The 71,840-nt window shown below is 46.6% G+C and overlaps 2 protein-coding genes across 2 annotated transcripts; both read right to left on the minus strand.

Annotated features, from left to right (window-relative positions):
• Window positions 1–1,694: 1,694 nt before the first annotated feature.
• LOC139582450 (L-threonine 3-dehydrogenase, mitochondrial-like) lies at window positions 1,695–28,419 on the minus strand. Its single transcript, XM_071412460.1, has 9 exons — window positions 28,265–28,419; window positions 22,029–22,224; window positions 19,437–19,479; window positions 15,659–15,729; window positions 9,363–9,512; window positions 9,075–9,247; window positions 8,664–8,754; window positions 6,323–6,592; window positions 1,695–5,917 (listed from the first exon to the last, which is right to left on the minus strand). The coding sequence occupies exons 2-9, from the start codon at window positions 22,210–22,212 to the stop codon at window positions 5,778–5,780; spliced, it is 1,122 nt and encodes a 373-aa protein (XP_071268561.1). The 5' UTR covers window positions 22,213–22,224; window positions 28,265–28,419; the 3' UTR covers window positions 1,695–5,777.
• An 11,738-nt stretch (window positions 28,420–40,157) lies between these two features.
• LOC139583852 (uncharacterized) lies at window positions 40,158–41,897 on the minus strand. Its single transcript, XM_071415398.1, has one exon. The coding sequence runs from the start codon at window positions 41,895–41,897 to the stop codon at window positions 40,158–40,160; it is 1,740 nt and encodes a 579-aa protein (XP_071271499.1).
• Between the last annotated feature and the right edge of the window lie 29,943 nt (window positions 41,898–71,840).

A 71,840-nucleotide genomic window follows, 5' to 3' on the forward strand; every position in this document is an offset into this window, starting at 1 on the left:
GTAGATGGTAGTAGAGGTAGATGGTAGTAGAGGTAGATGGTAGTAGAGTAGAGGTAGTAGAGGTAGATGGTAGTAGAGGTAGATGGTAGTAGAGGTAGACGGTAGTAGAGGTAGACGGTAGTAGAGTAGAGGTAGTAGAGGTAGATGGTAGTAGAGGTAGATGGTAGTAGAGTAGAGGTAGATGGTAGTAGAGGTAGATGGTAGTAGAGTAGAGGTAGATGGTAGTAGAGTAGATGGTAGTAGAGTAGATGGTAGTAGAGTAGAGGTAGATGGTAGTAGAGGTAGATGGTAGTAGATGGTAGTAGAGTAGAGGTAGATGGTAGTAGAGGTAGATGGTAGTAGATGGTAGTAGAGTAGAGGTAGATGGTAGTAGAGTAGATGGTAGTAGAGTAGATGGTAGTAGAGTAGAGGTAGATGGTAGTAGAGTAGAGGTAGATGGTAGTAGATGGTAGTAGAGGTAGATGGTAGTAGAGGGTAGTAGAGGTAGATGGTATTAGAGGTAGATGGTAGATGGTAGTAGAGGTAGATGGTAGTAGAGGTAGATGGTAGTAGAGGTAGATGGTAGTAGAGGTAGATGGTAGTAGAGGTAGATGGTAGAGGTAGATGGTAGTAGAGGTAGATGGTAGATGGTAGTAGAGGTAGATGGTAGTAGAGGTAGATGGTAGTAGAGGTAGATGGTAGTAGAGGTAGATGGTAGTAGAGTAGAGGTATATTGTAGTAGAGGTAGATGGTAGTAGAGTAGAGGTAGATGGTAGTAGAGTAGAGGTAGATGGTAGTAGAGTAGAGGTAGATGGTAGTAGAGTAGAGGTAGATGGTAGTAGAGTAGAGGTAGATGGTAGTAGAGTAGAGGTAGATGGTAGTAGAGTAGAGGTAGATGGTAGTAGAGGTAGATGGTAGTAGAGGTAGATGGTAGTAGAGGTAGATGGTAGTAGAGTAGAGGTAGTAGAGGTAGATGGTAGTAGAGTAGAGGTAGAATATTATTCTCTCATGTAAATTAGGTAGAATTTAATGCGTTTTTTAAAAGGCCAATTATAATGTTGAGCATGTGTGGAAATCCTAAAAACACCTCTGCTCAACTTTAGCCTAACGCCTCATCGTGTTATTATGGCTTTATTACAAAGGGTATTTCTCTTCCACAGTACATTTACAACGCATCAAATTGCGTCATGGTGCACGGATTTATTTACAGAAAACGGTGTCCGGGAACAGTGTGTTTGCTGGAGGGGGGAGGGGGGGGGGGGGCTATAATAAAACAGCCCCGGATTTCTTCATCTTGGTCCTGACCTTCAGCGGTATCATGTTTAGCTGAGCTGACATCGTTCAGGTCAATAAAGGCGACGTCATTAAAGAGCATTTTGCAGAGTTGTCATACAACATCAGCACAATGAACAAAAAGATTAGCTAACCCAGTCATGGTGGCTTGTTTTTCCTTCTTCTCAAATTGTCACTCAAATTCTGATCAAAATATCCCCGTTTTGATTTCAGGACATCATGCATAAATGGAGAACAGGTGTCGATGATTTGGCTCCGAGGATGTTGACTGTCTGCCGGAGATAATAAAACCCTGTGTTTCACAAGGGAACCCACTTTCACGTGCACCCTTAGTGGGTTCAACCCAATACAAATCGCAGTGGTTACCTCTTGGTGGCCAAACAAAATTGCAATCAAATAAATGCCTAGTGATTCCAGTGAAGTAATGAATTCATATATATTTTAATATGCATCAAACCTTAAGGCATGAGGAGTTGGATTACATTTTGTACTGAACACATTCTAAACAAAGCATTATAAATACCTCCGGTAGTAATGTGAGACCTTTTTAAAATTATTTTTCATCTTGCTTTACTAGTACTGTCTTATACCACTTCATGTCATGTCATAGCTAGAAACGTACAGGAAACTTAGCAAGAGCCTTTTTTCTTTTTTACATTGTATCAGTGAGGAGGAAGAATAACAGTATATAGAAACAGACGGAATGAGGCACTAAAGAAGAAAAACAAAGACAGAGATAGTTGAAAAAAAAGAGAGAGGCTTTAATGACAAAAAAGGAGATTTGGTGATTGAAAGAACACACATTTGTTCCAACTTTCACACAGAAAATATGCATTCACACTGCACCTTAGCTCAGGGCTAAGAGAATATTCACACTGCCCCTTAGCTCAGGGCTAAGAGAATATTCACACTGCACCTTAGCTCAGGGCTAAGAGAATATTCACACTGCCCCTTAGCTCAGGGCTAAGAGAATATTCACACTGCACCTTAGCTCAGGGCTAAGAGAATATTCACACGGCACCTTAGCTCAGGGCTAAGAGAATATTCACACTGCACCTTAGTTCAGGGCTAAGAGCCTCCTCAGGCCTGGGCGAAGGGAGATTTTAGCTCAGGGCTAAGAGTCTCCTCAGGCCTGGGCGAAGGGAGATTTTAGCTCAGGGCTAAGAGCCTCCTCAGGCCTGGGCGAAGGGAGATTTTAGCTCAGGGCTAAGAGCCTCCTCAGGCCTGGGCGAAGGGAGGTTTTAGCTCAGGGCTAAGAGCCTCCTCAGGCCTGGGCGAAGGGAGATTTTAGCTCAGGGCTAAGAGCCTCCTCAGGCCTGGGCGAAGGGAGATTTTATCTCAGGGCTAAGAGCCTCCTCAGGCCTGGGCGAAGGGAGATTTTAGCTCAGGGCTAAGAGCCTCCTCAGGCCTGGGCGAAGGGAGGTTTTATCTCAGGGCTAAGAGCCTCCTCAGGCCTGGGCGAAGGGAGATTTTAGCTCAGGGCTAAGAGCCTCCTCAGGCCTGGGCGAAGGGAGATTTTAGCTCAGGGCTAAGAGCCTCCTCAGGTCTGGGCGAAGGGAGATTTTAGCTCAGGGCTAAGAGCCTCCTCAGGCATGGGCGAAGGGAGATTTTAGCTCAGGGCTAAGAGCCTCCTCAGGCCTGGGCGAAGGGAGATTTTAGCTCAGGGCTAAGAGCCTCCTCAGGCATGGGCGAAGGGAGATTTTAGCTCAGGGCTAAGAGCCTCCTCAGGCCTGGGCGAAGGGAGATTTTAGCTCAGGGCTAAGCGAATATTCACACTTGAACATTCTACAAGTGGGCTTGCACCAACCTTAGCCCAGGGCTAGCTGGGCCCTGTTCCGGAGCAGGCTTAGTGTCGACTTTTCAGGGCTAGCCCCAGAAATACGGTGCCAAAATAGCCCGTGTAAAACAGGGTCAAGAACAACGCATAGAATCTTTACTGTCCAATCACAAAAAAGCTGCACATTCACTTAACTTATATGCTTGTGATGCCTGTGATGGTGTTGTGCCATTTTAATAAATACATTTATACTATTTCATCCTTCTATCAGAGGACAAAAAAAAACAAAAAATAAATAAAAACAATTCTTTCATCTATGCAAAAACATTTGGTTTCTACGGCTAATATAAATGGTTGCTCTGCCGGCCGGCTAACTTCTTCTCACTTAGCTAGCCGACTGAAGCCACAAACTCTACAGCTGAAAGGGTATCAAGCTCTCCACTCTGTTTTCATATTGACATTTCATTGGATTATGGCTATCCATGACAATAAAATATTGTTGTACGATTTCGCCTGGATCAGAAAAGTCGATGTCTCGTCTGTGCACAGCATACAGGGGCGAGATCGCATTTCAAAAGTGAAACAGTTTTTTCTCCCCACCCTCCCCCCCGAGGTCGGACAGGCAGACAGCAAGGTTTAGACAAGTCATCACTAAAAGCTTGTGTGAACCGTGAACACAGGATAAGCTAGGCCAGGGTCAGGCTAAGAACACTGCAGTGTGAAAAAGCTTATAGCATTGAATTCATTAACAACAATAGCATCTGAAAATAATAAAAAAAATAACATACAACCAGCTGAAATGGCTTTTATATATATATATATAAATATATATATAACATCCACAACACTCACCCCTTTGAAGAACAGATTTAGAGGGTGAAAACGGGCATCCCTGACGCCTAAATTACCAACTAAAGGAAACAGTCCATATTTAACCAGTCAAAATGTGCGTCCCAAATGGGACCCTATTGGCATTATAGGGGAATAGAGAATAAGGGAAAATAAGGAACAGGGTGCCATCTATAATAGGGAATAGGGTGCCACCATATGGGGAATAGGGTGCCACCATATGGGGAATAGGGTACCACTATATAGGGAATAGGGTGCCACTATATAGGGAATAGGGTGCCACCACATAGGGAATAGGGTACCATCTATATAGGGAATAGGGTGCCACCAAATAGGGAGTAGGGTACCATTTGAGACGCAGCCAAAGGATTCCAGAGGAGTGAAGGACTTTTCATTCACACTTTACACACAACAAGCACAAGAAGCACATGGAGTCACTATGATTCCCAGTCAGTTATCAGCAGCAGACAGAATACATAGAAGAATGCAGAATCGGTGGCAGAAAAACAGTTTGTACTCGATGTGTTCCTTCACATCTCAATGTATATCTGTTGGAGTCAATCACATGGAGTCGATCACATGGAGTCGATCACATGGAGTCGATCACATGGAGTCGATCACATGGAGTCGATCACATGGAGTCAATCACATGGAGTCAATCACATGGAGTCGATCACATGGAGTCAATCACATGGAGTCAATCACATGGAGTCAATCACATGGAGTCAATCACATGGAGTCGATCACATGGAGTCAATCACATGGAGTCAATCACATGGAGTCAATCACATGGAGTCAATCACATGGAGTCAATCACATGGAGTCAATCACATGGAGTCAATCACATGGAGTCAATCACATGGAGTCGATCACATGGAGTCAATCACATGGAGTCAATCACATGGAGTCGATCACATGGAGTCAATCACATGGAGTCAATCACATGGAGTCAATCACATGGAGTCAATCACATGGAGTCAATCACATGGAGTCGATCACATGGAGTCGACCACATGGAGTCAATCACATGGAGTCGATCACATGGAGTCGACCACATGGAGTCAATCACATGGAGTCAATCACATGGAGTCAATCACATGGAGTCAATCACATGGAGTCAATCACATGGAGTCAATCACATGGAGTCAATCACATGGAGTCAATCACATGGAGTCGATCACATGGAGTCAATCACATGGAGTCAATCACATGGAGTCAATCACATGGAGTCGACCACATGGAGTCAATCACATGGAGTCGATCACATGGAGTCAATCACATGGAGTCGACCCCTCTGATGTTTTATCTCAACATGTTCTCAGACCCTGTGTTCCAACCCCTCCTCCTTCCTGAGAGGGGGATGAGGGAGGGAGGGGAATCGGCCCACTACTTCTCACACGACCACATTCTAGTAACTTGTTCAGACAGACAGATACCGAGACAGACAGATACCGAGACAGACAGACATCGAGACAGACACCGAGACAGACAGACACCGAGACAGACACCGAGACAGACAGACACCCTGAGACAGACAGACACCGAGACAGACAGACACCCTGAGACAGACAGACACCGAGACAGACACAAACACCGAGACAGACACCGAGACAGACAGACACCCTGAGACAGACAGACACCGAGACAGACAGACACCCTGAGACAGACAGACACCGAGACAGACACAAACACCGAGACAGACAAAGACAGATTGAGAGCCCTTCCAAATGACAGAGAAAACGACTATTTACAGACCACGTGTCTCCCTCCTATAAAACAACAGTCTTTACAGTATGTACAAAGAAACAAAACTGCCCCAGCACCCCACCCAGCAGCACGTCACCCAGCAGCACCCCACCCAGCAGCACCGCTGGCCCCCTCAGTTGGCCTTTGCGATGCGTGAGTCTGAGCCGATGTAGTTGAGCATGGTCTGGACGAGCTCCGGGAGGTCGTAGTCGTGTTTCCACCCCCAGTCGTTCCGCGCGTTAGAATCGTCAAAGTTCATTGGCCAGCTGTCGGCTGTAAAGGAAGAGAAGAGGGGGACGTTGTCAATGGGAATGTCTTCCTACTCCTACTTCCTACTGACACTTTTGTCGTCGGTCAAATTGTCACAATACTTTTTGTTGTTGTTTGTTTCTACATTAAACGTCTTCAAAATCTTAACATGCATGCAAGTTCGAGAATCTCAATGTCGAGGCCTCCTGTGGCGTATTTAGACAGGTCTTCCTGGTTCGTTGATCTCAATGGTGTCATCCACCGATATTAATGGTTGCTAATTCCCGGCTTTTCAAGAAATGATTCCCAGAATCAGAAGGGAGTAAGCAAGTAGGGAATCCTCCCACTGGATTTTCTTTCTCAGGAAAACATTAGGAATTTTGCAACTCCAAACCAGGATAAATAAAAGAATCAATAAAAGTCTCTTACCGATGGCCTGTCTGACTTGGTCGATGTCGTAGGTGACCTCCAGGTCCGGCAGCTGTTTCTGGACCTCCTGAGCCAGCTCTTCAGGGGAAAAGCTCATGGCGTTGATGTTATAGGTCCTCATGGACAGGGTGTCTGCGGGCGCTTCCATCATCTCCACGGTGGCACGGAGACAGTCGTCGATGTACATCATGGGCAGCCTCGTGTCTGGCTTCAAGTTGCACTCAAACTTCCCCGTCTTTACGGCATCGTGAAAGATGGCTACCGCGTAGTCTGGAGAAAGGGAGGCAGGAGATAGATGTGTTTACGTCACACCGTCTCACTACAGAAACAGGAGATAGACTAGTGTCCTGTCCAGGGGGTGTCCTGGTACATCAAGCTGTCTCACTACAGAAACAGGAGATTCAGGAAATTCTGTCTTGGACAAGGCTAACTCCCTTCAGTTACAGACACCACCTCATCAGCCCCAGTGAGGTAACGCCATTGGATAACCAGGCACGGGGTGAGGGGTGTGTCGTAAAGGGGAGGGGTTGAGACATGGGGTAATACTGTAGCAGTGTTACCTAACATCCTAGCATTATCACCCTGGTATTAGTAGTATTACCTAACATCCTAGCATTATCACCCTGGTATTAGTAGTATTACCTAACATCCTAGCATTATCACCCTGGTAGTAGTAGTATTACCTAACACCCTAGCATTATCACCCTGTAGAATATTACCTAGCGTCCTAGCATTATCACCCTATATTAGCCTTACCTAACATTGTCACCCTGTAGCAGCATTACCTAACGTCTTAGCATTGTCACCCTGTAGGAACATTACCTAACATCTTAGCATTGTCACCCTGTAGCAGTATTACCTAATGTACTAGCATTATCACCCTGTAGCAGCATTACCTAACGTCTTAGCATTATCACCCTGTAGCAGCATTACCTAACGTCTTAGCATAGTCACCCTGTAGCAGCATTACCTAACGTCTTAGCATTGTCACCATGTAGCAGCATTACCTAACGTCTTAGCATTATCACCCTGTAGCAGCATTACCTAACGTCTTAGCATTATCACCCTGTAGCAGCATTACCTAACGTCTTAGCATTGTCACCCTGTAGCAGCATTACCTAACGTCTTAGCATAGTCACCCTGTAGCAGTATTACCTAATGTCTTAGCATTATCACCCTGTAGCAGCATTACCTAACGTCTTAGCATAGTCACCCTGTAGCAGCATTACCTAACGTCTTAGCATTGTCACCATGTAGCAGCATTACCTAACGTCTTAGCATTATCACCCTGTAGCAGCATTACCTAACGTCTTAGCATTGTCACCCTGTAGCAGTATTACCTAACGTCTTAGCATTGTCACCCTGTAGCAGTATTACCTAACGTCTTAGCATTATCACCCTGTAGCAGTATTACCTAACGTCTTAGCATTATCACCCTGTAGCAGTATTACCTAACGTCTTAGCATTATCACCCTGTAGCAGCATTACCTAACGTCTTAGCATTATCACCCTGTAGCAGTATTACCTAACGTCTTAGCATTATCACCCTGTAGCAGTATTACCTAACATCTTAGCATTATCACCCTGTAGCAGCATTACCTAACGTCTTAGCATTATCACCCTGTAGCAGCATTACCTAACGTCTTAGCATTATCACCCTGTAGCAGTATTACCTAATGTCTTAGCATAGTCACCCTGTAGCAGCATTACCTAACGTCTTAGCATTATCACCCTGTAGCAGCATTACCTAACGTCTTAGCATTATCACCCTGGCAAAACACACTGAAGGCCATAAGCATAAGGACCATGTTCTGTTGTTACATAACCCCAATGACATGTTGAAGTCAGGAGGCGGACACAAATAGAGTTACGATAGTGAAGGGACTGGTGTTACGCTATGCTGTGTGTGAGGACAGTGTGTGTGTGTGTGTGTGTGTGTGTGAGTGTGAGGGAGGACAGGTGTGTGTGTGAGTGTGTGTGTGTGTGTGTGTGTGTGTGTGTGTGTGTGTGTGTGTGTGTGTGTGTGTGTGGACAGGTGTGTGTGAGCGAAGGACATGTGTGTGTGTGTGTGTGTGTGTGTGAGCGAGGACAGGTGTGTGTGTGTGTGTGTGTGTGTGTGTGTGTGTGTGTGTGGACAGGTGTGTGTGAGCGAAGGACATGTGTGTGTGTGTGTGTGTGTGTGTGAGCGAGGACAGGTGTGTGTGTGTGTGTGTGTGTGTGTGTGTGTGTGTGTGTGTGTGTGTGTGTGTGTGTGTGTGTGTGAGGGAGGACAGGTGTATCTGTGCGTGTGAGGGAGGACAGGTGTGTGAGTGGGGGGAGGGGGTGTGTGTCTCTAACTCACCTGTCGTTCCTCCTCCAGGCTGTGAGTCAGCAGAGATGATTCCTGGGTAGCGCAGACAGCGGAAGTCAAGGCCGTAGCGGTGGTGGTAGTACTGTTGGAGGGAAGGCGGGCAATAAGGGTTAGATGTTTCACTTATAGCGACGTTACAGACCAATGATTTCAGATGATTGAAGGGGTCAAATTTATCAGGTTAGATACACCAGGTCAGATTCACCAGATCAGATTCACCAGGTCAGATTCACCAGATCAGATTCACCTGGTCAGATTCACCAGGTCAGATTCACCAGATCAGATTCACCAGGTCAGATAAGTAGCCAGGGGCAGAGTGGCTTGAGGCTGAATGCTCATTGATCCTCATGTTGTTTTATATTTTGTATTTCTTACAATATTGTATAATTTTTTCTCTCTCACCTCTCCCATGAGCTCTGCGTGGACTTTGGAGACCCCGTAGATGGTTCTGGGCCTCTGGACACAGAGGTCAGGGGTCGGGTTCCGGGGAGAGGTGGGCCCGAAAGCTCCGATGGTGCTGGGCACAAACAGACGCAGGCCGTGCTCCGCTGCAATGTCCAGGACGTTGTGGAGCCCTGACGAACAGGAAGTTCACAGTTACTCCCTGTGGACACCTTCCAGGCTTGGTTAGAAACAAAAAAAAAAACTGGATCTAAGTTGAGCCAAGATGGCGGATTCTCTATGGCTCACCAGTGATGTTGACGTCGCGTGCCAGAGCTACATTGGCCTCTCCCACGGCACTGAGCAGGGCGCTGTAATGGACCAACCAGGTGATGCGGTTGTTGACAACGATCTCACGAAGGTTTTTATAGTCCAGGATGTCAGAGTAGATGAAGGGTCCTGGAGAGGGGGAAGGGCAGTAGAAACCAGAAACATATAATATAAAACATGCAGGAAATAAAAAACTTTAAAACCTGCAACATGTTTCTCTCCACCAACGAGAGGGGTGCGAACAGTTTGTGTCATGACCAGTGCTTGTTACCATAGAAATAGACGTGGCACGTGCATGTGGGGGGGGGGGTTCTCCCCAAATATTGAAAGGGGGGGGGGTCTGAGTGAAAAAGTTTGAGAACCCCTGGTCTAGGGTGTCCAGTCACTCTTCCATTTAGCTAATCAGCAGCTGCAGTATTATCTAGGGTGTGCAAAAGGCGCTTTGGTGATGAAATTACACTTCCTTATGTTATTAAATACATTTTACTAAGACAAAATATGATTTTTCATGTTGTGAATCGTTCAGTGGGGTCATTCTCTTAACATGTCATTAACATGATATATATATATATATATATATATATATTAAAAAGTCTGATTTCATTAACATAATACAGCAGATAATAAGAGATCCGTCGACGGAGCGGAGCCGCTTCCTCGCTGCGTCTTGTTAGAACCGTTCGTGTTGTCGTCTGCAAAAGTTGTTTCAGCAGGTCCCAAAAAACTCCAAATGAACAGGACACGAGCTGAATTAAAAGGTTTTGAAAATAACAAAGCTTGCGGTACACTCAGTGTTCCGTTGACATTTCAGAGATACGGTTGGTTTTTTGAGAAAACTTCTAAAAAGAACAGAGACATGAGGTTTGGAACAGATTACGATAGAGACATGAGGTTTGGAACAGATTAATAGAGAGACATGAGGTTTGGAACAGATTACGATAGCGAGACATGATGTTTGGAACAGATTAATAGAGAGACATGAGGTTCGGAACAGATTACGAGAGAGACATGAGGTTTGGAACAGATTATGAGAGAGAGACATGAGGTTTGGAACAGATTAATAGAGAGACATGAGGTTCGGAACAGATTACGAGAGAGACATGAGGTTTGGAACAGATTATGAGAGAGAGACATGAGGTTTGGAACGGATTACGATAGAGACATGAGGTTTGGAACAGATTATGAGAGAGAGACATGAGACATGAGGTTTGGAACGGATTACGATAGCGACATGAGGTTTGGAACAGATTACGATAGAGACATGAGGTTCGGAACAGATTACGATAGAGACATGAGGTTTGGAACAGATTAATAGAGAGACATGAGGTTTGGAACAGATTACGATAGAGACATGAGGTTTGGAACAGATTATGAGAGAGAGACATGAGGTTTGGAACGGATTACGATAGAGACATGAGGTTTGGAACAGATTATGAGAGAGACATGAGGTTTGGAACAGATTATGAGAGAGACATGAGGTTCGGAACAGATTACGAGAGAGACATGAGGTTTGGAACAGATTATGAGAGAGAGACATGAGGTTTGGAACAGATTATGAGAGAGAGACATGAGACATGAGGTTTGGAACGGATTACGATAGAGACATGAGGTTTGGAACAGATTATGAGAGAGAGACATGAGGTTTGGAACAGATTACGATAGAGACATGAGGTTCGGAACAGATTACGATAGAGACATGAGGTTTGGAACAGATTACGATAGCGACATGAGGTTTGGAACAGATTACGATAGAGACATGAGGTTTGGAACAGATTACGAGAGAGACATGAGGTTTGGAACAGATTAATATAGAGACATGAGGTTTGGAACAGATTAATATAGAGACATGAGGTTTGGAACAGATTACGAGAGAGACATGAGGTTTGGAACAGATTATGAGAGAGAGACATGAGGTTTGGAACGGATTACGATAGAGACATGAGGTTTGGAACAGATTACGATAGCGACATGAGGTTTGGAACAGATTACTGCTATTCCAGTTTCAACTGTTCTGCCTGCGGTCATGGAACCCCTACCTGTCCCAGACCTGCTGTTTTCAACTCTTAATGATCGGCTATGAAAAGCCAACTGAGATTTATTCCTGATTATTATTTGACCATGCTTGTCATTTATGGAAATTTTGAAAATCTTGGCTCTCTCTAATTTTCTCCTTCTCTCTTTCTTTTTCTCGGAGGACCTGGGCCCTAGGACCATGCGTCGGGACTGCCGCCCGTGGTGACTCCTTGCTGTCCCCAGTCCGCCTGGCCTTGCTGCTATTCCAGTTTCAGCTGTTCTGCCTGCGGGCTCTAGATAGTATTCTTGTGTAACAGGGCTCTAGACAGTATTCTTGGTTAACAGGGCTCTAGATAGTATTCTTGGTTAACAGGGCTCTAGATAGTATTCTTGGTTAACAGGGCTCTAGATAGTATTCTTGGGTAACAGGGCTCTAGATAGTATTCTTGGTTAACAGGGCTCTAGATAGTATTCTTGGTTAACAGGGCTCTAGATAGTATTCTTGGTTAACAGGGCTCTAGATAGTATTCTTGGGTAACAGGGCTCTAGATAGTATTCTTGGTTAACAGGGCTCTAGATAGTATTCTTGGTTAACAGGGCTCTAGATAGTATTCTTGTGTAACAGGGCTCTAGACAGTATTCTTGGTTAACAGGGCTCTAGATAGTATTCTTGGTTAACAGGGCTCTAGATAGTATTCTTGGTTAACAGGGCTCTAGATAGTATTCTTGGGTAACAGGGCTCTAGATAGTATTCTTGGTTAACAGGGCTCTAGATAGTATTCTTGGTTAACAGGGCTCTAGATAGTATTCTTGGTTAACAGGGCTCGAGATAGTATTCTTGGTTAACAGGGCTCTAGATAGTATTCTTGGTTAACGGGGCTCTAGATAGTATTCTTGGTTAACAGGGCTCTAGATAGTATTCTTGGTTAACAGGGCTCTAGATAGTATTCTTGGGTAACAGGGCTCTAGATAGTATTCTTGGTTAACAGGGCTCTAGATAGTATTCTTGGTTAACAGGGCTCTAGATAGTATTCTTGGTTAACAGGGCTCTAGATAGTATTCTTGGTTAACAGGGCTCTAGATAGTATTCTTGGTTAACAGGGCTCTAGATAGTATTCTTGTTTAACAGGGCTCTAGATAGTATTCTTGGGTAACAGGGCTCTAGATAGTATTCTTGGTGAACAGGGCTCTAGATAGTATTCTTGGTTAACAGGGCTCTAAACAGTATTCTTGGGTAACAGGGCTCTAGATAGTATTCTTGGTTAACAGGGCTCTAGATAGTATTCTTGGTTAACAGGGCTCTAGATAGTATTCTTGGGTAACAGGGCTCTAGATAGTATTCTTGGTTAACAGGGCTCTAGATAGTATTCTTGGTTAACAGGGCTCTAGATAGTATTCTTGGGTAACAGGGCTCTAGATAGTATTCTTGGGTAAAAGGGCTCGAGATAGTATTCTTGGTTAACAGGGCTCTAGATAGTATTCTTGGGTAACAGGGCTCTAGATAGTATTCTTGGGTAACAGGGCTCTAGATAGTATTCTTGGGTAACAGGGCTCTAGATAGTATTCTTGGTTAACAGGGCTCTAGATAGTATTCTTGGTTAACAGGGCTCGAGATAGTATTCTTGGTTAACAGGGCTCTAGATAGTATTCTTGGGTAACAGGGCTCGAGATAGTATTCTTGGTTAACAGGGTTCTAGATAGTATTCTTGGGTAACAGGGCTCTAGATAGTATTCTTGGGTAACAGGGCTCGAGATAGTATTCTTGGGTAACAGGGCTCTAGATAGTATTCTTGGTTAACAGGGCTCGAGATAGTATTCTTGGTTAACAGGGCTCTAGATAGTATTCTTGGGTAACAGGGCTCGAGATAGTATTCTTGGTTAACAGGGCTCTAGATAGTATTCTTGGTTAACAGGGCTCGAGATAGTATTCTTGGTTAACAGGGCTCTAGACAGTATATACAGTATGTAAATAGGTCACTTAGACTTGGTTGGCATCCGTCACTGCAGTACTGGCCAGCCAATCACCATTCAGCAGGTATTGATCATGAGGTCTGTGACCTTAGTTATCAATTAACCTTTCAGAACACATTCACTTCCTGGTGACCTTGTACAAGAAGCTTTCAACAGAGATCAATATCACAAATCAAATTGTATTTGTCATATGCACCGAATACAACAGTGAAATGCTTACTTACAAGCCCTTTAACCAACAACTAACTGAATCATTCATTTTTATTTATTTAATTGCAGCTGCAGAGTTTTCAAACAGCCTATCGCTCGAATATAGATGCTTTAAATCAGAGCACCCACGAGCACTCTCTCTCTCCATCAACTCCATTCAAATTGCATCCAAAATAGATCATCCTGATCTAGATCGATCTATATATATAGATGTCCTAGCCTAACTCTTCCAGGTAATACATTCAATGCGGTATTAGCCTTATATTTAGCTAATTTTAATGATGATGGGTTATGCATAGTACGTTTATAACTGATATCCTCTGTCTCTTGCGCAATACCCAAGCACCTGTGCTCCGCTGGCCTCTCTCCTTAAATAAAAACAACAACCCCTCCTTAGCTCTTGGGAGTCCCATGCAGGAAATGCTAGACTAGACCATTTTTTATTGTTGTTGTTGTATTTTTTTTAAACCAATTGACTATTCGAAGTGGGATGCAAGCTCTTCTTTTTCTTCTTCTGAATGTTAAATACAGGAGGAGCCAAGAGAACTCCTGGGTAGTTTGAAAGAAGTGCGATCGATCAAATCCAGACATATTTATATGCTTTCTAATGCTTTCTAATGCATTCCAATGCACTCCAATGCACTCTGATGTACTCTAATGCACTCTAATGCTTTCCAATGCACTCTAATGCACTCTAATGCACTCTAATGCACTCTAATGCACTCTAATGAATGCACTCTAATGCACTCTAATGCCTTCTAATGCCTTCTAATGCCTTCTAATGCACTCTAATGCTTTCTAATGCTTTCTAATGCACTCTAATGCTTTCTAATGCACTCTAATGCTTTCTAATGCACTCTAATGCACTCTAATGCACTCTAATGCACTCTAATGCACTCTAATGCATTCCAATGCACTCTAATGCATTCCAATGCATTCCAATGCATTCCAATGCATTCCAATGCACTCTAATGCACTCTAACGCACTCTAACGCACTCTAACGCACTCTAACGCACTCTAATGCACTCTGCACTCTAATGCTTTCTAATGCATTCTAATGCACTCTAATGCTTTCTAATGCTTTCTCATGCACTCTAATGCTTTCTAATGCACTCTAATGCTTTCTAATGCACTCTAATGCTTTCTAATGCACTCTAATGCTTTCTAATGCACTCTAATGCTTTCTAATGCTTTCTAATGCACTCTAATGCACTCTAATGCACTTTAATGACACTTCCTGATTTGACGGGAAATACCGGGTTACCCGGGGAGACAAGCGACATTCTCGGGATGGAACATTTGTAAAAATACTGGGGAAATATTCAACCCTAGTGTCAAGTGTGTCAGAGTAGGAGTGCTGATCTAGGATCAGGTCCCCCCCCGGTCCATGTAATCTGATTCATTATAATCTAGGATCAGGTCCCCCCCGGTCCATGTAATCTGATTCATTATGATCTAAAAGACTAAACTGATCCTAAAATCACTTCTATGCAGAGATGTTTGATACAACGGCCAATGGCCTTGTGGTCAGGTCAGAGATGCTTGATACAACGGCCAATGGCCTTGTGGTCAGGACAGAGATGTTTGATACAACGGCCAATGGCCTTGTGGTCAGGTCATAGATGTTTGATACAACGGCCAATGGCTTTGTGGTCAGGTCATAGATGGTTGATGCAACGGCCAATGGCCTTGTGGTCAGGTCAGAGATGGTTGATACAACGGCCAATGGCCTTGTGGTCAGGTCAGAGATGTTTGATACAACGGCCAATGGCCTTGTGGTCAGGTCAGAGATGTTTGATACAACGGCCAATGGCCTTGTGGTCAGGTCATAGATGGTTGATACAATGGCCAATGGCCTTGTGGACAGGTCATAGATGGTTGATACAACGGCCAATGGCCTTGTGGTCAGGTCAGAGATGGTTGATACAACGGCCAATGGCCTTGTGGTCAGGACATAGATGTTTGATACAACGACCAATGGCCTTGTGGTCAGGACATAGATGTTTGATACAACGGCCAATGGCCTTGTGGTCAGGTCAGAGATCAGTTATTTTGTGTCTACATGTTTTATATCACTCACCGCTGTGAAAGACGTGACTTGGAGGCTTCCTGATATCCGACAGGATCACGTTGTTGTTTCCGAACCGCTTCCTGTAAAACAGGATGTTACGTTTTAACACAAGAAGATGAAGCTTGACTAAAACTAGGCAAGTCAGTTAAGAACAAATTCTTATTTACAAAGACCACCTAGGAATAGCGGGTTAACTGCCTTGTTCAGGGGCAGAATGACAGATTTTTACCTTTTCAGTTCGGGGATTCGATCTTGCAACCTTTCGGTTACTAGTCCAACACTCTAACCACTAGGCTACCTGCCACCCCACATTGTGTTCATATCCTTTGCTAGTTAGTGAGTTATTAGCCCAGTTAAAGATAATTTATAGTTAACAATGGGGGAGTGATTGCTTCCTACAAGAGCACATAACGTGTACATTTCTAGACATCTTTGAAAAGCGAGTCAGGTAAAAAGCTTGTTTATATCTTAAAAGGGGCAGAGTTGTATTTTAAGACAGGCTTGAATAAGCCAAGTAGCCAATAGGCAGAGGGTAGTATAATTGGTCTGATTCTCTGTAATAATGGTATGGGAATAATAATGCATTATATTTTGTAAAGAGGTTTCTTGCATCAAACAACACAATGTTTCCAGTCACCTCCTTGTCTGAAGGACAAATGGATTAACAGGTTCATGTCAAGCTCTGCATGTTATTTTCTCTCAAAAGTCTCATGGAATGTAGGCCTGCATTGAACACCACACATTGGCTGCTACTGTAGGCTAAATGATAGAACAGCTATTTCCATTGTAAAATGTTATGGGATGCATTTCTCCATTGTTTTTTGATGGTAGGCCACTCTGGTAGGCCTACATTGTGATCAAATAGCCACAGTAGCCTACTTTGCCACTGTTAAAACTATGCACCGATATGACATTTTTGCCCGTTACCGATATCTAATATTTTCCTTGCCAAAAAACCTGATACCGATAGCCGGTATTTACAATTTTAGAGGCCTTTTAAGCATTCTAGTACAGTTCAATAGTTAACACACACACACGGACACAGCAGTCTTAAGGCACTGCATCTCAGTGCAAGAGGCGTCACAACAGTCCCTGGTTCGAATCCAGGCTGTATCACATCCGGACGTGATTGGGAGTCTCATATGGGGCGGCGCACAATTGGCCCAGCGTCGTACGGGTTTGGCCGGGGGTAGGCCGTCATTGTAAAATAAGAATTTATTCTTAACTGACTTGCCTAGTTAAATAAAGGTTTAAATAAAGGACACACGTGGCTGCATACAGCTCTTGCTTTGATGTCAAAACAAGCTGGATCTACGCATGGCCACAGCTGTAAACACGGTCCAGTTCAAAGTAAAAGTGTAGAATACAGGTTGAGTCGTGTGCAATAGAATCCTACATTTTGTTTCGGTATGTTGCATTGAAACTGTGGCTAATATTTCCCGTTTGATCCGATCCCAATTGCCACAGTAAAAGGGAAACGTTGATAGTGTTTAACAGGGGAAAATCTCAAGAACAGTTGGAATGAAGTTCAATCTCCTGCTTTTTCTCCTTGGGCTGATAGTGCCTCTGTGCAGAAGTCTCGGCGACTGCACGCCCACGTCCAGCTTAGAGGAAACATGGGTACTGAAGCCTTTCCGTACGCTATATAAAGCTTGTGTAAATTGTTGTTTGTTTTAAGTGGGACCTAGATTATATAGTGTTGGGGATGCTACTCTTAAAATATAGCTTACCAAGCTACCAATTACTTCACACTGGAATAAGTTAAGCTACACCAAAGAAAAATATAGTTTACTTTACAGAAGTTACTTTGAAAAAGTAGTTCACTACACCTAGACTACTTAATGAAAACGTATTATATGTACATCTGAAATATCAGAGTACAAATTGCTAGAACAGATTCCTTTGGAGTCAGACGGTGAAAATATTTGTAATTTCAACCCCAACAAATTAGAATTAGGCAGGTCTGATGCTGAAAAAGAAAGGATATTCTAGCCTACTTATTTTAGCAAAAACAGTAGCTTGTAGTTCCAGTAGTTAGCTACACCGCTACATGGTAAAACAGTAGTGTGTAGTTCCAGTAGTTAGCTACACCGCTACATGGTAAAACAGTAGTGTGTAGTTCCAGTAGTTAGCTACACCGCTACATGGTAAAACAGTAGTGTGTAGTGCCAGTAGTTAGCTACACCGCTACATGGTAAAACAGTAGTGTGTAGTTCCAGTAGTTAGCTACAATGCTACATGGTAAACAGTAGTGTGTAGTTCCAGTAGTTAGCTACACCGCTACATGGTAAAACAGTAGTGTTTAGTTCCAGTAGTTAGCTACACCGCTACATGGTAAAACAGTAGTGTGTAGTTCCAGTAGTTAGCTACACCGCTACATGGTAAAACAGTAGTGTGTAGTTCCAGTAGTTAGCTACACCGCTACATGGTAAAACAGTAGTGTGTAGTGCCAGTAGTTAGCTACACCGCTACATGGTAAAACAGTAGTGTGTAGTTCCAGTAGTTAGATACACCGCTACATGGTAAAACAGTAGTGTTTAGTTCGAGTAGTTAGCTACACCGCTACATGGTAAAACAGTAATGTGTAGTTCCAGTAGTTAGCTACACCGCTACATGGTAAAACAGTAGTGTGTAGTTCCAGTAGTTAGCTACACCGCTACATGGTAAAACAGTAGCGTGTAGTTCCAGTAGTTAGCTACACCGCTACATGGTAAAACAGTAGTGTGTAGTTCCAGTAGTTAGCTACACCGCTACATGGTAAAACAGTAGTGTGTAATTCCAGTAGTTAGCTACACCGCTACACGGTAAAACAGTAGTGTTTAGTTCCAGTAGTTAGCTACACCGCTACATGGTAAAACAGTAGTGTGTAATTCCAGTAGTTAGCTACACGGTAAAACAGTAGCGTGTAGTTCCAGTAGTTAGCTTCACCGCTACATGGTAAAACAGTAGTGTGTAGTTCCAGTAGTTAGCTACACCGCTACATGGTAAAACAGTAGTGTGTAATTCCAGTAGTTAGCTACACCGCTACATGGTAAAACAGTAGTGTGTAATTCCAGTAGTTAGCTACACCGCTACATGGTAGAACAGTAGTGTGTAATTTCAGTAGTTAGCTACACGGTAAAACAGTAGTGTGTAGTTCCAGTAGTTAGCTACACCGCTACATGGTAAAACAGTAGCGTGTAGTTCCAGTAGTTAGCTACACCGCTACATGGTAAAACAGTAGTGTGTAGTTCCAGTAGTTAGCTACACCGCTACACGGTAAAACAGTAGTGTGTAGTTCCAGTAGTTAGCTACACCGCTACACGGTAAAACAGTAGTGTGTAGTTCCAGTACTTAGCTACACCGCTACATGGTAAAACAGTAGTGTGTAGATCCAGTAGTTAGCTACACCGCTACACGGTAAAACAGTAGTGTGTAGTTCCAGTACTTAGCTACACCGCTACATGGTAAAACAGTAGTGTGTAGATCCAGTAGTTAGCTACACGGTAAAACAGTAGTGTGTAGTTCCAGTACTTAGCTACACCGCTACATGGTAAAACAGAAAATAAATACAGAAGAAAACGACCTATATTACAATTTAGTTTATTAACTACCACCAAGCTACTGCAAAATGTAGTTAAATTACTAATTGAACTGCATGGAGTTCACTCCTCCCCAACACTGATTATGTCCTAATAATAAGCATCCAAAAATGGTCCTAAATGAATGTATTCCATTCCCATGTTAAGCAGCAACACTTGTAGAAAGACAAGCATTTCTTCTCTATAACAGAACACACTGCTCTTACCTCAACATCGTGGCCAGCCCTACCCCCAACTGTCCAAGGCCGCCTGAGAGTGAAAGAGAAAACATACAGTGCAATATTAAAATATTAATATTAAAAACATTAAACAGGGCATTCGAAATGTATTCAGACCCATTGACTTTTTCCACATTTTGTTACGTTACGGCCACATTCTAAAATGGATGAAATTGGTTTTTTCCCACCCCTCGTCAATCTACACACAACACCCCATAATGACAAAGCAATAACAGATTTTTTTAGAAATGTTCGCAAATGTATAAAACAAACTGAAATATAACATTTACATAACTATTCAGACGCTTTACTCAGTACTTTGTTGAAGCACCTTTGGCAGCGATTACATCCTTGAGTCTTCTTGGGTATGACGCTACAAGCTTGGCACTCCTGTGTTTTGGGAGTTTCTCCCATTCTTCTCTGCAGATCCTCTCAAGTTCTGTCAGGTTGGAAGGGGAGCGTCGCTGCACAGATATTTTCAGGTCTCTCCAGAGATGTTCAGCCTCTGGCTGGGCCACATAAGGACATTCAGAGACTTGTTCCGAAGCCACTTCTACATTGTCTTGGCTGTGTGCTTAGGGTTGTTGTCCTGTTGGAAGGTGAACCTTCGCCCCAGTCTGAGGTCCTGAGAACTCTGGAGCAGGTTTTCATCAAGGATGACTGGAACGAATTGCAAAAATCGCTGAAGCTGGAGACTTACATTTCCCTCACTAACTTTAAACATCAGCTATCTGAGCAGCTAACCGATCGCTGCAGCTGTACATAGTCCATCTGTAAATAGCCCACCCAATCTACCTACCTCATCCCCATATTGTTTTTATTTACTTTGCTGCTCTTTTGCACACCAGTATCACTACTTACACATCATCATCTGCTCATCATCATCTGCTCATCTATCACTCCAGTGTTAATCTGTTAAATTGTAATTACTTTGCTACTATGGCCTATTTATTGCCTTACCTCCTCACGCCATTTGCACACACTGTATATAGACTTTCTTTTTTTTCTATTGTGTTATTGACTGTTTGTTTATCCCATGTGTATTTCTGTGTTGTTGTTTCTGTCGCACTGCTTTGCTTTATCTTGGCCAGGTCGCAGTTGTAAATGAGAACTTGTTCTCAACTAGCCTACCTGGTTAAATAAAGGTGAAATTAAAAAAGGATCTCTCTGTACTTTGCTCCGTTCATCCTTCCCTCGATCCTGACTAGTCTCCCAGTAAAACATCCCCACAGCATGATGCTGCTACCACCATGCTCCAGGGATGGTGCCAGGTTTCCTCCAGACGTGACGCTTGGCATTCAGGCCAAAGAGTTCAATCTTGGTTTCATCAGATCAGAGAATCTTGTTTCTCATGGTCTGAGAGTCTTTTGGTAAACTCCACGTGGGCTGTCATTTTCCTTTTACTGAGGAGTAACTCCCGTCTGGCCACTCTACAATAAGGGCCTGATTGGTGGAGTGCTGCAGAGATGGTTGTCCTTCTGGAAGGTTCTCCCATCTCCACATAGGAACTGGGTTCATGGTCACCTCCCTGACCAAAGCCCTTCTTCCCCGATTCCTCAGTTTGGCCGGGCAGTCAGCTCTAGGAAGAGTTTCGCTGGTTCCAAACTTCTTCCACTTAAGAGTGATGGAGGACAATGTGTTCTTGGGGACCTTCAATGCTGCAGAAATATTTTGGTACCCTTCCCCAGATCTGTGCCTCGACACAATCCTGACCCGGAGCTCTATGAACAATTCCTCTGACCTCATGGCTTGGTTTTTTTTCTCTGACATGCACTGTCAACTGTGGGACCTTATATAGACAGGTGTGTGCCTTTCCAAATCATGTCCAATCAGTTGAATTCACCACAGGTGGACTCCAATCAAGTTGTAGAAACATCTCAAGGATGATCAATGGAAACAGGGGGCACCTGAGCTCAACTTTGAGTCTCATAGCAAAGGGTCTGAATACTTATGTAAATAAGGTATATATATATATATTTTTTATACATTTGCAAAAAAATGTGCGAAGCAGAGTAGCAGAGGGTGTGAAAAGGAGAGGGTCAGGGCCCAAGCTGCAGTGGTTATATCCTATTGATCCTGCTTGTAAACACTGTGATGTTCCCTTCACACAACAAACCAAGCTCTTTATAAATCCAGCTATCTGTTGCTTGGGAGCCTCGTTTAGGTTCACTTAGACAAAGCTTCTTTACCTTAGATAGAGGTCCTATTGTGTGGTATTGAGGTTGTGAGGTTAAGGTTCACTTCCCATAAATAGAGTTATTCCTACTGTGTCTGTTGCTTGAGAATCCTTGTTAATGTTCAGTTAGACCAAGTTCATCTTCTTCACAGAGAGAGATTGTGTTATTGAGGTTCGTCCCACAGAATACAGCGAGCTGGATAGCCGTTAGAGAGAGCTGCTTCTTCAGAGATTGTGTTATTGAGGTTCGTCCCACAGAATACAGCGAGCTGGAGAGCCGTTAGAGAAAGGTTTGTTTCTTCAGATCAGATGTGAATAGATCCTATTGTGGTAAGTTGTAACGGGGGATTCCTCCCCCAGGTGATGATGCCTCTCTGAGCTTTTACCTGATTGATTGGTCTTACCTGTGATGAGCACCTTGGGGTGGTCCGTCTCGGAGAAGGACACGGAGTGGAAACTGGCGTCTGAGGTGACCTGGCGGGGTGAGAAGCTGATGGTCCGTACGGCCACTGTGATTGGCCGACAGCCACATCCTGGGCTCAGGAGGGCCTGCTTAGCCACCTTGCTGAATGTTCTGATAAAAGGCATTTTCACAGTCACCTAAAGGAGGAGGAAGAGGATAGTGTAAGGACCCTTCACCTGAATACTTTACAAATAGGTAGAACGATTTTGTTGTCAAGGACTCAAACTTATGGTTCTGTATACATTACCTATAATAATGTCTTAGTTTTTTTTCACTACAAGGTTGGTCATGCCAGCTTGACTATGTCTAGGCCCGGGACAGAAAGCATTGAGACTTTCTGTCGTCATTCTTTGGCGACTTAAGTGTCAATTATGCAGCAGCTGTGTCTCGTGGCAGAGACACAGTGTACAGTAGGCATCCCCCCGGGGACTCTAGAGGTGCCAAGAAATGAGACGTGAAAATAAAAAACGGGACCACTAACGGGATTGGAATGAATGATGGAGAGCCTCGCTTGCTCAGCAGTCGTGACATTGCTTCGTTTTGTCTGCGAAACACAGGCTCTCTCTCAAATGGTCATTTATTCCCTTTGTAGTACACTTATTATTTATCTTTACTAGAGCCTGGTCAAAAGTATTGCATTATGGGAATTGGGTGCCATTTTGGGACGAAGCGACAGTCTCACTACATAAATTACAGACCTGTCCTCAAATTACAGTAGCCTAGCCTACCATTCTTGGCTCGGTTTACTCCTGCGTCTCCGACGTTGCCTAGGCTAACAGTAATTTGAGTAACTTGGAGAGGGGGGGAATGAGAAAATGGATCTCTTCCTAGATTTTATTGTTCCTTCATTCTCTCGGTGAAAATAGGCTTTTCGTTATTAAAAAGAGTTGTCATTCTACACAAATTAAAATGGGTTACATTGTAACGCGTAATCCGTTTAAAAAAAATGAATTAACACTGACGATGGAACTTTCATTTTACATTGTGTTCCAAGCCCGTTTACCTCCGTGGGCTGTCGATGTGTACACAAGTGGGACAAAGCATATTTTCAACAAAAAAATAAATAAAGACACCCCATCATCCATCCATCCATCCATGATTAGTCCTCCTACAACATCACGCCTATCATACTGTATGGGTATCCGTCATCCACACGTCTAATTACTGCTCTAAAGAAGAAACATTTTGCTGGGCTCGCTTCGGATATCCGGAACGTCGGGATAAAGCTTCCGAAAGAAATTAAAAGTGAACTTAAGTAACCTTATACTAGTCGTCCCCCGCCTTCGCTCTCTTACCCAATCAGGGGACAGAGGAGTTGATATGAGGGTGGATGATGACAGTGCCAGACAGAATGGTGACTGGTGACATTAGCTACAAGCTGTTCCAAGGTTTTAGGGCACTGGGTTTAAATGTCCCCCCCCCCCTCTCAGAACTGACTTGTATGTGAACTGTGCAATATGAACTAATTTAGGCTAGCGTAGGCCTATGTAATATGAACTAATTTAGGCTAGCGTAGGCCTATGTAATATGAACTAATTTAGGCTAGCGTAGGCCTATGTAATATGAACTAATTTAGGCTAGCGTAGGCCTATGCAATATGAACTAATTTAGGCTAGCGTAGGCCTATGCAATATGAACTAATTTAGGCTAGCGTAGGCCTATGTAATATGAACTAATTTAGGCTAGCGTAGGCCTATGTAATATGAACTAATTTAGGCTAGCGTAGGCCTATGCAATATGAACTAATTTAGGCTAGCGTAGGCCTATGCAATATGAACTAATTTAGGCTAGCGTAGGCCTATGCAATATGAACTAATTTAGGCTAGCGTAGGCCTATGCAATATGAACTCATTTAGGCTAGCGTAGGCCTATGCAATATGAACTAATTTAGGCTAGCGTAGGCCTATGTAATATGAAATAATTTAGGCTAGCGTAGACCTATGTAATATGAACTAATTTAGGCTAGCGTAGGCCTATGCAATATGAACTCATTTAGGCTAGCGTAGGCCTATGCAATATGAACTAATTTAGGCTAGCGTAGGCCTATGTAATATGAAATAATTTAGGCTAGCGTAGACCTATGTAATATGAACTAATTTAGGCTAGCGTAGGCCTATGCAATATGAACTAATTTAGGCTAGCGTAGCCCTATGCAATATGAACTAATTTAGGCTAGCGTAGGCCTATGTAATATGAACTAATTTAGGCTAGCGTAGGCCTATGTAATATGAACTAATTTAGGCTAGCGTAGGCCTATGTAATATGAACTAATTTAGACTAGCGTAGGCCTAAGTAATATGAACTAATTTAGGCTAGCGTAGGCCTATGTAATATGAACTAATTTAGGCTAGCGTAGCCCTATGCAATATGAACTAATTTAGGCTAGCGTAGGCCTATGTAATATGAACTAATTTAGGCTAGCGTAGACCTATGCAATATGAACTAATTTAGGCTAGCGTAGGCCTATGTAATATGAACTAATTTAGGCTAGCGTAGACCTATGTAATATGAACTAATTTAGGCTAGCGTAGGCCTATGCAATATTAACTAATTTAGACTAGCGTAGGCCTATGCAATATGAACTAATTTAGGCTAGCGTAGGCCTATGTAATATGAACTAATTTAGGCTAGCGTAGGCCTATGCAATATGAACTAATTTAGGCTAGCGTAGGCCTATGTAATATGAACTAATTTAGGCTAGCGTAGGCCTATGTAATATGAACTAATTTAGGCTAGCGTAGGCCTATGCAATATGAACTAATTTAGACTAGCGTAGGCCTATGCAATATGAACTAATTTAGGCTAGCGTAGGCCTATGTAATATGAACTAATTTAGACTAGCGTAGGCCTATACAATATGAACTAATTTAGGCTAGCGTAGGCCTATGTAATATGAACTAATTTAGGCTAGCGTAGGCCTATGCAATATGAACAAATTTAGGCTAGCGTAGGCCTATGCAATATGAACTAATTTAGGCTAGCGTAGGCCTATGTAATATGAACTAATTTAGGCTAGCGTAGGCCTATGTAATATGAACTCATTTAGGCTAGCGTAGGCCTATGTAATATGAACTAATTTAGGCTAGCGTAGGCCTATGCAATATGAACTCATTTAGGCTAGCGTAGGCCTATGTAATATGAACTCATTTAGGCTAGCGTAGGCCTATGTAATATGAACTCATTTAGGCTAGCGTAGACCTATGCAATATGAACTAATTTAGGCTAGCGTAGGCCTATGTAATATGAACTAATTTAGGCTAGCGTAGACCTATGTAATATGAACTAATTTAGGCTAGCGTAGGCCTATGTAATATGAACTAATTTAGGCTAGCGTAGGCCTATGTAATATGAACTAATTTAGGCTAGCGTAGCCCTATGCAATATGAACTAATTTAGGGTAGCGTAGGCCTATGTAATATGAACTAATTTAGGCTAGCGTAGGCCTATGCAATATGAACTAATTTAGGCTAGCGTAGGCCTATGCAATATGAACTAATTTAGGCTAGCGTAGGCCTATGCAATATGAACTAATTTAGGCTAGCGTAGGCCTATGTAATATGAACTCATTTAGGCTAGCGTAGGCCTATGTAATATGAACTAATTTAGGCTAGCGTAGGCCTATGCAATATGAACTAATTTAGGCTAGCGTAGGCCTATGCAATATGAACTAATTTAGGCTAGCGTAGGCCTATGCAATATGAACTAATTTAGGCTAGCGTAGGCCTATGCAATATGAACTAATTTAGGCTAGCGTAGGCCTATGCAATATGAACTAATTTAGGCTAGCGTAGGCCTATGTAATATGAACTAATTTAGGCTAGCGTAGGCCTATGCAATATGAACTAATTTAGGCTAGCGTAGGCCTATGTAATATGAACTAATTTAGGCTAGCGTAGGCCTATGCAATATGAACTAATTTAGGCTAGCGTAGGCCTATGCAATATGAACTAATTTAGGCTAGCGTAGGCCTATGTAATATGAACTAATTTAGGCTAGCGTAGGCCTATGCAATATGAACTAATTTAGGCTAGCGTAGGCCTACTCTATAGGCCTGTAGTCACATTAGTGATTGAGCTACAGTACTGTAGGTACTGTAATATCACAGCAGTAGGCTAGGCCTGTTCAGTAGACTATACTCCAAGACTACTGTACTGTTCAGTAGTAGACAGAAGGAGGTATTTGTGTTCTGGTTTCTTCGGTCCAGCCATGCGTCGTGCGTAACTGCTGCAGTGGGTTCACAAGGCCAGCGGCAGTATTTACCTCAGTGGAAACGACAGAGAGGAAGAGAGACATGGAATGGAGAGGGACAGGGAGGTTAGGGCTGGAGGACGAAGGCCCAAACCTGACTGAGAAGTGTTATAGTATGTGTCTGTGTGAGGGTCTGTTTGACTGACAGCTGTCTGGAACCCCAGAGCAGCACAGAGAGAGAGGCTTTGTATTTTTTTTTTATATATATTTATTTTTAAAATTATATATTTAGATATTTATTATATATATTTTTTATATATTTTTTTATATTGAAACAATATTTTCAAAAATAAGGAAGTTGTAAGCTTACAAAGCCGTCAACCCTTCCAATCTAAACAATGCATATAAATAAAAGGAATTATATTAAGGCTCTTGATTATTAAGTTAAAAAATCAAATATACACAGGCGTACTGTACTGTTCAGTAGCAGACTATACTCCAGGCCTACTGTCAGATAAAAATAATCACAGGCAGTTGGTCATTTATTATTAGCTTAGTAATTGTTCTAAGCTTTTCCAAGTAATTTATCAAATGTATCAAAGGCTGTTCATTTGGTATGTGTCTGCAATAAATCTTCAAACAGATAGCCACGCAGTCATTGTCCTCAGAGTGATTTTTACGACAGTTACTAACATGTGAAACGGTTACCGATTTTACACACTGACCAAATTCCTCTTTTAAATTAGCGCCCTCATCAATCACCATGTGTTGAGCCAAAACCAAGATGATGAGACAAAACCAAGATGATGAGCCAAAACCAAGAAGATGAGCCAAAACCAAGATGATGAGCCAAAACCAAGATGATGAGCCAACACTGTTTGACTCTCACATCATGTAGTCCTAAACCGGTTACATCATTTCCTTGGGCTCCGTTTAAATGTTTGTTTTAATTTGGCTAGCCCATTCAGTGGCCTATTTAATCTGGGTGTGGATGGCATGAAATATCAAATTTAAAAAAGTCAGATTCATATATATATATATATATATATATATGGATAATTCATTTTAAACAGGTTGTTGCGGCTATTTTAGTACGTCTGCTACGTTATATTACTGTTTAAGCAATCTTGTTTTGGCTATATTCCCGGAAAGATGACCGCTTTCTCGCTCATCCTCATTCCATATGCTGATCCTCACCCTATAACAAGGTTTGTAAACGCAGCATGTCTCTCTATAGGTTATTAAGGCCCAGATATAATTTTTTATTTTTTTGCAGAATCACCATGATGTTCCATTTCTGCCTCTTCATTAATCAAAGGGAGCTTCCGGTCCTTGTGCTCTAATGTTTCAATTGACCGTATTGCCTCTTTTATGATGTAATAATTGAATCTCCTATTCGACACAGTTCATGTTAATGTAGACGGTGACCTGGGACCAATTGGAGTGTACATAGTAATATTATATGCCATGGCAAAACCCATCCAACCTCTGGTATAGCAAACAAAGGCCAGGTCCATGCCACATAATGGATTTAGGCTAAAACACATGGGATTATACCGTTGTCGTTGCATCAGGATATTATGCTGGCAGTAGGATCGCGGATTCTTTTCTCTTTTTTTTTGCCACCCTGCAAAGACACGCTAAACTTTGCATTCTAGTACAGTACAACTGTTTTTTTCACAGCTTTGCAACCACCTTTGAATTAGCTGTTATATCTCCTTATTGTTTTCCTATTTGCTTAAAATACATGTTGCTCAAAGGATAGGTGTGCCAACAGTAGAATCAATCGGAGTATATAGGTCTATATAACTAGATTGGCGACAGTCTTTAAAATACATCCATCCCAATTTGCGTCTGTATAAACAACTAAATTCTCTCATTAGATAATTCTCCATTCTGCTGAAGAAATTTGAGTAAAATCCCGATTCACTTTACAGAAAATATTAGCTTTTAACTCAATTAATTCCAATGAATAATGATTTTACTCACCAGATTAATAGCCGGGGGATCTTTATAAAACTCGAAGATACGAGCGTCCCTTTTTTTCTTGTCGCCTTGGTTAGTTATAGAAAAAAGGGGATATTTGTCTTTAATAGCTGGTGTAGCTGACGACACGTTCCGTCTCCTTGAAGTATTGCATCAGCCCCAGACGTGAGGGTTATATATCAGCCGAGCCATCTGGGTTCAACACAACCCGGCTTCCTCTCTGATTGGCGGGGCCTCGGAGGTGTGGTCCCGCTGTCGCATACACGTGGTAACCTATCTTTTTATTTTTTTTAAAATTGAACCTTTATTTAAACTAGGCAAGTCCGTTTTAAGAACAAATTCTTATTTTACAATGACGGCCTACCAAAAGGCAAAAGGTCTCATGTGGGGATGGGGGCTCCGATTAAAAATTAAATAAAAATATAGGACAAAAACACATGTCATGACAAAAGAGACACCACAACACTACATAGAGACCTAAGACAACAACATAGCATGGTAGAAACACATGAAAACACAGCATGGTAGCAACACAACATGGCAGCAACACAACATGGTAGCAGCACAAAACATGGTACACAAATTATTGTGCACAGACAACAGCACAAAGGGCAAGAAGGTAGAGACAACAATACATCACACAAAGCAGCCACAACTGTCAGTAAGAGCTGTCCATGATTGAGTCTTTGAATGAAGAGATGGAGATAAAACTGTCCAGTTTGAGTGTTTGTTGCAGCTCGTTCCAGTCGCCAGCTGCAGCGAACTGAAAAGAGGAGCGACCCAGGGATGTGTGTGCTTTAGGGACCTTTAACAGAATGTGACTGGCAGAACAGGTGTTGTATGTGGAGGATGAGGGCTGCAGTATATATCTCAGACAGGGGGGAGTGAGGTCTAAGAGGGTTTTATAAATAAGCATCAACCAGTGGGTCTTGTGACAGGTATACAGAGATGACCAGTTTACAGAGGAGTATAGAGTGCAGTGATGTGTCCTATACGGCGCATTGGTGGCCAATCTGATGGCCGAATGGTAAAGAACATCTAGCCGCTCGAGAGCACCCTTACCTGCCGTCCAATTATTAATATTTTTTTATTTAACCAGGTAGGCTAGTTGAGAACAAGTTCTCATTTACAACTGCGACCTGGCCAAGATAAAGCAAAGCAGTACGACACAAACAATAACACAGAGTTACACATGGAATAAACAAATGTACAGTCAGTCAACAACACAATAGAAAAATCTGTATACAGCGTGTGCAAATGAAGTAAGGAGGTAAGACAATAAATCGGCCATAGTGGCGAAGTAATTACAATTTAGCAATTTACACTGGAGTGATATATGTGCAGATGAGGATGTGCAAGTAGAAATACTGGTGTGCAAAAGAGCAGAAAAACAAATATGGGGATGAGGTAGGTAGTTGGTTGGATGGATGGACTATTTACAGATGGGCTGTGTACAGCTGCAGCGATCGGTAAGCTGCTCTCACACCTGACGCTTAAAGTTAGTGAGGGAGATATAAGTCTCCAACTTCAGTGATTTTTGCAATTCGTTCCAGTCATTGGCAGCAGAGAACTGGAAGGAAAGTTGGCCAAATGGGTGTTGGTTTTGGGGATGACCAGTGAAATATACCTGCTGGAGCGCGTGCTGCGGGTGGGTGTTGCTATCGTGACCAGTGAGCTGAGATAAGGCGGAGCTATACCTAGCAAAGACTTATAGATGACCTGGAGCCAGTGGGTTTGGCGACGAATATGTAGCGATGACTAGCCACCGAGAGCATACAGGTCGCAGTGGTGGGTAGTATATGGGGCTTTGGTGACAAAACGGATGGCACTGTGATAGACTGCATCCAATTTGCTGAGGAGAGTGTTGGAGGCTATTTTGTAAATTACATTGTCGAAGTCAAGGATCGGTAGGATGGTAGGTTTTACGGGGGTATGTTTGGCAGCATGAGTGAAGGAGGCTTTGTTTGCGAAATAGGAAGCCGATTCTAGATGTAACTTTGGATTGGAAATGCTTAATGTGAGTCCGGAAGGAGAGTTTACAGTCTAGCCAGACACCTAGGTATTTATAGTTGTCCACATATTCTAAGTCAGAACCATCCAGAGTAGTGATACTAGTCGGGCGGGCGGGAGGGCGGGTGCGGGCAGCGATCGCCCGCCCGCATGCATTTAGTTTTAGAGCATGCATTTAGTTTTACTTGCATTTAAGAGTAGTTGGAGGCCACGGAAGGAGTGTCATATGGCGTTGACGCTCGTTTGGAGGTTTGTTAACACAGTTATAAATTACGTCTCCGTAATCTAGCATGGTTAGGATGGTCATCTGAATCAGGGTTAGATCGTCAGCTGTGGTGAAAGAGGAGCGACTACGATAGAGGAAACCAAGTCTATCTACCAGTTGCTGGAACGTCCGATTTTGGTTTCCCATTGGTTCTGGGAAATCTAGCCATACGTTTCCTGACTGGTTAAACAGAATGTTTTTGGAACTTTCTGCGAACAGAAGTGAACATTTTGCCTGTTCTGGGAACTTGATTTTTTTGGTCGATGGGAGGTTCTGAGAACGTTTTACTATGGTTCCAGAGAGGTTCTGAGAATGTTTTACTATGGTTCCAGAGAGGTTCTGAGAACGTTTTACTATGGTTCCAGGGAGGTTCTGAGAACGTTTTACTATGGTTCCAGAGAGGTTCTGAGAACGTTTTACTATGGTTCCAGGGAGGTTCTGAGAACGTTTTACTATGGTTCCAGGGAGGTTCTGAGAACGTTTTACTATGGTTCCAGGGAGGTTCTGAGAACGTTTTACTATGGTTCCAGGGAGGTTCTGAGAATGTTTTACTATGGATCCCTGAAAGTTTTACTGGGAGGTTTTATTAATTATTTTGTTAATGAAAAGTATTGGTTATTTGGAGATTTTATAATAACTTTCTTAAAACTTTTACTAAATGTTTCAATAATACTTTTAATAACACTGCTAACTTAGGGTAACTGTTTTTAACTCCAAGGACAGATAGGACACAAGGAAATGAATTTGCTTGGCATTAATCATGCAAACACATTACTTTTTTATTATGGCACGGCATCAGTGAGTTTAAAATCTTCAATCTTCTGTTCTCTATCCATGGAATTAGTCCACTGTGACACCAGGATGGAGCGAGCATGCCATGTTTGAAGATAGAGGCCAGAGAGAGTTTTGTTGACTCTGAGAAAGGAATGTATATGTTTTTAAATAACATTCTTAGAATGTTCTGTGAACGTTATTAATATTTTCTCGTGGTTTTTATGGAACGTTTTCCTAATGTTCTAAGAACATGACTTGGGGTGTGTTCGTAAATTCAATCTGGAGTGCCAGAGTGAGATGAGAGTGAACTATTTGAGAACATTCCCAATGTCAAACCAGTTGGAGAACGTTCCTAAAACATTACCAACATTTTAACTAAATGTAACCATGTTTGAACTTTTAGGAAACGTTCTGTTAAAGCAATGAAATACCAAGAAAATAAAAAAATTCTGTCAAGTTCCTTAAAATGTGCTGAGATTGTTCCAAAGCAACTATCCTGCACCATTCCCAGAAAGTTGTGGGAAGGTTGTATACAAAATAACCATAGGACAACCCCCGCTCTCACCAAGCTCTAAGAAATATATGGTTCTCAGAACGTTATGCGCTAGCTGGGAGAGGTGGCTGGTGCCAGTGGAGAGCTGAGATCACTCCCACCTGATGCTACCGACTGGAGAGAGCCTCCTCCCAGCAATGGAGTGTTCTGTCACACTAGCATATTGACTGAGGCAGCCCACTGCCTCACATGAAGCCACAAGTCTCCCCCCCTCCCCCTGTCCTAAATACTGTGTGCCAGTGGTACAGTAGTAGGGAGGTAGGCAAGAGGTCTTGGTGAGGAGGGGAGGAGGTGGGAGAAGGTTGGGGGAAAGCAATGCCTTGTGGGCTTTGAGATTCATGTTCTGAAGCAACTTGATTTGTCTTTTATTATACAGTAATGACTATTTATTAGTCAACTAATCTGTGGTCAGAATTAGGCTAACTGGGCCTGTTTCTGCTCTCTCCCTGTGGAAAACGGAGTAGTCGAAAGCACAGACAGGTCTGGGACCAGGCTGGGCTAATTGAGGTAGGAGGTGATCGTCTAACTGTGTCCTCTTGTTCAAGAAAAAGGCATTGTGTGTTTGTGTGTGTGTGTGTGTGTGTGTGTGTGTGTGTGTGTGTGTGTGTGTGTGTGTGTGTGTGTGTGTGTGTGTGTGTGTGTGTGTGTGTGTGTGTGTGTGTGTGTGTGTGTGTGTGTGTGTGTGTGTGTGTGTGTGTGTGTGTGTGTTGAGACAGAAGTGAAAATATTGAATATTGTCCCAACATTTTTTTTTTTAAGCCCTCTAAACATTTGGGAAGACAAATTGCTAACTCAGAAACGTCCGGCTTCTTTGGGCTTTTCCCGGGTCTAGGGTTTACCGAGAGAACGGTGTGACAAACACAAAACATCCAGTCAGCTTCAGCCCTGTGAAAACAGCTCGTTGATGAGAGAGGTCGAAGGAGAAGGAGAAGAATCGTGCAAGCTAACAGGCCCGGCTACAAACAGACAAATAATGCCGCAGTACAACAGTGGTGTACAGAACGGCATCTCGGAACGCACAACTCGTCGGACCTTGTCACGGATTGGCTATTGCAGCAGACGAACCACACCGGGGTTCCACTCCTATCATCTAAAAACAAGAAGAAGAAGCTCCAGTGGGCACTGTTGCGTCAGGATTTGGCGTAAACAGCACGAGTCCATGGCCCCATCCTGCCTGGTGTCAACGATACAGGCTGGTGGTGTAACGGTGTGGGGAATGTGTTCCTGTCACATGTCATGTCCCTTGATACTAATTGGGCAACGTTTCTATGCGCTGAAGAATTCAAACTGTTCATTTTCTAAAATTGTATTTCAGTAATTTAGCAGACACTCTTATCCAGAGCGACTTACAGTTAGTGAGACCATACATTTTCATTCTGGTCCCCCGTGGGAATTGAACCCACAACCCTGGCATTAACTGAGCCACACGGGCAAAAAGGGGGGGGGGGGGGTTGAACCCGGTTCTAGATGGGTGTACCTAATATACTGGCCACTGAGTGTAGAGAGACCACCCCAAAAATCTGTCGTTCTGCCCCTGAAGGCAGTTAACCCACTGTTCCTAGGTCGTCATTGTAAGAATTTGTTCTTAACCGACTTGCCGAGTTAATAAATTAAAAAAGTATTGTCCATTTACATGGAAATTCATTTTGTGAAGTCTGCATACAAATACACCAAAACAATCCGCTTTACAACATGCCGTACGGAAAACACTGGAAAGTTAATGCTGTCTACTGTCTGACCGTGTATTAGGTCTACATCTATCCTCTGTCTCGCTGTTCAGCAGTCTGATAATAACTACTGTCTGAACGTGTTCTGTCCCACTGTTCAGCAGTCTGTAACGGTCGTTTTCCTCCTCGTCTGAGGAGGAGCAAGGATCGGACCAAAATGCAGCGTATTGTGAAGACATAATCATGTTTATTTAAACGAAGACGAAAAACACTTGAACAAACTACAAAATAACAAACGACGTGAACAGACCTGAACTTGAGAACAAATAACATGAACGCACGAACAGGAAGGAACACACGAACGAACGAAACGAAACAGTCCCGTGTGGTACAAACACTGACACAGGAATAATCACCCACAAACAAACAGTGAGAACAGCCTACCTAAATATGGTTCTCAATCAGAGGAAACGTAAAACACCTGCCCCTGATTGAGAACCATATCAGGCTAGTTAACAACCCTAAACATAGAAACAAATAACATAGAATGCCCACCCCAACTCACGCCCTGACCATACTAAACAAAGACAAAACAAAGGAAATAAGGTCAGGAACGTGACACAGTCTGATAATAACTACTGTCTGACCATGTTCTGTCCCACTGTTCAGCAGCCTGATAATAACTACTATCTGACCATGTTCTGTCTCGCTGTTCAGCAGCCTGATAATAATAGTTTGCTTCAGTTGTCAACTGGCCTTCTAGGCAGAGTCCCAAAGAAAAAGCCATATCTCAGACTGGCCAATAAAAAGAAAAGATTAAGATGGGCAAAAGAACACAGACACTGGACAGAGGAACTCTGCATAGAAGGCCAGCATCCCGGAGTCGCCTCTTCACTGTTGATGTTGAGACTGGTGTTTTGCGGGTACTATTTAATGAAGCTGCCAGTTGAGGACTTGTGAGGCGTCTGTTTCTCAAACTGCACACTGGACAGAGGAACTGTGCCTAGAAGGCCAGCATCCTGAAGCTGATCTCCCCCCCCCCCCCCCAATAATAATAACAATAACAACATAACCAGATAACTGAATTTTTTGCCTTTTTTAAAAAACATGTATTGAATGCAGTAACTCACCTCAATTCACTCTGGACATTTCATGACTCTCATAGGCCAATAACATTTATTCTAAATAGCTTGTGAAGTTTCCTAATTATACGTTGGTTAATAGTTAAATGGTAGTTTTCGTTTTGGAGATACAGAGTTTAATTTCAACAAAGATATAAAATATGTTTTATTTGTTCAACATTTAATTCTTAAATTCTCCCGATTCTTGTAATGTAATAAATCATAAGTTAGTGTAATCGACATCGCAATGATTTCATAAATCATATTAAACATTTTGTTCACAACTAAATCTACATTGTAAAGTGGTCAGTGTGTGACCATGGCTACTAGTCTTTGATCACTGTGTGTGTGTGTGTGTGTGTGTGTGTGTGTGTGTGTGTGTGTGTGTGTGTGTGTGTGTGTGTGTGTGTGTGTGTGTGTGTGTGTGTGTGTGTGTGTGTGTAAAATGGTATTTCGTTCAGTCAGTGTGTGTACATAATGCAGCTACTGGCACGTGTTGCCATGGTTACTCAGACTAGTGCTATAGAGTCTCCTTACATCCAGCAATAAGAACCTCATTCATAATCTGGTGTATGTGTGTGTGTGTGTGTGTGTGTGTGTGTGTGTGTGTGTGTGTGTGTGTGTGTGTGTGTGTGTGTGTGTGTGTGTGTGTGTGTGTGTGTGTGTGTGTGTGTGTGTGTGTGTGTCTATTTGTTTTAAAACATGTGGGCTGGTGTGGTTACTAAGGTTACACAGGTTTGGTAGCTGCTGGCTGTACAGGCAGGTGACTAGGGGGTTATAGCATGAGGAACATACAGGTAACTGCCAAAATAATGGAAACACTTGAGTAAATGAGGAATATAAAGTTTATTGAATGTAGGTGCTTCCAAATAGGTGTGGTTCCTGAGTTAATTAAGAAATTAACATCCCATCATGCTTAGGGTCATCTATAAAAATGCTGGGCAGGCCGTTATTTTGGCTACCATGGCTATGCCCCCACCCACAGGGTACGAGTGGTCACTGAACGGTTTGATGAGCATGTAAACCATATGCCATGGCCGTCTCAGTCAACAGATCTCAACCCAATTGAACACTTGTTTGTAGATTATTATTGTAGATTCTGGAGCCGCGTCTGAGACAGCGTTTTCCACCACAAAACACCAAATGGTGGAATTTCTCGGGGAAGAATGGTGCTGAATCCCTCCAATAGAGTTTCAGACACTTGTAGAATCCATGCTGAGGTGCATTGACGGTGTTCTGGCTCGTGGTATTAAGTCACTGTTGGTGTTTCCTTTATTTTTTGTGGCAGTTACCTTTATCTATACATATAAATATAGATGTATGCAGACTGGATGGGGGAGGGGCGGTGGGCTTTAGAGAAACTCTTGTTTCTTAGTCTTTCTCTCTCTCTCCCTCCCTCCCTCTCTCTCTCCCCATCCCTCCCTCCCTCCCTCCCTCTCTTTCCTCCCATTCCCTGTCGAGAAATGTTTTATTTTGAGGTTATTTCTGGACAAGGACATAGTGTAGAATGGTGGTGATCACCGTTTACCCACCAATTTTACCGCTATATCACTGGTTACCACAGAGAGAGAGAGAGAGAGAGAGAGAGAGAGAGAGAGAGAGAGAGAGAGAGAGAGAGAGAGAGAGAGAGAGAGAGAGAGAGAGAGAGAGAGAGAGAGAGAGAGAGAAACAGATAGATAGACAGTGAGAAGGAATACAACGTGGCTGCTATGAAAGTGAACTGTGTTTCACTGATCAGGGGTGTATTCATTCCGCCAATACTTTCGAAAAAACTTTCTTAAACGGAAGCAAACAGAACGAAACAGGGATAAACATACCTGAATTTGTCCAATAGAAACTCTTGTTTGCAAATGTTGGACTAGTTATTACACCCTAGATCAGCTAGAACACATGCAAGACTGGGCAAGGCGGTATTGAATGTGTCACTGTCTGTCCATGTGTCACTGTCTGTTACCTCAAATTTTTCTTTCCACCTGTCTGCACCTACATTATAAACTTTCATTCATAGGCTAGGTTGTAGCAACCTCATGATGGGTATAAGGAACATTCTAGTATCATGTAGTAACCTAAACCTATCACTGTTACATTGAACTGGGTGAATATGAATGACAGTAACCTAAACCTATCACTGTTACATTGAACTGGGTGAATGGAATGTGAATGACAGTAACCTAAACCTATCACTGTTACATTGAACTGGGTGAATATGAATGACAGACATCCCAATAGGCTGTAATAGAAATAAGGCCGTGCTCATAAATAAATAAAAACGTCCTCCCTAATCTTAAACGACACCAACCGCCACTGGAATATATATTCTGATTATACACGGTCCTGTCTTAGTGGGTCTTTAGGGGGATACGGTGTGGATGGAATGTACCATACAATAAGGAGGTACAGTAGCTGGCCACTTCAGATGGCACATTTTTCCCAATAATATTTAACCCGGCACTAAGTAGCTGTCATATTCGCTAGCAACATAGTCTCTTTTCATTTTGTCATTGAAAATGAGGGTTCTGTCAATTTTGTTCCGGAATTATACACACGGGATACGCGAGAGTTCTGACTCCTTCAAAGACTTTGGCTTTTTGGCACAGATGGTAGAACAACTTGACTTGTTAAAACAAATCATTCAACTGATTTTACACTCAGTGTTTTCTAAAGCCGCAGATTCAGGAGCGGAACTGGATTCAGACGGTTTAGGAATGGGTCTTTTATGACCCGGCTAATAACCCCGTCCATTAAACAACTTCTTCAGGTTCGGTGTGTCCCCCCTGCGTGGCGGTTGAGCTAACGTAGGCTAATGTGATTAGCATGAGGTTGTAAGAAACAAGAACATTTCCCAGGACATAGACATATCTGATATTGGCAGAAAGCTTAAATTCTTGTTAATCTGACTGCACTGTCTAATTTACAGTAGCTATTAAAGTGAAAGAGTACCATGCTATTGTTTGAGGAGAGTGCACAGTTTTGAACATGAAAAGTTATTAATAAACAAATTAGGCACATTTGGGCAGTATTGATACAAAATTTTGAACAGAAATGCAATGGTTCTTTGGATCAGTCTGAAACGTTGCAGATACACTGCTGCCATCTAGTGGCCAAACTCTAAATTGCACCTGGGATGGAATAATACATTATGGCCTTTCTCTTGCATTTCAAAGATGATGGTACAAAAAAAATACAAAAAAACATTGTTTCTTTTCTTTGTATTATCTTTTACCAGATCTAATGTGTTATATTCTCCTACATTCCTTTCACATTTCCACAAACTTCAAAGTGTTTCCTTTCAAATGGTATCAAGAACATGCATATCCTTGCTTCAGGGCCTGAGCTACAGGCAGTTAGATTTGGGTATGTCATTTTAGGCGAAAATTGAAGAAAAGGGTCCGATCCTTAAGAGGTGGACTGAGAAGAGGCTTTATGACCCAGCTAATAACCACGTCCTTTAACAGACAGACAGGTGGACAGAGAAGAGTCGCTCTGGATAAGAGCGTCTGCTAAATGACTTAAATGTAAATGTAAATGTAGAAGAGGCTTTATGACCCAGCTAATAACCACGTCCTTTAACAGACAGGTGGACTGAGAGAAGACTGGTCCCTCTTTTCTCTCTCTTCTTTATTGCCATGTTATAACCAACAGCACACAGTAATACTGACCATATTTTGCTTTTATGAGAGATTTGCATTCAGAAATGCAAGCTGCCTCACTTTCGACGGGCTGATGCGGTTTCTTCTCTCAGTAATTATTTGTCCCGTTTTTCGAGAAGACCCTGTCAGAGGGAACGGATGTGGCCACGATGCAGAGTCTCCCTGTCATGACTTTAGTAAGCCGTGGGTAGACAGAGGCCTTGTTCTTCCACCAGCTCAGAGGATCTGAGGGGCTCCTCCAAATAGGATCGGACCTCCATTATGGCATCTGCTGAGGGATTCCTTCGTGCTGCATCCCCAGTTGCTCTCTCGTCAAACAGCATCCATTAGTTCGTTGAATTAGTTAATTCTATTCATTTAAATCTTTTGATTATTAATATCTTAATTTAAAAAATATTTTTATAAATAGATTCGGCTCTTTTGATATGCGAGCCGGCTCCCAACGTTCACCTACAAGAGCCGGCTCTTAGAGCCGACTCGTTCGCGATCTAGCTGGTACACAACAGGACACATGGTGGTGTTGGTTGGGTGTTGTTTGTGAACATTTCTGTAAACATATAGTTTTTAAATGTTATGCCTCAGAGTGAAGTAAGATTTGACAGGTTCTGGTCATAGGTAGTGCACTAAATAGAGAATAGGATGTCATTTGGGACATAGTTTAGTGGGTTCGTCCATTCATCCGATTCAGTGGTTTCAAAACGCAGAGCTGCGCATCAGACAACCGCTCTATCATTCCACATGAACTATACTGCCCCCTCCTGGTGAATATATGTAATGGACACACTGTGGCGGAGTGGTGAAATACTGGGAGAAGACATGGGGGAAGAGACAAAGGGGGAAAACAAGGTAACGAAAAGATGGTAACCAGAGAGGTGGAGGAAATGGAGAAGAAGGAGGAGGAGGAGGAGAAAGAGAGTGAACACACTAAGAGAGAGAAAGGGAAAGAGAGGGAAGGAGAGCAAGACAAGAGGAAAGGGAGTGCCTTTACTGGAATAGAGGTTAGAGGGTAGGATATGTTTCAAGTGTTATTAGTCGTATCTACGGGATACGGATGGTATACATTGTCCAACAAAAATGCTTACTGGCAGGTTCCTTCTCGACCACAACAACAAGAAATAATACAAGATAAGATTACGAACACAAAGTAAATTAGCAGTAGAATACAATTTTTTTTTTTTTTGCATAAGTATAATACAGGAAGGAACTATTTATAGTCCAATAATTACACCTGTATTGGGGAAGGGGGGGGGATACAGGGTGGGTGTCATTTCAATCATAGAAATATAATTCATAGAATGGACCTATCCCTTCAGACCACTGCATTTTAAGCTGATACACCATTGAAATTTAAGTTGAATTTAAATGTTTTACTTCTAATTACTACCAACAAAGATGGCCGCCGGTCCTCCCACTGTTGAATGTCAACTTAAATGATCACGCCTATTCTATTCTATATACAGTATATTTCTACGATTTCAATCAGTTTCCTTTGGAGGATTGACGGGTATAATTTAAAAACAACAGATATTTCCATTCAAGTCAACAATTCTCTGTGTGAACATCCAACCGTTTTTTGTTGTACCACAATAACATGACAACCTGTATTCAAGAGCATGTTACGTCTCAAACGATGAAGGACACAACACAAACACCTCAGATGGTGTAAAATAGCGTCTAAGCTACAACATATGCAAATATGAAGAGAAAAAAATGTAATTGATGTTAAAGGTTTTATATTTTAAAAAAAACATTTGTTTCTGGAAATTATAAAATAGTTTGATAACCCTGTTTGTAACCTTTTAGATACATATCAATCTCAACTGTTGATCTTTTCCAGTGATAAAGACATGGATGTTTCATAGTATGGTGGGGTATGGTGGGGTACGGTGGAGTACGGTGGAGTATGGTGGAGTATGGTGGAGTACGGTGGAGTATGGTGGAGTACGGTGGAGTACGGTGGGGTACGGTGGGGTACGGTGGGGTACGGTGGGGTACGGTGGAGTACGGTGGAGTACGGTGGGGTACGGTGGAGTATGGTGGAGTATGGTGGAGTACGGTGGAGTACGGTGGGGTACGGTGGGGTACGGTGGGGTACGGTGGGGTACGGTGGAGTACAGTGGGGTATGGTGGAGTACGGTGGGGTACGGTGGAGTACGGTGGGGTACGGTGGAGTACGGTGGGGTATGGTGGAGTACGGTGGGGTACGGTGGAGTATGGTGGAGTACGGTGGGGTATGGTGGGGTATGGTGGGGTATGGTGGGGTATGGTGGGGTACGGTGGGGTATGGTGGGGGTGGGGTACGGTGGGGTATGGTGGGGTACGGTGGGGTACGGTGGGGTATGGTGGGGTACGGTGGAGTATGGTGGGGTACGGTGGGGTACGGTGGAGTATGGTGGGGTATGGTGGGGTACGGTAGTACGGTGGGGTACGGTGGAGTATGGTGGGGTACGGTGGAGTACGGTGGAGTACGGTGGAGTATGGTGGGGTACGGTGGAGTACGGTGGGGTATGGTGGGGTACGGTGGGGTACGGTGGGGTGGGGTACGGGGGTAGGTGGGGTACGGTGGGGTACGGTGGAGTACGGTGGGGTACGGTGGAGTACGGTGGGGTACGGTGGAGTACGGTGGAGTAGGGGGTATGGTGGGGAGTACGGTGGGGTACGGTGGAGTATGGTGGAGTACGTGGGGTAGGTGGGTACGGTGGAGTACGTGGGGTAGGGGGGTACGGTGGAGTACGGTGGAGTATGGTGGAGTACGGTGGGTAGGGGGTACGGTGGAGTACGGTGGGGTACGGTGGAGTACGGTGGGTAGGTGGGGTACGGTGGGGTACGGTGGAGTACGGTGGGGTATGGTGGGTACGGTGGGGTATGGTGGGGTACGGTGGGGTACGGTGGAGTACGGTGGAGTATGGTGGAGTACGGTGGAGTACGGTGGGGTACGGTGGAGTATGGTGGAGTATGGTGGGGTACGGTGGGGTACGGTGGAGTACGGTGGAGTACGGTGGGGTACGGTGGAGTATGGTGGAGTATGGTGGAGTACGGTGGGGTACGGTGGAGTATGGTGGAGTATGGTGGAGTACGGTGGGGTACGGTGGAGTATGGTGGAGTATGGTGGAGTACGGTGGGGTACGGTGGAGTACGGTGGGGTACGGTGGAGTACGGTGGAGTACGGTGGAGTACGGTGGGGTACGGTGGGGTACGGTGGGGTACGGTGGGGTACGGTGGAGTATGGTGGAGTATGGTGGAGTACGGTGGGGTACGGTGGAGTACGGTGGGGTACGGTGGTTGTACGGTGGGGTACGGTGGAGTACGGTGGGGTACGGTGGGGTACGGTGGGGTACGGTGGGGTACGGTGGTTGTACGGTGGGGTACGGTGGAGTACGGTGGAGTACGGTGGGGTACGGTGGGGTACGGTGGGGTACGGTGGAGTACGGTGGGGTACGGTGGTTGTACGGTGGGGTACGGTGGGGTACGGTGGGGTACGGTGGTTGTACGGTGGGGTACGGTGGGGTACAGTGGGGTACGGTGGAGTACGGTGGAGTACGGTGGAGTACGGTGGGGTACGGTGGGGTACGGTGGAGTACGGTGGGGTACTCCATGTTTTAGCATATGTTTTAGCATAAGTATAATACAGGAAGGAACTATTTATAGTCCAATAATTACACCTGTATTGGGGAAGGGGGGGGATACAGGGTGGTTGTCATTTCAATCATAGAAATATAATTCATAGAATGGACCTATCCCTTCAGACCACTGCATTTTAAGCTGATACACCATTGAAATTTAAGTTGAATTTAAATGTTTTACTTCTAATTACTACCAACAAAGATGGTCGCCGGTCCTCCCACTGTTGAATGTCAACTTAAATGATCACGCCTATTCTATTCTATATACAGTATATTTCTACGATTTCAATCAGTTTCCTTTGGAGGATTGACGGGTATAATTTAAAAACAACAGATATTTCCATTCAAGTCAACAATTCTCTGTGTGAACATCCAACCGTTTTTTGTTGTACCACAATAACATGACAACCTGTATTCAAGAGCATGTTACGTCTCAAACGATGAAGGACACAACACAAACACCTCAGATGATGTAAAATAGCGTCTAAGCTACAACATATGCAAATATGAAGAGAAAAAAATGTAATTGATGTACGGTGGGGTACGGTGGAGTATAGTGCAGTATGGTGGAGTACGGTGGAGTACGGTGGGGTATAGTGCAGTATGGTGGAGTACGGTGGAGTACGGTGGGGTATGGTGGAGTACGGTGGGGTATGGTGGGGTACGGTGGGGTACGGTGGGGTACGGTGGAGTATGGTGGAGTACGGTGGGGTATGGTGGGGTATGGTGGGGTATGGTGGAGTACGGTGGAGTACGGTGGGGTACGGTGGGGTATGGTGGAGTATGGTGGAGTACGGTGGAGTACGGTGGGGTACGGTGGGGTACGGTGGGGTATAGTGCAGTATGGTGGAGTACGGTGGAGTACGGTCGGGTATGGTGGAGTACGGTGGGGTACGGTGGGGTATGGTGGAGTACGGTGGGGTACGGTGGAGTACGGTGGAGTATGGTGGAGTATGGTGGGGTATGGTGGGGTATGGTGGAGTACGGCGGAGTACGGTGGAGTATGGTGGAGTATGGTGGAGTACGGTGGAGTATGGTGGGGTACGGCGGGATACGGTGATGTACGGTGGGGTACGGTGGGGTATGGTGGAGTACGGTGGAGTATGGTGGGGTACGGTGGAGTATGGTGGAGTACGGTGGAGTATGGTGGAGTATGGTGGAGTATGGTGGGGTACGGTGGGATACGGTGATGTACGGTGGGGTACGGTGGGGTATGGTGGAGTACGGTGGGGTATGGTGGGGTACGGTGGGATACGGTGATGTACGGTGGGGTATGGTACACCATCTTGTACACCATCTTGTACACCATCTAGTACACCATCTAGTACACCATCTTGTACACCATCTAGTACACCATCTTGTACACCATCTTGTACACCATCTAGTACACCATCTTGTACACCATCTAGTACACCATCTTGTACACCATCTTGTACACCATCTAGTACACCATCTAGTACACCATCAGCTCTCCCAGAGCTGAGATCCACCATATGGTAGAGATATTTGAAAGGTTGCAGCCACATCCAACCCCCCCCCCCCCCCCCCCGAAGGTTGTCTTTGCATTGGGATATAAAAACGGCTTTAGGTTAAGTCAACCTGACACATTTTAAAAAACAACTTTTGGATGTGGCAGGCAGCGAAGGTCTTTCCCCATGCGGAGGTCTTTTGATCTTTGATTCAGTTTATTAAGCTAGATGGTTGGCGGAACGGGACAGTCCAATAGACATGGACCAACAAGGCGCGCGCGCCTGAGCGAACAAGACAACAAAATGTACCTTTTGGAAAACAAACCTGCAAAGCTTTGGAAGATGAATTGGACAAGCAAGAAAACAGAATGAGACAAAGAAAACAACAACATAAGAATATTGTCCTTACTGGAAGACGAGGAAAAAGGAGACCTTTCCAGCTGTGTGGTCGAAACTGATTTCAGAGGTGGAAGCATGAAGTGGAAGCATCACCAGAGGATCTGGGACGAAGCCATCAGATCGGCGTGAAACAGAGGAACTCTAAATACCCCTTTTGCATGGTAATCTTCAAGCTGTGGAACTATCAGACCAAAGTCAACATTCTGAAGGAACAGGGCGTTTAAGGAGATTAAAATCCACAGCCAATCCATTCGATTTTTTGTCCAGGATCTGTCTGCTAGGCTGCAATAAAAAACAACATCTGCCAGGAATTGATTCCGATCAAACAGTCACTGGAGAAAAGAGGAAATGAAATCTCAGCTCCGCTTCCCAGCAGTGCTGTGGGTAGGGAAGGGAAAGCAAAGCATGGAACTCACTAGCGCAGATAAGGCCTTAAACAAGCTGGACAAATCCCTTCCAATTGAAGGAGAGCCCCCCCCTGCTCTGAGGAGAGGAAGAATCCCTTCCAGTTGGAGTGCCCCCCCCCCCTGCTCTGAGGAGAGGAAGAATCCCTTCCAGTTGATGGAGTGCCCCCCCCCCCCTGCTCTGAGGAGAGGAAGAATCCCTTCCAGTTGATGGAGTGCCCCCCCCCCCCCCCCCTGCTCTGAGGAGAGGAAGAATCCCTTCCAGTAGATGGAGTGCCCCCCCCCCCCCCCTGCTCTGAGGAGAGGAAGAATCCCTTCCAGCTGATGGAGTGCCCCCCCCCTGCTCTGAGGAGAGGAAGAATACCTTCCAGTTGATGGAGTGCCCCCCCCCCCCTGCTCTGAGGAGAGGAAGAATCCCTTCCAGTAGATGGAGTGCCCCCCCCCCCCCCCCCTGCTCTGAGGAGAGGAAGAATCCCTTCCAGTTGATGGAGTGCCCCCCCCCCCCTGCTCTGAGGAGAGGAAGAATCCCTTCCAGTTGATGGAGTGCCCCCCCCCCCCCCCTGCTCTGAGGAGAGGAAGAATCCCTTCCAGTAGATGGAGTGCCCCCCCCCCCCCCCTGCTCTGAGGAGAGGAAGAATCCCTTCCAGTTGATGGAGTGCCCCCCCCCCCCCCCCTGCTCTGAGGAGAGGAAGAATCCCTTCCAGTTGATGGAGTGCCCCCCCCCTGCTCTGAGGAGAGGAAGAATCCCTTCCAGTAGATGGAGTGCCCCCCCCCCCCCTGCTCTGAGGAGAGGAAGAATCCCTTCCAGTTGATGGAGTGCCCCCCCCCCATGCTCTGAGGAGAGGAAGAATCCCTTCCAGTAGATGGAGTGCCCCCCCCCCCATGCTCTGAGGAGAGGAAGAATCCCTTCCAGTAGATGGAGTGCCCCCCCCCCCCTGCTCTGAGGAGAGGAAGAATCCCTTCCAGTAGATGGAGTGCCCCCCCCCCCCCTGCTCTGAGGAGAGGAAGAATCCCTTCCAGTAGATGGAGTGCCCCCCCCCCCCCATGCTCTGAGGAGAGGAAGAATCCCTTCCAGTAGATGGAGTGCCCCCCCCCCCCCCATGCTCTGAGGAGAGGAAGAATCCCTTCCAGTAGATGGAGTGCCCCCCCCCCCCCCCTGCTCTGAGGAGAGGAAGAATCCCTTCCAGTAGATGGAGTGCCCCCCCCCCCCCCTGCTCTGAGGAGAGGAAGAATCCCTTCCAGTTGAAGGAGTGCCCCCCCCTGCTCTGAGGAGAGGAAGAATCCCTTCCAGTAGATGGAGTGCCCCCCCCCCCCCTGCTCTGAGGAGAGGAAGAATCCCTTCCAGTTGATGGAGTGCCCCCCCCTGCTCTGAGGAGAGGAAGAATCCCTTCCAGTAGATGGAGTGCCCCCCCCTGCTCTGAGGAGAGGAAGAATCCCTTCCAGTAGATGGAGTGCCCCCCCCCCTGCTCTGAGGAGAGGAAGAATCCCTTCCAGTAGATGGAGTGCCCCCCCCCCCCCTGCTCTGAGGAGAGGAAGAATCCCTTCCAGTTGATGGAGTGCCCCCCCCCCCCTGCTCTGAGGAGAGGAAGAATCCCTTCCAGTTGATGGAGTGCCCCCCCCCCCCCCCCCTGTTCTGAGGAGAGGAAGAATCCCTTCCAGTTGATGGAGTGCCCACCCCCCCCTGCTCTGAGGAGAGGAAGAATCCCTTCCAGTAAATGGAGTGCCCCCCCCCCTGCTCTGAGGAGAGGAAGAATCCCTTCCAGTAGATGGAGTGCCCCCCCCCCCCCCCTGCTCTGAGGAGAGGAAGAATCCCTTCCAGTAGATGGAGTGCCCCCCCCCCCCCCCCTGCTCTGAGGAGAGGAAGAATCCCTTCCAGCTGATGGAGTGCCCCCCCCTGCTCTGAGGAGAGGAAGAATACCTTCCAGTTGATGGAGTGCCCCCCCCCCCTGCTCTGAGGAGAGGAAGAATCCCTTCCAGTAGATGGAGTGCCCCCCCCCCCCCCCTGCTCTGAGGAGAGGAAGAATCCCTTCCAGTTGATGGAGTGCCCCCCCCCCCCCTGCTCTGAGGAGAGGAAGAATCCCTTCCAGTTGATGGAGTGCCCCCCCCCCCCCTGCTCTGAGGAGAGGAAGAATCCCTTCCAGTAGATGGAGTGCCCCCCCCCCCCCTGCTCTGAGGAGAGGAAGAATCCCTTCCAGTTGATGGAGTGCCCCCCCCCCCCTGCTCTGAGGAGAGGAAGAATCCCTTCCAGTTGATGGAGTGCCCCCCCCCTGCTCTGAGGAGAGGAAGAATCCCTTCCAGTAGATGGAGTGCCCCCCCCCCCCTGCTCTGAGGAGAGGAAGAATCCCTTCCAGTTGATGGAGTGCCCCCCCCCATGCTCTGAGGAGAGGAAGAATCCCTTCCAGTAGATGGAGTGCCCCCCCCCCATGCTCTGAGGAGAGGAAGAATCCCTTCCAGTAGATGGAGTGCCCCCCCCCCCTGCTCTGAGGAGAGGAAGAATCCCTTCCAGTAGATGGAGTGCCCCCCCCCCCCCCTGCTCTGAGGAGAGGAAGAATCCCTTCCAGTAGATGGAGTGCCCCCCCCCCCCATGCTCTGAGGAGAGGAAGAATCCCTTCCAGTAGATGGAGTGCCCCCCCCCCCCCCCCATGCTCTGAGGAGAGGAAGAATCCCTTCCAGTAGATGGAGTGCCCCCCCCCCCCCCCCTGCTCTGAGGAGAGGAAGAATCCCTTCCAGTAGATGGAGTGCCCCCCCCCCCCCCTGCTCTGAGGAGAGGAAGAATCCCTTCCAGTTGAAGGAGTGCCCCCCCCCTGCTCTGAGGAGAGGAAGAATCCCTTCCAGTAGATGGAGTGCCCCCCCCCCCCCCTGCTCTGAGGAGAGGAAGAATCCCTTCCAGTTGATGGAGTGCCCCCCCCTGCTCTGAGGAGAGGAAGAATCCCTTCCAGTAGATGGAGTGCCCCCCCCTGCTCTGAGGAGAGGAAGAATCCCTTCCAGTAGATGGAGTGCCCCCCCTGCTCTGAGGAGAGGAAGAATCCCTTCCAGTAGATGGAGTGCCCCCCCCCCCCCTGCTCTGAGGAGAGGAAGAATCCCTTCCAGTTGATGGAGTGCCCCCCCCCCTGCTCTGAGGAGAGGAAGAATCCCTTCCAGTTGATGGAGTGCCCCCCCCCCCCCCCTGTTCTGAGGAGAGGAAGAATCCCTTCCAGTTGATGGAGTGCCCCCCCCCCCCTGCTCTGAGGAGAGGAAGAATCCCTTCCAGTAGATGGAGTGCCCCCCCCCCCTGCTCTGAGGAGAGGAAGAATCCCTTCCAGTTGATGGAGTGCCCCCCCCCCCTGCTCTGAGGAGAGGAAGAATCCCTTCCAGTAAATGGAGTGCCCCCCCCCCCCTGCTCTGAGGAGAGGAAGAATCCCTTCCAGTGAATGGAGTGCCCCCCCCCCCCCTGCTCTGAGGAGAGGAAGAATCCCTTCCAGTTGATGGAGTGCCCCCCCCCCCCCCTGCTCTGAGGAGAGGAAGAATCCCTTCCAGTTGATGGAGTGCCCCCCCCCCCCTGCTCTGAGGAGAGGAAGAATCCCTTCCAGTTGATGGAGTGCCCCCCCCCCCCTGCTCTGAGGAGAGGAAGAATCCCTTCCAGTTGATGGAGTGCCCCCCCCCCCCTCCCCCTGCTCTGAGGAGAGGAAGAATCCCTTCCAGTAAATGGAGTGCCCCCCCCCCCCTGCTCTGAGGAGAGGAAGAATCCCTTCCAGTTGATGGAGTGCCCCCCCCCCCCCCCTGCTCTGAGGAGAGGAAGAATCCCTTCCAGTTGATGGAGTGCCCCCCCCCCCCTGCTCTGAGGAGAGGAAGAATCCCTTCCAGTAAATGGAGTGCCCCCCCCCCCTGCTCTGAGGAGAGGAAGAATCCCTTCCAGTAAATGGAGTGCCCCCCCCCCCCTGCTCTGAGGAGAGGAAGAATCCCTTCCAGTTGATGGAGTGCCCCCCCCCCCCCCCTGCTCTGAGGAGAGGAAGAATCCCTTCCAGATGGAGTGCCCCCCCCCCCTGCTCTGAGGAGAGGAAGAATCCCTTCCAGTTGATGGAGTGCCCCCCCCCCCCCTGCTCTGAGGAGAGGAAGAATCCCTTCCAGTTGATGGAGTGCCCCCCCCCCCCCCCCTGCTCTGAGGAGAGGAAGAATCCCTTCCAGTTGATGGAGTGCCCCCCCCCCCTGCTCTGAGGAGAGGAAGAATCCCTTCCAGTTGATGGAGTGCCCCCCCCCCTGCTCTGAGGAGAGGAAGAATCCCTCCCAGTTGATGGAGTGCCCCCCCCCCCCCGCTCTGAGGAGAGGAAGAATCCCTTCCAGTTGATGGAGTGCCCCCCCCCCTGCTCTGAGGAGAGGCAGAATACCTTCCAGTTGATGGAGTGCCCCCCCCCCCCCCCTGCTCTGAGGAGAGGAAGAATCCCTTCCAGTTGATGGAGTGCCCCCCCCCCCGCTCTGAGGAGAGGAAGAATCCCTTCCAGTTGATGGAGTGCCCCCCCCCCCCCCGCTCTGAGGAGAGGAAGAATCCCTTCCAGTTGATGGAGTGCCCCCCCCCCCCCCCCGCTCTGAGGAGAGGAAGAATCCCTTCCAGTTGATGGAGTGCCCCCCCCCCCCCCCCGCTCTGAGGAGAGGAAGAATCCCTTCCAGTTGATGGAGTGCCCCCCCCCCCCCCGCTCTGAGGAGAGGAAGAATCCCTACCAGTTGATGGAGTGCCCCCCCCCCCCTGCTCTGAGGAGAGGAAGAATCCCTTCCAGTTGATGGAGTGCCACCCCCCCCCCCGCTCTGAGGAGAGGAAGAATCCCTTCCAGTTGATGGAGTGCCCCCCCCCCCCCCCCCCTGCTCTGAGGAGAGGAAGAATCCTTTCCAGTAGATGGAGTGCCCCCTCCCTGCTCTGAGGAGAGGAAGAATCCCTTCCAGTAGATGGAGTGCCCCCCCCCCCCCTGCTCTGAGGAGAGGAAGAATCCCTTCCAGTAGATGGAGTGCCCCCCCCCCCTGCTCTGAGGAGAGGAAGAATACCTTCCAGTTGATGGAGTGCCCCCCCCCCCCCCCGCTCTGAGGAGAGGAAGAATCCCTTCCAGTTGATGGAGTGCCCCCCCCCCTGCTCTGAGGAGAGGAAGAATCCCTTCCAGTTGATGGAGTGCCCCCCCCCCCCCCTGCTCTGAGGAGAGGAAGAATCCCTTCCAGTTGATGGAGTGCCCCCCCCCTGCTCTGAGGAGAGGAAGAATCCCTTCCAGTAGATGGAGTGCCCCCCCCCCTGCTCTGAGGAGAGGAAGAATCCCTTCCAGTTGATGGAGTGCCCCCCCCCCCCCCTGCTCTGAGGAGAGGAAGAATACCTTCCAGTTGATGGAGTGCCCCCCCCCCCCCTGCTCTGAGGAGAGGAAGAATCCCTTCCAGTTGATGGAGTGCCCCCCCCCCTGCTCTGAGGAGAGGAAGAATCCCTTCCAGTAGATGGAGTGCCCCCCCCCTGCTCTGAGGAGAGGAAGAATCCCTTCCAGTTGATGGAGTGCCCCCCCCCCCCCCCTGCTCTGAGGAGAGGAAGAATCCCTTCCAGTTGATGGAGTGCCCCCCCCCTGCTCTGAGGAGAGGAAGAATACCTTCCAGTTGATGGAGTGCCCCCCCCCCCCCCCTGCTCTGAGGAGAGGAAGAATCCCTTCCAGTTGATGGAGTGCCCCCCCCCCCCTGCTCTGAGGAGAGGAAGAATCCCTTCCAGTAAATGGAGTGCCCCCCCCCCCCCCCCCTGCTCTGAGGAGAGGAAGAATACCTTCCAGTTGATGGAGTGCCCCCCCCCCCCCCTGCTCTGAGGAGAGGAAGAATACCTTCCAGTTGATGGAGTGCCCCCCCCCCCTGCTCTGAGGACAGGAAGAATCCCTTCCAGTTGATGGAGTGCCCCCCCCCCCCTGCTCTGAGGAGAGGAAGAATCCCTTCCAGTTGATGGAGTGCCCCCCCCCCCCCCCTGCTCTGAGGAGAGGAAGAATCCCTTCCAGTTGATGGAGTGCCCCCCCCCTGCTCTGAGGAGAGGAAAAATCCCTTCCAGTAAATGGAGTGCCCCCCCCCCCCTGCTCTGAGGAGAGGAAGAATACCTTCCAGTTGATGGAGTGCCCCCCCCCCCTGCTCTGAGGAGAGGAAGAATCCCTTCCAGTTGATGGAGTGCCCCCCCCCCCTGCACTGAGGAGAGGAAGAATCCCTTCCAGTAAATGGAGTGCCCCCCCCCCCCCTGCTCTGAGGAGAGGAAGAATCCCTTCCAGTTGATGGAGTGCCCCCCCCCTGCTCTGAGGAGAGGAAGAATCCCTTCCAGTAAATGGAGTGCCCCCCCCCCCCTGCTCTGAGGAGAGGAAGAATCCCTTCCAGTTGATGGAGTGCCCCCCCCCCTGCTCTGAGGAGAGGAAGAATCCCTTCCAGTTGATGGAGTGCCCCCCCCCCCCTGCTCTGAGGAGAGGAAGAATCCCTTCCAGTTGATGGAGTGCCCCCCCCCCCCCGCTCTGAGGAGAGGAAGAATCCCTTCCAGTTGATGGAGTGCCCCCCCCCCCCTGCTCTGAGGAGAGGAAGAATCCCTTCCAGTTGATGGAGTGCCCCCCCCCCCCCCGCTCTGAGGAGAGGAAGAATCCCTTCCAGTTGATGGAGTGCCCCCCCCCCCCTGCTCTGAGGAGAGGAAGAATCCCTTCCAGTTGATGGAGTGCCCCCCCCCCCCCCCCCGCTCTGAGGAGAGGAAGAATCCCTTCCAGTTGATGGAGTGCCCCCCCCCCCCCCCCCCCTGAGGAGAGGTAGAATCCCTTCCAGTTGATGGAGTGCCCCCACCCCCCCCGCTCTGAGGAGAGGAAGAATCCCTTCCAGTGATGGAGTGCCCCCCCCCCTGCTCTGAGGAGAGGAAGAATCCCTTCCAGTAGATGGAGTGCCCCCCCCCCCCCTGCTCTGAGGAGAGGAAGAATCCCTTCCAGTTGATGGAGTGCCCCCCCCCCCTGCTCTGAGGAGAGGAAGAATCCCTTCCAGTAGATGGAGTGCCCCCCCCCTGCTCTGAGGAGAGGAAGAATCCCTTCCAGTAGATGGAGTGCCCCCCCCCCCCCTGCTCTGAGGAGAGGAAGAATCCCTTCCAGTTGATGGAGTGCCCCCCCCCCTGCTCTGAGGAGAGGAAGAATCCCTTCCAGTTGATGGAGTGCCCCCCCCCCCCCTGCTCTGAGGAGAGGAAGAATCCCTTCCAGTTGATGGAGTGCCCCCCCCCCCCCTGCTCTGAGGAGAGGAAGAATCCCTTCCAGTTGATGGAGTGCCCCCCCCCCCCCTGCTCTGAGGAGAGGAAGAATCCCTTCCAGTTGATGGAGTGCCCCCCCCCCCTGCTCTGAGGAGAGGAAGAATCCCTTCCAGTTGATGGAGTGCCCCCCCCCCCCTGCTCTGAGGAGAGGAAGAATCCCTTCCAGTTGATGGAGTGCCCCCCCCCCCCCCCTGCTCTGAGGAGAGGAAGAATCCCTTCCAGTATGATGGAGTGCCCCCCCCCCCCCTGCTCTGAGGAGAGGAAGAATCCCTTCCAGTAGATGGAGTGCCCCCCACCCCCCCCCTGCTCTGAGGAGAGGAAGAATCCCTTCCAGTAGATGGAGTGCCCCCCCCCCTGCTCTGAGGAGAGGAAGAATCCCTTCCAGTTGATGGAGTGCCCCCCCCCCCTGCTCTGAGGAGAGGAAGAATCCCTTCCAGTAGATGGAGTGCCCCCCCCCCCCTGCTCTGAGGAGAGGAAGAATCCCTTCCAGTAGATGGAGTGCCCCCCCCCCCCCTGCTCTGAGGAGAGGAAGAATCCCTTCCAGTTGATGGAGTGCCCCCCCCCTGCTCTGAGGAGAGGAAGAATCCCTTCCAGTAGATGGAGTGCCCCCCCCCTGCTCTGAGGAGAGGAAGAATCCCTTCCAGTAGATGGAGTGCCCCCCCCCCCCCCCCCTGCTCTGAGGAGAGGAAGAATCCCTTCCAGTTGATGGAGTGCCCCCCCCCCCCTGCTCTGAGGAGAGGAAGAATCCCTTCCAGTTGATGGAGTGCCCCCCCCCCCCTGCTCTGAGGAGAGGAAGAATCCCTTCCAGTTGATGGAGTGCCCCCCCCCCCCCTGCTCTGAGGAGAGGAAGAATCCCTTCCAGTAGATGAAGTGCCCCCCCCCCCCCCCTGCTCTGAGGAGAGGAAGAATCCCTTCCAGTTGATGGAGTGCCCCCCCCCCCCCTGCTCTGAGGAGAGGAAGAATCCCTTCCAGTTGATGGAGTGCCCCCCCCCCCCCCCCTGCTCTTGAGGAGAGGAAGAATCCCTTCCAGTAGATGGAGTGCCCCCCCCCCCCCCCTGCTCTGAGGAGAGGAAGAATCCCTTCCAGTTGATGGAGTGCCCCCCCCCCCCCCCCCCCTGCTCTGAGGAGAGGAAGAATCCCTTCCAGTTGAAGGAGTGCCCCCCCCCCCCTGCTCTGAGGAGAGGAAGAATCCCTTCCAGTAGATGGAGTGCCCCCCCCCCCCCCCCCTGCTCTGAGGAGAGGAAGAATCCCTTCCAGTTGATGGAGTGCCCCCCCCCCCCCCCCCCTGCTCTGAGGAGAGGAAGAATCCCTTCCAGTAGATGGAGTGCCCCCCCCCCCCCCCTGCTCTGAGGAGAGGAAGAATCCCTTCCAGTAGATGGAGTGCCCCCCCCCCCCCCCCCTGCTCTGAGGAGAGGAAGAATCCCTTCCAGTTGAAGGAGTGCCCCCCCCTGCTCTGAGGAGAGGAAGAATCCCTTCCAGTTGATGGAGTGCCCCCCCCCCCCCTGCTCTGAGGAGAGGAAGAATCCCTTCCAGTTGATGGAGTGCCCCCCCCCTGCTCTGAGGAGAGGAAGAATCCCTTCCAGTTGAAGGAGTGCCCCCCCTGCTCTGAGGAGAGGAAGAATCCCTTCCAGTAGATGGAGTGCCCCCCCCCCCCTGCTCTGAGGAGAGGAAGAATCCCTTCCAGTTGATGGAGTGCCCCCCCCCCCCTGCTCTGAGGAGAGGAAGAATCCCTTCCAGTAGATGGAGTGCCCCCCCCCCCCCTGCTCTGAGGAGAGGAAGAATCCCTTCCAGTAGATGAAGTGCCCCCCCCCCCCCCCTGCTCTGAGGAGAGGAAGAATCCCTTCCAGTTGATGGAGTGCCCCCCCCCCCCTGCTCTGAGGAGAGGAAGAATCCCTTCCAGTTGATGGAGTGCCCCCCCCCCTGCTCTGAGGAGAGGAAGAATCCCTTCCAGTAGATGGAGTGCCCCCCCCCCCCCCCCTGCTCTGAGGAGAGGAAGAATCCCTTCCAGTTGATGGAGTGCCCCCCCCCCCCCCCCTGCTCTGAGGAGAGGAAGAATCCCTTCCAGTTGAAGGAGTGCCCCCCCCTGCTCTGAGGAGAGGAAGAATCCCTTCCAGTAGATGGAGTGCCCCCCCCCCCCCCTGCTCTGAGGAGAGGAAGAATCCCTTCCAGTTGATGGAGTGCCCCCCCCCCCCCCCCTGCTCTGAGGAGAGGAAGAATCCCTTCCAGTAGATGGAGTGCCCCCCCCCCCCCCTGCTCTGAGGAGAGGAAGAATCCCTTCCAGTAGATGGAGTGCCCCCCCCCCCCCCCCTGCTCTGAGGAGAGGAAGAATCCCTTCCAGTTGAAGGAGTGCCCCCCCCTGCTCTGAGGAGAGGAAGAATCCCTTCCAGTTGATGGAGTGCCCCCCCCTGCTCTGAGGAGAGGAAGAATCCCTTCCAGTTGATGGAGTGCCCCCCCCCCCCTGCTCTGAGGAGAGGAAGAATCCCTTCCAGTTGAAGGAGTGCCCCCCCCTGCTCTGAGGAGAGGAAGAATCCCTTCCAGTAGATGGAGTGCCCCCCCCCCCCCCTGCTCTGAGGAGAGGAAGAATCCCTTCCAGTTGATGGAGTGCCCCCCCCCCCCCCTGCTCTGAGGAGAGGAAGAATCCCTTCCAGTAGATGGAGTGCCCCCCCCCCCCCCCCCTGCTCTGAGGAGAGGAAGAATCCCTTCCAGTTGATGGAGTGCCCCCCCCCCCTGCTCTGAGGAGAGGAAGAATCCCTTCCAGTTGAAGGAGTGCCCCCCCCTGCTCTGAGGAGAGGAAGAATCCCTTCCAGTAGATGGAGTGCCCCCCCCCCCCTGCTCTGAGGAGAGGAAGAATCCCTTCCAGTTGATGGAGTGCCCCCCCCCCCCCCCCCTGCTCTGAGGAGAGGAAGAATCCCTTCCAGTTGAAGGAGTGCCCCCCCCTGCTCTGAGGAGAGGAAGAATCCCTTCCAGTAGATGGAGTGCCCCCCCCCCCCCCCTGCTCTGAGGAGAGGAAGAATCCCTTCCAGTTGAAGGAGTGCCCCCCCCTGCTCTGAGGAGAGGAAGAATCCCTTCCAGTTGATGGAGTGCCCCCCCCCCCCCTGCTCTGAGGAGAGGAAGAATCCCTTCCAGTTGATGGAGTGCCCCCCCCCCTGCTCTGAGGAGAGGAAGAATCCCTTCCAGTTGAAGGAGTGCCCCCCCCTGCTCTGAGGAGAGGAAGAATCCCTTCCAGTAGATGGAGTGCCCCCCCCCCCCCTGCTCTGAGGAGAGGAAGAATCCCTTCCAGTTGATGGAGTGCCCCCCCCCCCCCCCTGCTCTGAGGAGAGGAAGAATCCCTTCCAGTTGAAGGAGTGCCCCCCCCTGCTCTGAGGAGAGGAAGAATCCCTTCCAGTAGATGGAGTGCCCCCCCCCCCTGCTCTGAGGAGAGGAAGAATCCCTTCCAGTTGATGGAGTGCCCCCCCCCCCCCTGCTCTGAGGAGAGGAAGAATCCCTTCCAGTTGATGGAGTGCCCCCCCCTCCCCCTGCTCTGAGGAGAGGAAGAATCCCTTCCAGTTGATGGAGTGCCCCCCCCCCCCCCTGCTCTGAGGAGAGGAAGAATCCCTTCCAGTTGATGGAGTGCCCCCCCCCCTGCTCTGAGGAGAGGAAGAATCCCTTCCAGTTGAAGGAGTGCCCCCCCCTGCTCTGAGGAGAGGAAGAATCCCTTCCAGTAGATGGAGTGCCCCCCCCCCCTGCTCTGAGGAGAGGAAGAATCCCTTCCAGTTGATGGAGTGCCCCCCCCCCCCCTGCTCTGAGGAGAGGAAGAATCCCTTCCAGTTGAAGGAGTGCCCCCCCCCTGCTCTGAGGAGAGGAAGAATCCCTTCCAGTAGATGGAGTGCCCCCCCCCCCCCTGCTCTGAGGAGAGGAAGAATCCCTTCCAGTTGATGGAGTGCCCCCCCCCCCCCCCTGCTCTGAGGAGAGGAAGAATCCCTTCCAGTTGAAGGAGTGCCCCCCCTGCTCTGAGGAGAGGAAGAATCCCTTCCAGTTGATGGAGTGCCCCCCCCCCCCCCTGCTCTGAGGAGAGGAAGAATCCCTTCCAGTTGAAGGAGTGCCCCCCCCCCCTGCTCTGAGGAGAGGAAGAATCCCTTCCAGTTGATGGAGTGCCCCCCCCTGCTCTGAGGAGAGGAAGAATCCCTTCCAGTTGATGGAGTGCCCCCCCCCCCCCCTGCTCTGAGGAGAGGAAGAATCCCTTCCAGTTGATGGAGTGCCCCCCCCCCCCCCCCCTGCTCTGAGGAGAGGAAGAATCCCTTCCAGTAGATGGAGTGCCCCCCCCCCCCCCTGCTCTGAGGAGAGGAAGAATCCCTTCCAGTAGATGGAGTGCCCCCCCCCCCTGCTCTGAGGAGAGGAAGAATCCCTTCCAGTTGATGGAGTGCCCCCCCCCCCCCCCCCTGCTCTGAGGAGAGGAAGAATCCCTTCCAGTTGATGGAGTGCCCCCCCCCCCTGCTCTGAGGAGAGGAAGAATCCCTTCCAGTTGATGGAGTGCCCCCCCCCCCCCCTGCTCTGAGGAGAGGAAGAATCCCTTCCAGTTGATGGAGTGCCCCCCCCCCCCCTGCTCTGAGGAGAGGAAGTATCCCTTCCAGTTGATGGAGTGCCCCCCCCCCCTGCTCTGAGGAGAGGAAGAATCCCTTCCAGTAGATGGAGTGCCCCCCCCCCCCCCCTGCTCTGAGGAGAGGAAGAATCCCTTCCAGTTGAAGGAGTGCCCCCCCCTGCTCTGAGGAGAGGAAGAATCCCTTCCAGTAGATGGAGTGCCCCCCCCCCCCCCCTGCTCTGAGGAGAGGAAGAATCCCTTCCAGTTGATGGAGTGCCCCCCCCCTCCCCCTGCTCTGAGGAGAGGAAGAATCCCTTCCAGTTGAAGGAGTGCCCCCCCCTGCTCTGAGGAGAGGAAGAATCCCTTCCAGTAGATGGAGTGCCCCCCCCCCCCCCCTGCTCTGAGGAGAGGAAGAATCCCTTCCAGTTGATGGAGTGCCCCCCCCCTGCTCTGAGGAGAGGAAGAATCCCTTCCAGTTGAAGGAGTGCCCCCCCCTGCTCTGAGGAGACGAAGAATCCCTTCCAGTAGATGGAGTGCCCCCCCCCCTGCTCTGAGGAGAGGAAGAATCCCTTCCAGTTGATGGAGTGCCCCCCCCCCCCCCCCTGCTCTGAGGAGAGGAAGAATCCCTTCCAGTTGAAGGAGTGCCCCCCCCCTGCTCTGAGGAGAGGAAGAATCCCTTCCAGTAGATGGAGTGCCCCCCCCCCCCCCCCCCTGCTCTGAGGAGAGGAAGAATCCCTTCCAGTTGATGGAGTGCCCCCCCCCCCCCCCCCTGCTCTGAGGAGAGGAAGAATCCCTTCCAGTTGAAGGAGTGCCCCCCCTGCTCTGAGGAGAGGAAGAATCCCTTCCAGTTGATGGAGTGCCCCCCCCCCCTGCTCTGAGGAGAGGAAGAATCCCTTCCAGTTGAAGGAGTGCCCCCCCCCCTGCTCTGAGGAGAGGAAGAATCCCTTCCAGTTGATGGAGTGCCCCCCCCTGCTCTGAGGAGAGGAAGAATCCCTTCCAGTTGATGGAGTGCCCCCCCCCCCCTGCTCTGAGGAGAGGAAGAATCCCTTCCAGTTGATGGAGTGCCCCCCCCCCCCCCTGCTCTGAGGAGAGGAAGAATCCCTTCCAGTAGATGGAGTGCCCCCCCCCCCCCCTGCTCTGAGGAGAGGAAGAATCCCTTCCAGTAGATGGAGTGCCCCCCCCCCTGCTCTGAGGAGAGGAAGAATCCCTTCCAGTTGATGGAGTGCCCCCCCCCCCCCCCTGCTCTGAGGAGAGGAAGAATCCCTTCCAGTTGATGGAGTGCCCCCCCCCTGCTCTGAGGAGAGGAAGAATCCCTTCCAGTTGATGGAGTGCCCCCCCCCCTGCTCTGAGGAGAGGAAGAATCCCTTCCAGTAGATGGAGTGCCCCCCCCCCCCCCCTGCTCTGAGGAGAGGAAGAATCCCTTCCAGTTGAAGGAGTGCCCCCCCCCTGCTCTGAGGAGAGGAAGAATCCCTTCCAGTAGATGGAGTGCCCCCCCCCCCCCCCCTGCTCTGAGGAGAGGAAGAATCCCTTCCAGTTGATGGAGTGCCCCCCCCTGCTCTGAGGAGAGGAAGAATCCCTTCCAGTAGATGGAGTGCCCCCCCCTGCTCTGAGGAGAGGAAGAATCCCTTCCAGTAGATGGAGTGCCCCCCCCCTGCTCTGAGGAGAGGAAGAATCCCTTCCAGTAGATGGAGTGCCCCCCCCCCCCCCTGCTCTGAGGAGAGGAAGAATCCCTTCCAGTTGATGGAGTGCCCCCCCCCCCCTGCTCTGAGGAGAGGAAGAATCCCTTCCAGTAGATGGAGTGCCCCCCACCCCCCCCCTGCTCTGAGGAGAGGAAGAATCCCTTCCAGTTGATGGAGTGCCCCCCCCCCCCCCCTGCTCTGAGGAGAGGAAGTATCCCTTCCAGTTGATGGAGTGCCCCCCCCCCTGCTCTGAGGAGAGGAAGAATCCCTTCCAGTAGATGGAGTGCCCCCCCCCCCCCCCTGCTCTGAGGAGAGGAAGAATCCCTTCCAGTAGATGGAGTGCCCCCCCCCCCCTGCTCTGAGGAGAGGAAGAATCCCTTCCAGTTGATGGAGTGCCCCCCCCCCCCCCCCCCCTGCTCTGAGGAGAGGAAGAATCCCTTCCAGTAGATGGAGTGCCCCCCCCTGCTCTGAGGAGAGGAAGAATCCCTTCCAGTTGATGGAGTGCCCCCCCCCCCCCCCCTGCTCTGAGGAGAGGAAGAATCCCTTCCAGTAGATGGAGTGCCCCCCCCTGCTCTGAGGAGAGGAAGAATCCCTTCCAGTTGAAGGAGTGCCTCCCCCTGCTCTGAGGAGAGGAAGAATCCCTTCCAGTAGATGGAGTGCCCCCCCCCCCCCCCCTGCTCTGAGGAGAGGAAGAATCCCTTCCAGTAGATGGAGTGCCCCCCCCCCCCTGCTCTGAGGAGAGGAAGAATCCCTTCCAGTAGATGGGGTGCCCCCCCCCCCTGCTCTGAGGAGAGGAAGAATCCCTTCCAGTTGATGGAGTGCCCCCCCCCCCTGCTCTGAGGAGAGGAAGAATCCCTTCCAGTTGATGGAGTGCCCCCCCCCCCCCCCTGCTCTGAGGAGAGGAAGAATCCCTTCCAGTAGATGGAGTGCCCCCCCCCCCCCTGCTCTGAGGAGAGGAAGAATCCCTTCCAGTAGATGGAGTGCCCCCCCCCCCCCCCCCTGCTCTGAGGAGAGGAAGAATCCCTTCCAGTAGATGGAGTGCCCCCCCCCCCTGCTCTGAGGAGAGGAAGAATCCCTTCCAGTAGATGGAGTGCCCCCCCCCCCCTGCTCTGAGGAGAGGAAGAATCCCCTCCAGTTGAAGGAGTGCCCTCCCCTGCTCTGAGGAGAGGAAGAATCCCTTCCAGTTGATGGAGTGCCCCCCCCCCTGCTCTGAGGAGAGGAAGAATCCCCTCCAGTAGATGGAGTGCCCCCCCCCCCTGCTCTGAGGAGAGGAAGAAGCTGGAAAGGGTGATAAACACACTAGGCTACATACAGGGATGCCTAGGACTATTTCTCTCCCCTCCCCCAACACAATCGATTCTCTGCCTTTCCCATGTCATTCTTCTTCTACATGAAGTAACAATAGAAGTAATCGATGCCAATGGCCTGAATGGACATTGAACATTCAATTCAAAATGGTGAAATATAGCATGTATGTCAATAACTGCTATGTGGATGTGTGTGTGTACTCGTGTTTAGGTGTGTGTGTGTGTGTGTGTGTGTGTGTGTGTGTGTGTGTGTGTAGGTATGGATGTGTGAGTGTGTGTGTTCTTGTATATGAATGGGAGTGTGAGGAAAGACAATGGGTATATGTTGCATAGGTTATACAGTATGTTACAAAGGGTATATGTTACATAGGGTATACAGTATGTTACATAGGGTATACAGTATGTTACATAGGGTATACAGTATGTTACATAGGGTATACAGTATGTTACATAGGGTATACAGTATGTTACATAGGGTATACAGTATGTTACATAGGGTATACAGTATGTTACATAGGGTATACAGTATGTTACATAGGGTATACAGTATGTTACAAAGGGTATATGTTACATAGGGTATACAGTATGTTACATAGGGTATACAGTATGTTACATAGGGTATACAGTATGTTACATAGGGTATACAGTATGTTACATAGGGTATACAGTATGTTACATAGGGTATACAGTATGTTACATAGGGTATATGTTACATAGGGTATACAGTATGTTACATAGGGTATACAGTATGTTACATAGGGTATACAGTATGTTACATAGGGTATATGTTACATAGGGTATACAGTATGTTACATAGGGTATACAGTATGTTACATAGGGTATACAGTATGTTACATAGGGTATATGTTACATAGGGTATACAGTATGTTACATAGGGTATACAGTATGTTACATAGGGTATATGTTACATAGGGTATACAGTATGTTACATAGGGTATACAGTATGTTACATAGGGTATACAGTATGTTACATAGGGTATACAGTATGTTACATAGGGTATACAGTATGTTACATAGGGTATATGTTTCATAGGGTATACAGTATGTTACATAGGGTATATGTTACATAGGGTATACAGTATGTTACATAGGGTATATGTTACATAGGGTATACAGTATGTTACATAGGGTATACAGTATGTTACATAGGGTATATGTTACGTAGGGTATACAGTATGTTACATAGGGTATATGTTACATAGGGTATATGTTTCATAGGGTATACAGTATGTTACATAGGGTATATGTTACGTAGGGTATTTGTTTCATAGGGTATATGTTTTATAGGGTATACAGTATGTTACATAGGGTATACAGTATGTTACATAGGGTATATGTTACATAGGGTATACAGTATGTTACATAGGGTATACAGTATGTTACATAGGGTATACAGAATGTTACATAGGGTATATGTTACATAGGGTATACAGTATGTTACATAGGGTATACAGTATGTTACATAGGGTATACAGAATGTTACAAAGGGTATACAGTATGTTACATAGGGTATACAGTATGTTACATAGGGTATATGTTTCATAGGGTATACAGTATGTTACATAGGGTATATGTTACGTAGGGTATTTGTTTCATAGGGTATATGTTTTATAGGGTATACAGTATGTTACATAGGGTATATGTTACATAGGGTATATGTTTCATAGGGTATACAGTATGTTACGTAGGGTATACAGTATGTTACATAGGGTATATGTTACATAGGGTATATGTTTCATAGGGTATACAGTATGTTACATAGGGTATATGTTACGTAGGGTATTTGTTTCATAGGGTATATGTTTTATAGGGTATACAGTTTGTTACATAGGGTATACAGTATGTTACATAGGGTATACAGTATGTTACATAGGGTATATGTTACATAGGGTATACAGTATGTTACATAGGGTATATGTTACATAGGGTATATGTTTCATAGGGTATACAGTATGTTACATAGGGTATATGTTACGTAGGGTATTTGTTTCATAGGGTATATGTTTTATAGGGTATACAGTATGTTACATAGGGTATACAGTATGTTACATAGGGTATACAGTATGTTACGTAGGGTATATGTTACATAGGGTATATGTTTCATAGGGTATACAGTATGTTACATAGGGTATATGTTACGTAGGGTATTTGTTTCATAGGGTATATGTTTTATAGGGTATACAGTATGTTACATAGGGTATACAGTATGTTACATAGGGTATACAGTATGTTACGTAGGGTATATGTTACATAGGGTATATGTTTCATAGGGTATACAGTATGTTACATAGGGTATACAGTATGTTACATAGGGTATACAGTATGTTACGCATGTTATACAGTATGTTTCATATGGTATTTGTTTCATAGGGTATATGTTTTATAGGTTATACAGTATGTTACATAGAGTATACAGTATGTTACATAGGGTATATGTTACGTAGGGTATTTGTTTCATAGGGTATATATTACATAGGGTATACAGTATGTTATATAGGGTATACAGTATGTTTCATAGGGTATACAGTATGTTTCATAGGGTATACAGAATGTTTCATAGAGTATACATTATGTTTCATAGGGTATATGTTACATAGGGTATACAGTATGTTACGTAGGGTATACAGTATGTTACGTAGGGTATACAGTATGTTATATAGGGTATATATTTCATACAGTATACATTATGTTTCATAGGGTATACAGTATGTTACATAAGTTATACAGAGATGGGTGTGTTAACGGGGAAGGGGGAGACTAGGAGGGGGAGAGGAATGGAGATGGGTGTGTTAAAGGGGGAGGACTAGGAGGGGGAGAGGGATGGAGATGGGTGTGTTAAAGGGGGAGGACTAGGAGAGGCAGAGGGATGGAGATGGGTGTGTTAAAAGGGGAGGACTAGGAGGGGGAGAGGAATGGAGATGGGTGTGTTAAAGGGGGGAGGGACTAGGAGGGGGAGAGGAATGGAGATGGGTGTGTTAAAGGGGGGAGGGACTAGGAGGGGGAGAGGAATGGAGATGGGTGTGTTAAAGGGGGGAGGACTAGGAGGGGGAGAGGGATGGAGATGGGTGTGTTAAAGGGGGAGGACTAGGAGGGGGAGAGGAATGGAGATGGGTGTGTTAAAGGGGGAGGACTAGGAGGGGCAGAGGGATGGAGATGGGTGTGTTAAAGGGGGAGGACTAGGAGGGGGAGAGGGATGGAGATGGGTGTGTTAAAGGGGGGAGGACTAGGAGGGGGAGAGGAATGGAGATGGGTGTGTTAAAGGGGGGAGGACTAGGAGGGGGAGATGGGTGTGTTAAAGGGGGGAGGACTAGGAGGGGCAGAGGGATGGAGATGGGTGTGTTAAAGGGGGGAGGACTAGGAGGGGGAGAGGAATGGAGATGGGTGTGCTAAAGGGGGAGGACTAGGAGGGGCAGAGGGATGGAGATGGGTGTGTTAAAGGGGGGAGGACTAGGAGGGGCAGAGGGATGGAGATGGGTGTGTTAAAGGGGGGAGGACTAGGAGGGGCAGAGGGATGGAGATGGGTGTGTTAAAGGGGGGAGGACTAGGAGGGGGAGAGGAATGGAGATGGGTGTGTTAAAGGGGGGAGGACTAGGAGGGGGAGAGGAATGGAGATGGGTGTGTTAAATGGGGGAGGACTAGGAGGTGCAGAGGGATGGAGATGGGTGTGGCTTAGGAAAGAATGAAAGAAGGATTGAATTATAGGACAAATGTCATTTTATTTATTTTTATTTTTGCAAACCTCCTGTAAAATGAATAGGAGTTCTGGACAGATTAAGAGATGACGTCGATCATTATTATTCCATGTTTTCTATTCTAACTACGATCCAATGGTGGCTATTGGTGAGGATGGAGAGGAGATCTAATTCAGGGATTGGGACGGGGTGACTGGAAGGACATCGGACACTATGGGACGGGGTGATTGGGAGGACATCAGACAGGATGGGGTGACTGGGAGGACATCAGACACTATGGGACGGGGTGACTGGGAGGACATCAGACACTATGGGACGGGGTGACTGGGGAGACATGAGACAGGACAGGGTGACTGGGAGGATATCAGACACTGTCCTGTCCAGTAGCCTACACTCTCCTGTCCTGTCCAGTAACCTACACTCTCCTCTCCTGTCCAGTAGCCTACACTCTCCTGTCCAGTAGCCTACACTCTCCTCTCCTGTCCAGTAGCCTACACTCTCCTCTCCTGTCCAGTAGCCTACACTCTCCTCTCCTGTCCAGTAGCCTACACTCTCGCTTTACTGAAAGCGGGAGCTGCAATTTCCCCCTCTTCCATGGCTGTTATCTACAAATGCATTTGGAGACCGTTTTGCATGTATTTACTTACCTGAATCGATTCTCCCACTGCCTCCGTTTTTTGGGTCCTTTAATACAAAAACAAAATAATGGTGAATCTTCACAATATTTTGTGTGGTAGGAAAGCGCCACCCATCAGCCATGTGGACGAATGGAGACAAGAGTATGTTTGTTACCAGAGCGGTTTAGAAGGTGTTGTGATGTTTGAACGTGTTGTGACGTTTGACTGTCGGCCACACCGTTTAGAACGCGCTGTGACGTTTGACTCTCGGCCACACCGTTTAGAACGCGCTGTGACGTTTGACTCTCGGCCACACCGTTTAGAACGTGCTGTGACGTTTGACTCTCGGCCACACCGTCTAGGACGCGTTGTGACATTTGACTTGGCGCTAGGCCAAAGTAAAAAAAATATAATGTGTTGTCTAGGGTCTCATGACACTTAAGATATTTTTATCTTGTATTGTACTACTGAGTCATAATGGTAAATAATAATACCTTATTTTAGTAAAAAACTAAAATAAGGTAAAACTAAATAAAATAAAACTAAAATAAGGTATTATTATTTACCATTATGACTCAGTAGTACAATAGGCTGTGGATACACAACCCCAGGTCATGATCAGTTTTGCTATGTCATGTTTAAGCATCTACCTGATGAGGTTATACATGCTCTCCTGGGATTATTTAATACGATTTGGAGTGAGGAGGTTATACTTTCTGGTTGGAAACAGTAATATTACCTTTTTTTGTAAAGCCTGCTAAGGACCCTTCATGGTGCTGATAGGTATAAGACGAATAGCACTGACCTCTAACTTGTGTAAAACTGATGGAAAAGATGACAGTCAATATATCCTGGAACATAGAGGTTTATTGAGTTAATGTCAAAGTGGATTCCGTAAAGGTAGATCTACCTTGGTGAGTAATGAAGTTGAAAAAAAACTTTGGTCGTGAAATAAGTAATGGCTACTGTCTTTTTTTTTTTTTACATTGAAAAGGCATACGACACAATGTGGAGAGAAGGCCTACTGTTTATGATGGAAAGACTTGGTATTGGTGGGAGATTACATAACTGGGCTTCGGTCTTACTTATTTAATCGCTCTTTTCGAGTTAAAATAGTATCCATTTTACCTGATGGCTTTGGAGTTGACAATGGTATTCCTCAAGGCAGTGCTATCAGTCCTATTTTGTTCAACATTATGATTAACGATGTGTTTAAAAAAAATATATATATATATTTTTTACCTTTATTTAACAAGGCAAGTCAGTTAAGAACAAATTCTTATTTGGGGGCAGAACGACAGGTAGGGGTATTGGGGCTTCCTTATATGCTGATGATGGAGCTATATTTGGAAGAAGGGAAGGAATGTCTCTCATGTGATCAAATCTATTCAACAAGCTACAGTGGGTGTTGAAAAGATGTTTGATTGACTGGGGTTTTAATTAGTCAGTGGCGAAGTCTTGTTGTATGTTCTCCTCGAAGATAATATACAGTTGTTTCTGTGTGGACAGCCTATGGGAAGGGTTTGTAAAGTATAAATATTTGGGTTTATGGTTCAATGAGAGATATACATGGAAAGATCATGTCATAAATGTTGTGAATCTTGTGAATCTTATGCGCTCGGGTCTCTGTTTATGAATGGGGTGCTGACAGACAATCGTTGATGGATATTTATAGAGCTCTGGAATAGTGGCTTGGCTTCAGAGGCTGGACAGAATCCAGTATATAGCTTTAAGGATATGTACTGGTGCATTTAAATCATCATCTGTATGTGTCTTACTAGTGGAGGCAGGTGAGATGCCTTTGGATATACGGTGTAAAAAATTATCATTAGCTTATTGGATTGAAAGGCTGTGAGGTTGAGCATCCCACTGCTACTGTTCTAGATGATTTTGGGAATATACCAGTAAACAAGGTCTTGGCTGGACAGTTGGAAAGGCTTGCTGATGAGAGTGGTTTGAGAGAGTTGGAGGTTGGCCTTTCTGTGGTGATAGGGGATGTTCCTCCATGGTTACTCCCAGATCCTGTTGTTGATCTAACCTTGGTAGACAAAAGGAAAGATTGATCAGAAGTCAGTGGTGAAGGGAAACTGGTTGACAATTACATTGGTAGAAGTTACTATGCTTTTTTTTAACCTCTTTTCCCAGATGGATCCAAGGACCCAGATAGTGGAGCACAGGAGCAGGTGTTTATGTAACGGATGTGAAATGGCTAGCTAGTTAGCGGGTACGCGCTAGTAGCATTTCAATCAGTTACGTCACTTGCTCTGAAACCTAGAAGTAGTGTTGCCCCTTGCTCTGCAAGGGCCGCGGCTTTTGTGGAGCGATGGGTAACGACGCTTCGTGGGTGTCAGTTGTTGATGTGTGGTTCGCGCCAGTGTCGGGGCGAGGGGACGGTTTAAAGTTATACTGTTACATTTACCTTCCTGAATTTGATGTGCAGATATGTAGAAGACTAACAGATGAACTGTCAGTTCCCTCAGTTGAACTGTTGGTGATAATAGTTGTCCTCCAGTGGGTGGAGGACGTACAACCTGTTAGAATTATAGTATGCTCAGATTCTCTGTCTCTATTGAATAATTTATCATTTGGTAAATCTAATAGGAGTGACCTACTATTGGAGGTGTCAATGTTATTATGGAGAATTGAGAGACTGAGTGTAGTAGTGAGATATTATACGTTTTATTTACATTTTCTTCTCAGAAGTATTGAGTTAGGTAGGAGGATTTATAAATGTTGTAAACCATGATTGATCATACAATCCAACACAGTAGGTGGCGGTATGCACCTTTAACGTTGGTTTCCTGGACCGCCATTATTATCATAGAAGAAGAAGAAGAAGGGAGGCGTGACAACAACAATTTTGGAGATATGGCAAAGCGAAACTACTGGCTAGGTATCTAACGTTAGCTAGCTAGCTAACGGCGTAGGCTGATATTGTCTTTCATTCCTGACAGAAGGCTACAGAAGTAACGGAATAAAATAGCGACCAAAATAAATTATTCGAAAATCGTAACAGTTTATGAGGAAAGGTTAGCAGACTTAGAATTTTGTTTAACAATATGAAAAAAAGGAATACAAATAATATTATAACATTGACATTATTGTTAACAGCGTTTAAAAGTTATGATTACTAGATAGTTATCATGGTAACAACAGTACTACAAAACAGTTCATAATACTACTATTAATAATAGTAATAACAATATTCATAATTTTATTATAATTATAATAATCAACTTTAGATATATATATTTTTTAATCCCATTGTTAATTAGTCCATTTGTATTGCACGATTTTCAGTATGTTTTTCATTATGGACATACTGCACCATAGTACACAATTTCCCATACATTGTGTCACAGTAAAAAAAAAGGGGGTCTATTCTACTCAGGAACACCTCTAGTATCCAAATCCACACTGTACAACCCAAGGAGACATGGCTGCTCATTTGGCGGCCCTTATAGAGTGGCCCATCGATTTAAATCCAATCGTGTTTTTTCTTCATATTGGACATACATATTGCGCTGTACAAAATTATCTGTATGTTGTGTCACAGTTCAAGGGGGGATCCATTCCATCTCGGGAGAACTGCTCTGGGTGTAAACTCTGGATTTGAAAACGACAAGTGTCATTTTGTATGGCGCAATAAACGCTAGGAGTACACACACAAAACATATTGTTTACCATTTAGGCTTGAAAAAACGAATAAATTACACATCTTATAAAAAAGATTTTAAATGATTCTTTGTATGATAATTAGTATAAAATATATCGATAATTGTGCACATTTTCCATCATTTTCGCTGTAATTATTCATTTTTCAAAGTATACAGGAGGGACTTTCATTCTGAAGGATTCCAAAAATCCGCGATCTAGAAGTATTGAGGTAGATTTGCATGATTCACACCGGTCTCGCTACCTGCATGTGCGCTCCATCAGAAAGTGTAGCCAAATTGACGATGATATCTTTGCAAAACAGATGCATTATTTAAACACTACATCAAAAATTCATTTGCAAGATGGATTTCAATTGACGCTAACATATTATAACTGAAGCCTCCGTTGATGTTTGACATATTTTACTTGTCGAGCGAGAATGAAGTGCTATTACAAAAACACGTGCCCAGCGGATGTAAATCTGAGATGAAAGGTTCCTGAACAAATTGTGTGAAATATCTGTAGCGATTGCAAATCAAGGAAAAACGATTTATAATTCACGACGACACAATAGATGATACATGTATTTATCTAATCTAACTGTTCTAATTAAATATTTACTCATGTGTTTTTGACATTCATTATCCAGTTGCGATTTCCCCATCCCCTTAAACGGAAGTGTGACAAAGCAGCCACCAGGTGGTACCAATGAGACGTTGTCATGGATGCAGCACCTACCTGTTTCATAAACCCTTCTTAAAACCGCTGTATATTTATAGTGTGTATTATAATTTGTCATTTTTGTTTTGTTTTATGAATTGCCAGTGCCTGTCAATGTAGGCTATCATATGTGAAATACACAAATTGAGTTTTTATTATATAAATATATATTTATTGAAACAGAAATAGCTGATAATAATCTGTCACGTTCCTGACCTGTTTTTCCCTTGTTTTTGTATTGATTTAGTATGGTCAGGGCGTGAGTTGGGTGGGTTGTCGATGTGTGATATTTTGTTGGGGTTTTTGTGTGTTCGGCCTGGTATGATTCTTCTCAATCGTTGTCCCTGATTGAGAATCATACTTAGGCAGCCGGGGTTTCACGTGTGTTTTGTGGGTGTTTGTCTTTCGTGTCAGTATTCGTGCCACACGGGACTGTTTTCGGGTTGGATTCTATTTGTTAATTTGTTTCATTGTAGTGTTCAGTTAATTTTATAATAAATTAAGGACACTTTCCACTCTGCGTCTTGGTCTGATCCCTACACCTCCTCTTCAGACGAAGAGGAGGAAATCTGCCGTTACATAATCAGATATCGTTTTCCATAACAGCACAGAGGGTAGCCTATAATGAGCTTTGATGTCACTACTTCACTTTAGATACAGTAGCCAGGCATTATACGACTATACCAATATTTCAAGTAAAGCCCATATGTGACTGATCACCTCTTTCTGGGCGTTTGTCGCATCACTGTATCTCCTGTCTAACATCTATATCTCTGGATGCCTTCCAAATGGCACCTTATTCCCTATATATAGTGCACTACTTCTGACCAGAGCCATGTGGGCCCAGTACACTATAATAGGGAATAGGGTGCCATAGGGCTTTGGTCTAAAGTAGTGCACTATACAGGGAATAGGGTGCCATAGGGCTTTGGTCTAAAGTAGTGCACTATACAGGGAATAGGGTGCCATAGGGCTCTGGTCTAAAGTAGTGCACTATACAGGGAATAGGGTGTCATTTCAGATGCGGACTCTGACATAATCATTTCCAACATTTAAATAACTGTGTGCTAATAATGAGTCTTAATGAGAACACAACTTTAGTAATAACTCTTTAATAAACAGGGAAAAACTATCATTACTGTTTTATATCATACACCACACACATCAGTACATATACATGTTTGATCTGTCAAAAGGTGAATACAGTATACAATATAATCTGGTATATTTGTTCTCACTTTCAAAGACTATATTTATTTTCTCTTCTGGGATGATGAACAGTCTGATCTACAGTAAGGCTTTTGACATGACATTTCTCGGCATAATATTTTATACATTTCTTTTAAAATCTAAAACCCAGAACACACACCAATAGGACTTTAGCACCATGTGTTTCAGAATATTTATATTATCTCCACAATAGTAAGAGCTTAGTGGACATCCGTTTCTATTTTTCAAAAGAACGGGGATTCTAGGAAATTTACTACATTTTTGTTGATATATTTAACAAATAAATCATTCTGTATCATCTCAACATGAGTTGTTTCATTTTATTTTTCATAATAATTCTGCTAGGCTCGTAGCAAAGTTTTTTTAATAACTGACATTGTTCAAACCTTTTTGAATACCCTCTAGACAAATGATATAGGCGTATCCTAATAAAATTGTGAAAATATATTAAAGAGCGACTGCCCCCCCCCGAAAAAAGCAACTTCTCATTTTGAAAACGACCCAAATGTGGCATTATGAGTCAAAATCATTTTGTGATTTCGGTCATAAAGTCAATCTCCTCCAAAACAGAAATGTGCGATACGATAGAACACAATGGTATGCCCACTGAATGATGGGTAATATAAATGTTTTCTGTGGGTTGGGTTTATTTTAATCCTGCCCACATACCCACAGCTGGCAACACCCAAGTAATCATCATTGGACCCGATCATAATGCCCATGGTCAATTTAGTTTGACATTGGATATCGCTATGTGGTTAGTTAGAGACCATCAGTAAATTACACAATGTACATGGGACAATATTTTTTTTAAAGCCAATAGCTCCAAATTTCGATTACTTGAAAAAGCTCAAATCAACTATACAGTTGTGTAATTCATATACAAATATTCAAAGCATTTAATGAGATAACTAAAACATGTGTAACAATAAAATATTGTCCCATTTACATTGTGTTTATTGACGGTCCCCTAACTATCCCCAGAGAACCTATCCAAAGTCAAACCAATTTTGCCACTGTCGCACACCAGCCTGCTGAAGCTAAATTGCGAAATAATTTGGCTAACTCCTCCCATTTGCGAACACACACAAGAGACACACACCTCAAACCACCCCCCAAAAACCAACTCACGTTTTAATTCAGTCGTGACCGCTAGCACTTCTTAAGGAACCAAATCTAAAAAAGGCCAAATCAGGAAGTGCAGTCGCCATTTAACAATCTAGCACAATCAAAAAAAATATAAAAAAAAATAATCAATATTTAACCAACCATTATTCCCCAATAGCATCGATAATAAATGTCATAAAATCAGCAGCAATTCATACCTTAATTGATAACCTTAGTCGCCTTGATTGGAATATTAAAATCCATCTTTTTAACAAAAATACTACAACCAATTCTACAGTAACAACAGAAATAGATACATACAGGTTTAGGACACAGAGATGACAGGAGTAATACAACACAGCAATCCCGTTCTATACTTTTCCCCACATTCCTTTGATCAGAAGAGCTTTATGCCTCTGGCCTGGGTGCTTGCCCCCCCAAAAAAAATTATGCATTTTGTTACTTGTTTGTTCATTTGTTTTAACCTCTCAAAGCAAAAATAAATCATCCTAGTGCAGATTGGATCATTTACAATTGAAATGAAAGCTTAAAAAAACATTATGATAATAAAACATTACATTAACTTAACACAGCTGTTTGCTGTAGTTGTTGTTGTGCAGATTGATTGAGAAATCCTAAAATGGTGGCACCTTGTTTAGAGAGAGAGAGAGAGAGAGAGTTGTGTTTCACTGTAAACTGTGAGGGGTTGAGGTGCCTGCTTGTTCTCCCCGAGCATTGAGTGTTTTTGGAGAGACAGGCAGGTCCCTCAGATGGCGGAGGGACTGACGGAGGACAAGGCCATGCTCTGAGAGAGGGAGACCCGTGGGCGGGAGGGAGGCAGAGAGACTCAGCAGTCTCTTGGGTGGTAGCACCTTAAGATCAGCGTTCAGCACCAGGTTCATTCATTTATTAACAAACTAAAATGCACCTTTTTTTGTTGTTATCTGAGCATTTTGGCTCTAATTGAGAACTGATGATGGCCATGATAGAAATACACAGAACTAAACCGAATGGAAACCAAATATATCAATGGCCTGCTACACAACAATGCATTCAGAGATTTCAGAAAGAGAGAGAGAGAGAGGGGACATTGTACAGAAAGAGAGAGAGAGAGAGAGAGAGGGGACATTGTACAGAAAGAGAGAGAGAGAGAGAGAGAGGGGACATTGTACAGAAAGAGAGAGAGAGAGAGAGAGAGGGGACATTGTACAGAAAGAGAGAGAGAGAGAGAGAGAGGGGACATTGTACAGAAAGAGAGAGAGAGAGAGAGGGGACATTGTACAGAAAGAGAGAGAGAGAGAGAGAGAGAGGGAGAGAGAGGGGACATTGTACAGAGAGAGAGAGAGAGAGAGAGGGGACATTGTACAGAAAGAGAGAGAGAGAGAGAGAGAGGGGACATTGTACAGAAAGAGAGAGAGAGAGAGCGTTTAACATGCTTATATGTTTTCGGGGGCCACCTCACGATGAGCTCTAGGCATGCTGGGAAAATGGCGTGAGAACCAGGGAATGAGGTGTTCACAGAGTCTGCATTTACGCTTCTCCGTAGAGCTGTTTTGGAATCTATTATGATGTCATCATCCAATCCGACGACGGAGATATGTGGAACTATTTAACCCTGTCACGAAACACTTCCTCAACATTTGTCGTTGCTCTAAAACCGGGTATTTTTTTTGTGCAGGTATTTTTTCCATTTGGCTAGACATTTTGTTCACAAGACTAACTACAGGCAGGAAAAAGGTTAGCGTGTTGGCACTACAAATCATTAATCTGGCAAGACATTAGAATTAACAGAAGGCATAGACAAAAGTACATAACA

This window comes from Salvelinus alpinus, chromosome 8, assembly GCF_045679555.1.
Source record: "Salvelinus alpinus chromosome 8, SLU_Salpinus.1, whole genome shotgun sequence".
NCBI lineage: Eukaryota > Metazoa > Chordata > Actinopteri > Salmoniformes > Salmonidae > Salvelinus > Salvelinus alpinus.

What these genes read in the sequence shown, in the direction of transcription:
- LOC139582450 (XM_071412460.1), bottom strand. Translation starts at nt 22,212, where the DNA reads ATGCCTTTTATCAGAACATTCAGCAAGGTGGCTAAGCAGGCCCTCCTG. An exon ending in AAGTCACGTCTTTCACAGCG is followed by an intron (nt 9,513 to 15,658) that starts GTGAGTGATATA and finishes CCCCCTCTCCAG; the next exon opens with GACCCTTCATCTACTCTGAC. An exon ending in ACGCAGAGCTCATGGGAGAG is followed by an intron (nt 8,755 to 9,074) that starts GTGAGAGAGAAA and finishes TCCCTCCAACAG; the next exon opens with TACTACCACCACCGCTACGG.
- LOC139583852 (XM_071415398.1), bottom strand. Translation starts at nt 41,897, where the DNA reads ATGGAGTACCCCACCGTACTCCACCGTACCCCACCGTACCCCACCGTA.